Raw genomic sequence first — 59544 nt, forward strand, 5'->3', positions numbered from 1 at the left:
TGGTATCATATCATTTTCTGTATCATATCCATGTCATATCATATCCATATCATATCCATATCCTCCAAGGAAAAATGGTTGGGAAACACTGCCTAACTATATTGTATAGCAGCATTTGTATCATATCTGTCATATTGCATCACATTAAATCAAGTTCTGCTACTGCTGTTACTTGATGTTTTGGGATTGTGGTATCATGTACATTTCATTTTTATTTTCATGTGGTGCTAGCTTCTGAAACATCTGCAGTGTTTGATGAGTAAATGAATGACTTGCACATTTGTGTGTCTGTCAGTGTTAAAGTCCACTAACACATGTCTCATGATATCCCACACATACGGGGAGGTAGTGCCTCATGATTTCTGTTGGACTTTAACCAGTGGAGGGTTGAGACTGTAAACTAGAAACATGCTCAGCGATTTGTGCATGTGTGTCTGTGTGAATAAAGACCACTCTTCTCAGTTATGTGGTTAGACCATTAGTGCCGGCCTCCTTTTTAAATCGGTATTTGGGTCTAAAGGTAAAAAAAGATGTAGGGGTCGAGGGGAAGATAAGACTAATGTCAAAAATAGCTGTTGTTTAACTAATGGTTAAAAAATTACCTGGGAAGGTTAATATGTTAGGTCAAACTAAAGGGACATTTCAGAATTCACAACAGGAATATCTTAAAAATGTCTGAATTATCAAAAGCATTCTTAAATATAAATATAAATGTTATCGACTATACCTGACCATTATACGCTTTTGGCCTCCAAAGGACTTAACCATTATATTGCAATGAGCTGGCCAAAATAGAACTGTGACAATAAGAGCATTGCAGTTTGTCAAGATATAGGTTGAGCATGCTGTTCAAAATGTTTGCTTTTCCCAGAGTTTGACTTTGCTTTTTGGTTGGTGACACCAAAAGACATTTTATCAAGTCATTGAGCAGGTTCATCAAAATCAATAGTCATGAACTCTAGAGATAAACTGCTATTTGCAGTAGGTCTATACGAAGATGACTAATGAAGAGAATAATGACTGGGAAGAAGGCTCCATGAGTGAAGAAGGTTAGTTAGAAGCTCATCAACTTTGTGTTGGAGAGGGAGAGGTTGTGGGATGAGTCAGTCACTGAGAACTGGGATAATTGGTGACCCCCACACATTTCCAGGACACCTAAAATGGCAGAAATTCTTGGATGATATAATGCCTATAAAAACCATTTACCACCTTGCATGTTTTACCCTTTATTGATTTTATAATTCAGTTTTGGTCAATATAATATGGCTTTTTAAAATGTATTTATTAATTCATTTATTTTACCCCCCCAAAAAAGAACCTCTAGTGTCAATACAAAAACATAATTCTACATAATAATGTCAATAAAAAAATATGGAATGTAAAATGAGTAACTGTATAAATATTCACCCCATTTAAAGTGCCTGACCTAATTCAACAGAGGTCCAGTCAGGGCCAGTGATAATAGTAGTCCCACAGTTAGTGAAATGGGGATCACCTGAGTGCAGTGAATGTGTCTCAAGGGAAAGTAGTATAAAGACACCTGTGTCTGGAAGGTTCAGTCACTGGTTAATCAGTATTCCTGACAACCATTACACCATAAAGACACAAGAACACTCCAAGCAACTCAGAGAAAATGTTATTGAAAGGTATAAGTCAAGGGATGGATTAAAAACAAAAAGGCGCTGAACATCTCCTGGAGTTCAATTAAAGTAGAGTTCATGAGAAAATAGTGAGACAGACCACCAAGACACCTATGACAACTCTGCTTTATGTGAGAGTGGCAAAGAGAAAGCCACTGCTGACGAAAACTCAGATAACACTAGAGTATCTGCTAGAGTTTGTTGAAAGTTATGTGGTACAGTCCGTGGCCAAGGGGAAAAAGGTCTTTGGTCTGATGAGACCAAAACATGGCTTTTTGGTCATCATACATGACCGCAAATCACCACAAATATACCATCCCACTGTGAAGCACAGTGGTGGCAGAATCATGCTGTGGGGATGCTTTTTGACAGCTGGCCTTGGAAGGCTTGTAAAGGTGGGGGATATTGTGAATGTGGCAAAAAAATATCCTGGAGAGCAATTGTATTCAGTCTGCAAGAGAACTATGGCTTGGGAGAGGATTTATTTTCCAGGAAGACAATAATAATAATAATAATAATAACTTTATTTGTATAGCACCTTTAAAAACAGAGGTTTGCAAAGTGCTTTGACAATAAGCAGAAACACAATAAAACAGAGCATCATCATAACACAAGTAAAAACATAAAGACAAAACCACAACAACAGGGAACCCGTGAAAGATAAGGCCAGCAATGTAACATCATTATCGTCCTAGTAGACCCATTACAAAGTCCAGAAACATGACGAGCTGAAAATACACAATGAATTCTTGATATATAAAATTCCACTCTGGAATTAAAGACAAAGAATAAAAATATAACTGAAACTAAAAACCCAGAAACTAAAAACCCAGAATAACCTAGATGAATCCAGGCAACACAGGAACCCAGCTAAAAGAGACCTAAAAGGAGACCTAAGGACCAGAACTGTAAGAGCAATAAAATAAAATAATAGATGGGAAAAAAGGAATATGAATCAGAGCAGTAAGAAGTAGAATAAAAGCAATTAAAATGTGTAAAGATAGTGAGTCATGATACAAAAATTTGAAAGCTAGTGGTGGTAAAATACTGTTCATGATAAAATAATAACAACAATATTAATCAGTTATAAGGACAAGGCCGCATAAAGAGGTCAGGAGAATAAAGAAGAGGAGGGGGTAAGAGCTCTGAAAATAAAAGGGAGAGGAGAGGAGATACAGTAGCAATAAGAAACAAGCAAGGTAACAATAAGAAGCAGAGAGGAGCAGACATAGAAGCATTAAGGTAAAATTTCAGAAAGCAGGGGGAAATTTAAAGAGAAAACTGATAGAAGGAAGGAAGACATGGTAAAAGACTTTAAAAGACATTAGACGACATCACATAAAAGCAAGTCCTGAAACATACAACAAAAGATACATGGTTTAAAGACAACAAGGTGAAGTTCTGGAGTGGCCGAGTCAAAGTCCAGACATCAATCCAAGTGAGATTTTGTGGCAGGACTTAAAAAGTATTGTTATCTGTGCAACCTGACAGAGCTTGAGAAGTTTTGCAAGAAGATTTAAGTAAAATTGTAGTGTCCAGAAGTGCAAGCCTTATTGAGACCTATCCACACACACTTAGCGCTGTGTGTTCAGCCAATGGTGCATCAACTCAAGGGTGGAAAGTAACCAATTACATTTACTCAGATTACTGTGATTAAGTTGCTTTTTTGTGTACTTGTACTTTTTGGAGTAATTTTTAAAATCACTACTTTCACTCAAGTATATTTTAAGTGAAGTATTGCACTTGATTGCATTTTAAAAAGTATCAGGTACTGAGTAAAAATATAGTGAGAGGATGATTTCATATTTCCTCCCAAAACAGCAATGAACTTTAGGTTAGGTCAAACCTTATAATTAATAACCTGGTTGGAGGTCCATATTTTCTTGTTGTTATTGCAGCTATTTACTAGCTACTTAGTACTCAGTACCTCAGTACTCAGTAAATGACTTACTTTTACAGTAAAAGTTTTACTTGAATGGATATTTAGCCCAAGTAAATTCTATCTAGAGTAACTGTAGAGTAAATACAGCACTTGATGGTTTTAGAGTATATATTTTGGCTGTGTTGTCTAATTAGTCAGTCACTGGGGGTCTTCAGTTAATTAGAAATGGTGTCAGACATTAAAAGAGGTGTAGTAGAGTAATTTGTCTGGTTATTGAGAATGGACCACAAGGACTTTTTATGAATAAAATTTCCAATAAAAGCTCTGAATTCCTTGGAGATCTTCCTTTGCAAAATAAATAAATTCCCTTAAAAATGTGAAAATTCTGAGACATTTTTTGAATTATCCCATGCAAAGAGCCCAAATTTTTTTTTAAGATTCCCAAATGTTACATATATATCACAGTAATAAAAAATCTCAAAAAATTCCATGAAATTCCAGAAAATTTAAAGCAAATTCCTGTAAAATTTCATATCAAATTCCCAAAATGTACAACTCCATGAAAACAAATGTCCTGAAATTTACAAATAAATTTCCAGAATTTTAATAAAAATACATAAAATTCAAATTTTCCCAAACATGAAAATCCTAAATTCCCATAAAAGTGCCCCCCATCAAAAAGAATTAAAAAATTTCAAATCAGACTTTTCCCAGAAAGAGCAAAAATGTAAGTCCTCACGGGTACATGCAGGGTCTTAGGGGGATAAATCAATGCTCTGACTGTATTAATCTGGCTAAATGAAGTCAATTACAAGCAGATATTAATCACAATATTCAGATAAATCATGACCATTAATAGCACTACATTTATCATTACGTTTGAATAAAGATATCCTCTATTTGTATACAAATGTAGCCTACTAATATCAGTTAAAATAGGACTTACGACAAGGTTGTAACACGAATGGCAATATTATCACTAATGTCATAATGTATATGCAGCTTTGATGTAGATAGTTCATGGAAACGAGCCCCCCCTCTTTTGTAGCTTAAAACAGATGTTCCTTTATAGGCCTATATTGTGGCAGGAAATCCTTGTACCCATAGCAGCTAATATACAATTGTGTATCTTGACATTGTACTATTTTATTTTATTTTATTTTATTTTTTTGATAAATACAAAGAAAATCAGACCTGTGTGTTTTTCCATGAACACCGCAATTTCTCATTCTTTAAGTTCCCTTGTTATATCAATGAAACTGTCCCGACCCTACATACTGCAACACCCTGAGAAGGTCAACTATATGCTGCCACCTGGTGGCTTTTTTACGGCTACATAACTTATCAATGATAACGGATAACGTTCATTTCTTCGTTAAAATCCCATTTAAGCCGTTATCTGAAGTTAACGATGATTGTAACCCCGGGAAATACCTCGTAAATAGACACAATCTGACGTTTTACTGCCATTGTTTGTACTTTATGATGCATTCATGTCTCCTCGTAAACTGCTATACTAACGTTTTGAGATGGCACTTGTGATCATCCATGATCGAAATCACAACGCTAGAAGTGCATGCAGTCATACTTTACCAGGTCATGTTTGATAGCTGATTTGTTTTTTACTTTATAGCTTGTTAGTGCAATGTTCTATACACGAAATCATCGGGAAAAAATTATTCATGACAAACTAACCTTGTCAAAAAAATGACTAGACTTATTTATCAACCCATTGAACAACACGTCTTCAAACGCAGCATCACTAATAGTACGTACATATGATATGATCCAGTTCAACTCCTTAATAACTGATTTAAGCGTGTGAAGCTTGCTTTGTTACTATTTACGTACGACTGTGAAAGCAGCGTTGAGTCACGTGGCCAGTGCACAGCTGAGGGATGCTGAAGTGGCTTGCCTGCTGCTGTTAGCCTGTTAGCCACCTTAGCTGCGCCTGGTAATCCTGGCAGACACAATCCGTTTCTCCTCATCCTCTCAAGCAAAATCACCCGAGGGAGACAGACTACACGCCATGGAGAGGACACAGCGCATGTGGTCGTCGTTTGTATTCCCTCTTTTGTCCAGCTTTTGGTTAGATGGCAGTATTATAGTTTATAGCTAAGGCTGTACAGTTAGCTTTGGTAGCCCGTGTCTGGTTAGCGCAGGGCCAAGGCCAAGGCCAAGCGAGAAAAGGGAGGCCATCGTCGGGTGAGTACATTTATACTAATGTTTGTTTTTACCTTGTTCATTGGGTTTTTATATACTTAATTCGCTTATAAACTGCTGTCCAACCGCCTCGCCGCGGGTTTTTTCTTGTAAACAGAGAATTTATGCCTTTGTTGGTGGTTGTAATGTTGCAATAAGGACAGACTGTCAATAATAGACATATTTGCCAACACAGGCTGTGGAAATTAAACTGTTAACCGTCGAATCAAGGTGGCAGAAACAGTAGTAGACAATGAAACGTTAGACTGGCAGTCTCCACACAGTCTGGGGATTTATTTTCCTTTCATGAAACAGGACATACTCCTTTATCAGTAGAAATGGCATTTAACTGGTCTGGGGTAAGTTTCTTGTATTGTGTTACTCTAAACACACTTCTAAGCTATTGCTCTAAAATTTCTCAAGATGTTTTTTTTTCTTTTTTAATGAAATAAGTTATTTCACAGGTGTGAATTATGGGAGGTCTGAAGGCAAGCAATGTGCTTCATACTGTATTTAACACCCCTACACTATTTATGGAATGCTTATCAACGTAATTTAGAGTTTTTTATATGGTCTGTGGTAATGTTGCCATGTTTACTTAGTTCCTTTTGGTGTTTGTAGTGTCTTACCTTATGCATAGTGTCTTTGAGTACATGGAAAGCACTTCATAGTATATGAAATATGTTCTTGTCTCAACCAAATGTGTTATTACTTTTATTGAGGGGAAGATAAAGTGTATTTCTAAATGGCTTCATTATTTTCCCAAGTTTAATCCTAACATGTCTTGTGCCTGTGTTTTCGAGGACTTATTCGCAGCCAAACATATTTGGCATTCTTAGCAGCTGTGACATCTCAATTTTTAACTAATAGCTGTAGGGTCTGAGCTTCATAACATGTCTTTGTACTGATAGACCCACTTGGTTAATAAGGAATTTGCCTTGCCTCAGGACCTTTGAAGGTTTTTGGTCTTGTTTATTTCCAACAAACTAACATTTCCAGCCCCTTTAAAGTTTAGACCTTATTTTTGTTTAATTCTGAGGAGAGATCACTGAAGAGAGCAATAAACCTCATATTGTCTATTCGTCATTGTTTTCTGTTCATGTTCTTGTTGTAATCCACCAGGATCTGTTCTGTAGGTGGGCAGAAGACAAGAGGAGTGGGACATCAGATTTGTTCCAGACTCTTCTTTGAAGACGCCTCCACCATCATCTAAGTCACTGTCACCCTCTGCTGAGACATGTCTTCATCAGGGTGCTGCCACCTACCCGGCTCCCTTTGTGATTACTCAGGGAACGCTGAATCCGATGCCTCCAAGGACTCAGAGGAGTCTGATTCCACCACACAAGCCCAATATATTGCCAAAGTGACGGCGAAAGATGGCCGCCCACTCTCCACCGTTGTCAAAGCGGTGAGCCTGCAGAGGTAAGAGGGGGAGGAACTCTCATGTGGCGCTCATGAATACGCTGTCATCCTGTTATCTTTGGTTGATCATTACTTTGTCCCTATACCTTGCTCAACAGCGATGTGGGAATGTGTCGGATTTGCCATGAGGGAGCCGGAGGGGAGACTCTGCTCTCGCCCTGTGACTGCACTGGTACGCTGGGTAAAGTGCACAAGAGCTGCTTGGAGAAGTGGCTGTCTTCCTCCAACACCAGCTACTGTGAACTCTGCCACACAGAATTCACTATTGAGCGACGACCACAACCACTCACACAGGTGAGAGGGCTCTTTATTTTCAGAAAAAGGCTTTAAATAACTGGTATTTGTTGGACAAATGAGTGGGAAATGAGCAGGATGGATTTGTTGAAAGCAAAGGAAATTATATATTCTTACTGTTGCTGAAGCAAGTGGATTTTAAGAGTTTTTGAGCTTCATTTAAAGCTATTTAGAGAGTGATCATCTTTATTTTAGAAGGTTTGGCTAATAGTAAAAAGAGGGTTTGCTGACCTTGTTACAGGTCTCTATTAATGTGTTTTATTCACATTATTCAGGAAATTTTCACCTTGTTGATTCTGCTTTACTTGGCAGACTCATGATGTTTTAGTCCTTGGAAAAAAAAGATGCCAATCAAATTAACACTGAATAAGGGAAGTTATATAAAAATGATCTCTACTGACAGATTCTCTGTGTGAAACTAAAGTGTTATGATACCAGAATTTTAATATTATTAAAAATTAAATGATACTCTTGTGTTTTGTTACTGTAGCAAGAAAATTACCTCCTGGGCATCCAAAACTGGTTAATGTAGTTAATTTGATTTCCAACCTGCACATTATAAAGGGTCACTGAATGTACTAAAATTATTTGTGATATTTTAAAGGCTTCAGACATTATGTCGTGACACCAAGCTCATTTGTAAACAGCCTGCAGGTTAGAACTTTGATAAAAGCTTGTAGGGACCAAGTGATATTGCTGTCCCTCTCCTCTGCTTTTGTGCATTGTTTTAAGATAAGTGAACTTTACAAAACAGAAACAGGGGGCAGAGCAGAGGGACAGATGCAGCAGGTAGGAAAAAGTGTGAGTTCTAACCTCTTTAAAATGGTTAGAAAATGTCTTACTCCTCTGAATCACTGCTGAGTTAGTAACTAGTGCTTAGGCCTCTCTCTGCTTATCTCAATGTTGATGTCTTTGCTGTGCACGTCTGTTTTTTTCCATAACTTTGATACTTTCAGTTCTATTGAACATAAAAATAGCAGATATTGATTGCTTAAAGCACATGATATTAAACATGTATTCAATTTTTGAAATTTTGAAAATTGTAGTGTGACATAGGGTGGCAGGGTAGAGGTTGTCTCCAGAATCAAACAAAATTTTTCATCTTTCTGAATGTTTGTGCAGAGATGTTGACATGTAAAATCAGTCATGGTCAATATAATTTGGCCTTTTTTGACAAAAAGAAACACAGAAAAACCCTTCAATGTCAAAGTGAAAACAGATTTCTACAAACTAAAGGAAAGTTAAAAAAAAATCTGTCATGTAAAATAAGTAACTGCATAAATATTCACCCCCTTCAGTTAGTATTTAGTAGATAGACTTTGGCTGCAATTACAGCACTGAGTCTGTGTGGATAGGTCTCAATCAGGCTTGCAAATCTGGACACGGCAATTTTAATCCATTCTACTGTTCCAAACTGCTCTAGCTCTGTCAGGTTGTAAGGGGATTGAACATGAAAACACCTTTTCAAGCCACAAATTCTCTTTTGGATTGAGGTCTGGGCTTTTACTTGGCCACTCCAAAACTTAACCTTGTTCTCTTTGAACCATTTCTGTGTGGCTTTCGCTGTATGCTTCAGGTCATTGTCGTGCTGGAAAATAAATCCTCTTCCAAGCTGGCATTCTCTTGCAGACTGAATAAGAATGTCCTCTAGGATTTTCCTATATTTTGCGGCATTCATTTTACTCCTATCTTTGCAAGCCTTTCCAGCAGCTGAGAAGCATCCCCACAGCATGATGCTGCCACCACTGTGCTTCACAGTGGGAATGGTGTGTTTGTGGTGATGTGCAGTGTTTGGTGTCCACCAAACATACCATCTTGTCTGATGGCCAAAAATCACCATTTTGGTCTCATCAGACTAAGTAACTTTCTCCCACACACCTTTTGGCTAAATGTAGTCTAGATTTAATCTGAGTTTTCTTCAACAGTGGTTTTCTCTTTGCTTCTCTCCCATAAAGCTTGGACTGGTTTAGAACCTGGCAACAGTTGCTGTATGCAGAGTCTCTCCTATCTCAGTTGCTGAAGCTTGTAACTCCTTTTAGAGTTGTCATAGGTGACTTGTTGGCCTCTCTCACTGGTCTCTCCTCTCTACATGGTCACTAAGTTTATGAGGAAAGCCTGATCCAGCCAGATTTACACATGTGTCATATTCCTTCCATGTTTTGAAGATTGTTACGTGTGCCTGGCTCTGCATGTTTCCTCTCTCCCTACTCTCTCTGGTCTCCCTCCTCCCCCTACCTGTGTGGCTTCAGCACACCTGTGTGCTGTTAGCACTCAAGGTGGAGGAGGGGCAGTATTAGAGGGGCAGGGGAGAGGAGCAGAGCAGAGCTGAGCCAGACACTGTGGCACACTCACGGACAAGCACATGAGGAGGTTTGTTTGATTTGGTTAACCTTCTTATTTTCGTTGATTATTAATTAAGCGTTTCGGTTTCCCGTTCTTTTCTTTTCCCCTAGGCATGTTTAGATTGCTGGGTTTTGTTGTTTTAGTTTGGCTGTAGTCGTCAGTAGTCCTATTTTCTCGTTGTTTTCTTTTCTTGATTAATAGGTAGTTTCTTTTTGGTTAGGTAGTTCTAGTTGGGGTGGTGGCTGGTCCAATGGCCCATTGCGTGGTTAGCCATGTCCACCACCCCTCTTTTGTTTTTTTTGGCTGGCGGCTGCAGCCCTTTTTATTTCATTGATTTGTTTACTGTTTAATTAATTAATTGACTATTGCTAATCAAAAATAAAGCTTTGATTATTTGTTGAAACTCAAACCCTTTGTCAGTGTCCATTCATATGTTATGGTCTCTTTTGTACGAGCCTTATTCTCATTGTTTAAACTAATCATTTTTAAGAGGCCGTAACAAGATGAATTAAACTGAACTCAGAGTTTTTTTGCATTCATCCCTTGACTTATTCTCTTCAATAATCTTTTCTCTGAGTTGCTTAGTGTTCCTGTGTCTTCATGGTGTAATGGTAGCCAGGAATACTGATTAACCATTGAGTGGACCTTACAGACACAGGTGTCTTTATTCTACTATCCCTTGAGACACACTCACTGCACACAGTTGATCCGTATTTCACTAACTGTGAGACTACTAGCACCAAGTTGCCAGACCTCTTTTAAATCTGGTCTGTCACTTTATTTACACCTTTTTACCTTACATATTTATGTTTAATTGACAGTGATTGTGTGGTTTTAGAAGCTTTGTCCTCAAATGTAGTGAAATCCTGGATCCATTTTGTGTGCATTTGATAAAAACAGTTTTTGTTTTTTTGTTTTCAAATTTCAAAATGGAATTCTGCATTAGTTACAGCTAAAATTCAGGCCTCGGCCATCTTGAAGCTTTTTCTTAAATGTTCTCTGTCAAGAGCTGATGGATTCTTAGACTGATATAAACCAGCGACATCTTCCTTCTCCTCAGTGGCTGAAAGACCCTGGGCCTCGAAGTGAGAAGCGCACGCTGCTCTGCGACATGGCCTGCTTCCTGCTCATCACACCGCTTGCAGCCATCTCTGGCTGGCTGTGTCTGAGGGGAGCCCAGGACCACCTGCAGCTGAAGAGCAGACTGGAGGCTGTGGGCCTCATTGCCCTCACCATCGCCCTCTTCACCATCTACATCCTCTGGACACTGGTAACTAATGGATTTCTTTAGTGTTTTTACTGTAATGACATGGAGTTTTCTTATAAAAGTTATGCTAATGTTCATGTCTTCATAAGCATGTGTAGAGCTGGCGTAGAGTTAAGCTTTTCTGTCCTTACTCGTAAGTGTTGGTTTTGAAATTGTTGAGTCCAAAATACACCTGGACTTCAAATATGAATTGGCACAGATATAATAAAAAGAACCAAATACACACATCAGTTTTATGCTGTTTATTATGTATTAACAGTGTAGGAATTAGGGCTATAGTCAACCAAAGAAAAACTTGGTCGAATAAAATCACACCAGATCATCAATTAATCAATTGGTTGTGGGTTGGACCAAAACAAAAAAAACCTTCATGTTATTTCTATATCAAACTTATCACTGACAGTGTAGTCAGTGCATGTAGGTGATAATTAAAATTCATAATGAACCCAAAATGAAGTAAATTAAGTGAATAATATTTGAATAGTTTTTTTTTTTTTTTGTAAATTATATTCTATTTCATGTCACCAAGAATTGAAAGTGGGATCTTGATTGTTGACGTTTGAACGAAGCATTGTTTATTAATCCTGAGGCGCATTCACTTCCAGCTCTCATCAGATGGTTAAAATTGCTCTTGTCAAAGTAAAAAAAAACAAAAAACTTTTAACTGAACATTTAATCCTGCTCTGGACACATGAGAGCTTGTTTGGTGCATCAGGCATCCAGGATTACGCTGAGAAAAGGCACAGTTCGTGGCCCATAAAGGTAAACTCTCCACTATGAACCGCTTTTTCTCTCTCTCCTCACTTGGCTCTGTATAGTTAATGTAGCTTATTCCAGGTCAGGGGAAACAATTCTGGTGTCAGATCAGATATCGTATAAATCTGTTGCTATTTTACGGCTTTAAAAACAACACTTAAGCATACTGAGTCATCAATGGTGGGTGCTTTGTGTAATGACGTCGACGCTTGACGTAGCCGTGCCCAGGCCTGGATGCGTTGAGCAGTGTGAGTGCGGGCCAAAGGGGGGACAGGGGAGGGGGTCAAATGAGCTTCTGCACGGTTAGAATATGGCACGGTACGGATGGCCTAGTGTGAGTGCGCCCTAAGGTCCTCTTCCTCTATCCACTTCCCTGGCCCACCTGCTGGCTTGACCACCATTGGATCTAGAGCCTTTAGCTGCTCTGCTCCCCGTTTCTATAAGTCCCGCCCAATCAGACAACTCCTCATTTCAACCTGTCTCAGAATCTTTTCAATTTTGAATATTTGGTCTGGTTGATCTCTTTGTTCCAACCTACATACTGTTTTATTCAATGTTTTAATTCATTTCTAACTTATGTATGTTTGTTTACTTATTTATATGTCCTGTTTTAAAAATTTTCCTTGTAAGATGATCTTGAGGCTCCTATAGATACAATGCATTATTATTATTATCATTATTATTATCAATTTAGTCCATTTCTGAGGGTTCCCCTCCTTTATACCAGAGAACTGGTCTGAATTTAAATTTGCGTTTAGTCAACTTTGAATACAGTTGCCAAACAACATGTCTAAATGAGTTTCACTGTTTTTGGGGCAAATCTGACCTTGAGTTCTGCATAAACAAAGCAACAAGAGTAAGGGGGATGATAATCTGAGGGAGCAGTGTTTTATGGAAATTTATCCTGATGTCTCATGAATGTATACACAACTCAATAAGGTGGCTTTTACTCTTGAATAACAGTAAGCATCTTTTTTCCAACTCAGTAGTATTTTTTTTAGAATGAGATGTATTGTAAAGCGCATACTAAGGCTGGGCAATTGATTACAGCTAGATACTTACAGGATATGAGTACTGGCAATAAACTCATTGCTTAAATCCAACTTAATCTCATATAAATACTTTTGTACCATTTATGATGCCGGTAGGTGAAGCTCAAGCGTGCCATCAGCTGCACAGATCTGATTGGTTGATGTCGATGTATTTGTGGGAAAATCATTTTTGGATTTATTTTTGGAGTCAGTAGGGACATATTTCCAGCAGAATTATCGTTTAAACTTTAAGAAAAGCAGGTTGACTTAAAACTGAGTTATACTCATAATGCACTCTTTAATATATTATCTCATTTCATATGGTCATTGCAGTATTACATGTTGTATTTTTACCCCTAATTTCTAACCGATCCCTCCTCAGAAACTCCGTTCTTTAATCTTCAGACTAGATTAGACTTTTAGCTTGTCACCATTGAGCTGTTACACTGCTGCTTCTGTCCTGTGTTTGTACTACTCTGTCTCAAATGTCTTGCTGTCTGTTGTATTAATGCTCATCTTTTCCTCTGCTCCTGTCTGACCCCCCTCCCACTCTTCTTTCTCTAATCTCAGGTGTCGTTTCGGTATCACTGTCAGTTGTACTCAGAGTGGAGGAGGACCAATCAGAAAGTGCGTCTGCTCATGCCCGACATGAAAGGGGCGCACACCACACAACGATCTGTGCCGACCAAGTCGACCAAGAAAATGACTGACGAGACCATCGTATGAGTGTGGAGCAGTGCAGAGAGGAATATTTAAAATAATGCCCACTGAAGCACTCTCTAAAAAAACAAAAAACAATATTAATCATATTAATGAACTTTTGCACTTCATATGGACCATTTGGAGAGGAGAGGGCTGTTTTCTCCTTCTCTTGTCTTTTAACGAAGCACTTGATGTTAACTGTGATGGTATTTGCTGACCACAGAGCGTGGTTTTGGGAGGAACTCATTCTGGAGTCACAGTTGATGTTGAAACAGACAGTGAGTGCTGGGATGTGTGAACGACTGAAAACATGGAGAACGGACTAACCAGCCCAACTGTGTGCCCATGACACAAACTTATGAAATACTAAGACACAAGCTAATGTAGCAGGATATAACTGATTCAGCATGCTACTACAGTATAATATGAAACATACTCACTACCTATAATTCCCTTATGCCCCTTCACAATGTATTTAGCAGATTTTGAACAAAGGGCAGTCATGAGCCCGGCAGAGGATTATAATCTACATACATGATTGACAAAGTCTATCTGTGAATATACTTTACTGACAAGCAGAGGGCGACAGTCGCTCATACCAATGACCTTGTCTTTAATCTGAAACCTTTGAAGTTTCTTGGTGGGGCTTTATCATTGCAGCCTGAACAGTGGAAATTAAGTAATTTTCCTGTTTAGTCATCAGCCAAGGCGTCATATATTTATCACACTTTTAACGGGGTGAGTGAAGACTGAAGTATATAGAACAGCACCAGCTGCAGCCGTTAAACGGCACAACAGTAATGTTTATAGTATTGAAGGTATGGAAAAGTGTTAACAATTGGATGATGTCTCAACTATTGTCATAAAAGTGCATTACAGCCCTGCTCCACTTGTAAATGCACCATTCATTGACTGAGCTGCCTAGCAGTGACCAGTAGTTTCTCCTACATCACTTTAAATAGAAGAGATCCAGTGTTCTGAAAGGCGAGATGACAGACTTTTGTCCAATATAAAACCACACAGAGAGGTATCAGAGCAGACTGGTACTCTGTAAAGGTGCAAATGTGTTCTGAGATGTCAATCAATGTATGCAGCGTATGCTTAACAAAGTATTTGTGTCATTGTAGTCTTCCTGCTGCATCCCCTGGAAAAGTTGGGTTATTGTGCAATAAAACACGAGGGACTCCTGGACTAAATCAATGTGAAATGTGACTTGTCTGGTGGTTTGAGGTCATTCAGCTTCTAATGATTTTCATGTGGTATTTGGAAATAACTTTTTATTTAATAATCAATCACTACGGAGTCATGGCCAAGACCAGTTATCCTGTTTGAATACCAAAAACGTTTTTCATGTAGTATATTTGTGCTGAGAACCTTTTAATGTTCAAATTACATTATTTAACAGAGATGATTCTTTTTACAGTTACCTTCAAACAGAGTCAAAGGGAGCAACGCATGTTCAAACATGTTGTCTTTATTTAATTGTCTTCTACAAGTATAAAGAAATGTAGATTTCTACATTTTGGAGAAAAGTTAAAAAACAGATTCACCTTTAGACTGCAATTGTTGTGCAATGCTTTCTGGGTAATGATGCCACTGGGCTGCGTTGTTTTTCCCACATCTTGCACTCGCCTTAATTTACATTAGTGACTTCTTCCTCTATGCCCTCTTTGCTAAAACTGCACTTGGCTTTAAAATTAAAAGGTTTTCAGGATGAACCTCATATAGGAAGAGGAACAATGCAGCAGGATAACTGGGCTACATAGGAAAATATTTATTTTTAATTTTCTCCAAAATATAAAACCAAATGTTCTCTTTATACAACGCAAATATAGAAGATGGTAATGTGAATTAGATATAGGCAGAATGTCTGAACATGTAGGGTGTCCTTTGAGGTCACATTACACTTTGAGTATTTCCTTGTGAAACAGTTTCATGCTTCTGTCCAACCACATTTCACAGGCTAAACACTACTGAACATTCTTTATAGAAAGTTCTGTTTACGAGGGATGTACGATTTTGGATTTTTGCCAAGGTCCATTATGCCAATTTGAGCAAATTCATAGTAGCTCATTTGAAGTTTAGAAATGGTGAAAGAAACAAACTTTAGTCCCATAACACACTTAAACACTAAAACCACCAACAGGTGAAATTTCCCCCAAGGCTGTCCTTTAATTTTGTCAAACTTTGCATTGATAAAATTGAAAAGCCTGTTAATTAATGACTTTTTCTACCAGTTTGTTATGTTGCACCAGGTGTCATAAACATGTTTGCATAACTCCAAATATTATAAATGGCCATAAATACCTAGATACACGTAAAATTTACCCCATAAGCAGCCTTTAATTTTCCATCTGTTTTACCTGACTCTAGCAGAGTCTGTCTGTTTCTTCTCTGCATAATTTGGAGTCGAAGATTAACTTTCAACATGGATAACACAGGGACAAAAAAAATTATTACTGAAAAATTTCTGTATCTGCTCAGTGCTTTAAGTGCTGTTGGTAGGGAAATTTCTGGACTGAGTGATCAGTCCTGTGACAATTTTTGATGTGACTGATCATCATCCACTAGTAATCTAGGTGTTGTTCATTGTCTCTGGTTAAATAATTGTTTTAAACAGTGCTATTAATGCACTCCAATGAAGGTAAATTTTACCTGCTGTCTGTTTTAGGTATATAGATCCCTGGTGTTGAAACTGAAAGAATGAGGATGAACACAGAAAGACTTCAGCTGATGTATGTCTGCTGGTCCTGTACAAAACTCCACAAACTTATCTGTGTATATGACCGATATTTACAGTGGACACACTAATTGCACAAGAATTCCTTATTTGCCGATACTGAAATCATGCCAAGAACATTATGCATCCCTACCACTTTTTAGATTGATTACAGAGATTAATGAATTACTATATTTTTCTAATCCCTTTAGTCCCTTTGAAAAAAGGGTCTGCTCTTTGTCATATTTAATATGTAGTAACCAGCTCCATCTTAGAGTGGTTTCCTTTTTAAGCTTTTTTCATTTAATAATATGAACATTTTTGGCATAGAAATGTAAATATATATATATATATATATATAATTTTCACACTGAAAGATTGTGTTTGATATCCAAAAGCTTAATACAAAGTCATTTAACAAAGCGTTCTCCATTTCACATCTGAACCAAGCAATCCTGCTACCTTTTACCCATACCTGACCCCTACATTAGCAACCGTTAGCTAAAAAAAAAAAAGTTTAATTTTTATGAAAATACTCCAATTTGGTGCCATCTTAAGGAAGCTCTTAGCAGATATGCATCCATACATTTTATTGACTTAGATTTCTTTTGATAATAACTTAATTTCAGTTGTTGTCGTGAGATCTCAACTTATTTTTCTCATCTCAGGATATCAAAAATGTTCAAAAAACAAATGAAATAATTTTGCAGTTTATCTGATTGCAGATACCAATGTTTTTACTTCTTTTTGTGTTAGACTCATGTTATCAACATTTCCTCTCATGTTGGACCACAAAAACAGATCAGAGTTCATCCACCAGAGGACTTCCTCTACCCAATAAATACTCTTTGTGAATTTGTAGTTACATGTACTATCTGCCAGCATTAAATTAATACATCACATGTGAACATTATCTACTAATACTGGTTAATAACGCATTTTGAAATGATGGATCTATGTCTGTTAAGAGGTCCAACTCTGATGTTAAGGTGATGTACTGCTGCATCTCTGTTTTCTGGCAACCTAGAAAAGTAAGTAGTGATCCAGTGAGGTCATTCAAGCCTTTGGCTCTGCTGGTTTTGTTCTGTTACAACCCTTAGTATACAAAGCAAACAAGTCAGAATCTCAAGAAAGGAAAATATCAGTTATGTTGGGAGATTGGTGTTAATAAAATGTTTGGATACAGGCCCATGAAAAGTTTTCACCCCTTTATTGATTTTATAAATCAATCGTAGTCAACATAATTTGGCTTTTTTTGGCCAAAAAATTACAAAAAATGTTATTTAATGTAAAATTAAAACAAATTATTTACAAAGTCATGTCAATTAAGCAAACATATGTGATATAAAATGAGTGATTGCATAAATATTCAACCTCCTTAAAGTGGCTGACCTATTCCAACAGAGGTCCAGCCAATGGGTGCAAGTAGTCTCACAGCAATCAAGTGATTGCAGTATAAAGAAGCCTGTGTCTGGAAGGTCCAGTCACTGTTTGATCATTATTCCTGGCAACCATTACATCATGAAGACAAAAGAACATTCAGAGAAAATTTTATTGAAAAGTATGAGTTAGGGGATAGATACAAATGTGCCTTGATCAGGCCATCCTCACTAAGAGTGACCGTGAAAGAAGGAGACTAGTGAGAGAGGACACCAAGACAACTATGACTACTCTGAAGAAATTACAAGCTTCAGCAGCTGAGATGGGAGAGACTCTGTATACAACTGTTGCCTGGGTTCTTCACCAGTCAAAGCTTTATAGGAGAGTGGCAAAGAGAAAGCCACTGTTGAAGAAAACTCATTAAATCTGGTAGAGTTTGCCAAAAGGCATGCGGGAGACTCCATGGTCAAGTGGAAGAAAGCTCTTTGGTCTGATGAGACTAAGATGGTGCTTTTTGGCCGTCAGACAAGATGCTATGTTTGGTGGACACCAAACACTGCACATCACTATAAACAAACCATCTCTACTGACTAGCACGGTGGTGCCAGCATCATGCTGTGGGACCCTGGACGGCTTTTAAAGGTAGAGGGTAAAATAAACGAGGCAAAATAAAGGAAATCCTACAGCACGGGAGAAGATTCATATTCCAGCAAGACAATGTCTATATTGATTATAATTGATGTATAAAATCAATGTAAAGGTAAAACATCCAAGCGGTGATTACTGTTATTTAGGCACTGTAAATTTCTGCTTTGTACCATCTTGATGTAGGTTAACAATTAATTGCAGCTTCTGCATTGAACAAGCTAGTTTGTGTCATATGATGTAACTTTGTGTTGTAGCTAAAATGAGGACACAGAAATGTAATATTGTAAAATTTAATTTCATGGCATTAATATAATGTATGTGAGCAGACAAGCTATCAAAATCAAAACAAAAAAAGAATATATTTTACACAAAATGAAATAAGCATTAGCAGCGTCACAACCACTTTTGAGATGATGACTGGAGAAGGAGGGACAAAAACAGGACTGCTGGTAAGACTAAAACTAGCAGAATTCAAAGCCAGGCCTCCAACACGTGGCAATAACTGTCTATTACGGACATGTCTATGCTTACAAGGTCTCAGGCAAAGTTTATCTGCTCCTCTAGCATGGGGTAACTGTGGTACCATCAGTCATGTTTTTGCACTTGGATATAGCAGACTGTTCCTGGGTCAGATTAAAATTTGAAATCTGTTCAAACTTTATGGGATTGATCATTTGTGGCACAATATTACCGACTGCACTGATCCAAAAAGTGCAGATTCAGACAACATTGCACGCCAGGCAGATGGAAGCATACCAACACTGAGAATTTCAATTAATAATTGACCCAGGTGGAAGAGGGACGGTTGCCGGGGGTTACAGGTTCTGACAGCACTGCAGTTTGCTCCCCCTCTGGCCGTCCGTGGTGGGGGGCACGCTAATGTCCACCACGTTGTTTCCTGGGGACTCGTCATGGGCAGACCGCTCAGCGATCTGTTTCTGCGAAACGATGCGGTAGATTTCTGAAAAAATTAAAGAGAAAAGATCAAAACATATTTAAATGTTTTTAGAGGAAAAGGACACATAAAACGATGAAGTTCATATGGGGTTCCTGCTGTTGGCACAGCAGTACAGAAATAGAAGTCACTGAGACCCAGAGATGACAAGCTGTTAGAAAGTGTCAAGTTTTGGAGCAATAAATAGAATAACTTAACTCTTTGGTTATCTTGCCCTGTCCATATGCAGAAGTGTTTCCTAACCAAAAGTTAGCTTTATTCTTTATTAAAAATGTATAAAGTGAAACTAAAAACAGGGACACAGGAATTAGGGCTCCTGTGGGTGCTGCAGCACCTATGTATATATATGTGTGTGTATATATATATGTATATATATATATATTTATATATATATATATATATACAGTGCTTAACAAATTTATAAGACCACCTGTCCTAAAAACGAGAAAACAAATATTTTAGAAATCTTTCAAAAACTTGTTAAAAACTAAAATGCTATTGTTATTTATTTTTCAAATAACAAACTGAAACAACTAATTAGTCCTTTTTCACACATAATAACCAAAAACTTCATATTTTGTATGGCCTCCTCTGGCCTTGATAACAGCTTGCATTATTTTTATGTACTTTTCCACAGTCTCTTTTGTTATTGGGTTCCAAATAGTTTCTAGTTGTTCCCACAGACTTGCTTTAGATGAAACTTTTGTGCCATCAATCTTTGAATCTACTAAATCCTAAATTTGTTCAATAGGATTCAAATCTGGACTTTGACTTGGCCAGTCCATCAGTTCCAGTACTCCAGATTCCTTTTTCTTGGTCAAATAGTCTCTGCACAGCTTTGAAGTATGCTTGGGGTCATTGTCTTGTTGGTATATGAACCCACCACCAATCAGATTCAGTCCAGAAGGGATTCCATGATGCACTAAGATGTTGTGGTAGACATTCTTGTTCATGACACCATCCATTTTCACTCATTTGCCCACGCCGTGTCCACAAATGGAACCCTCATACTGTAACTGAATCTCCACTGTGTTTCACTGTGGGTGCAATGCATCTGGCATCAAAACGTTCTCCAGCTTTTCTGCGGACATAAACACGACCATGCTGACCGAAGAGTTCAAACTTGGACTCGTCCATCCAGAGAACCTTCTTCCAGTCATCAACAGTCCAAATCTGAGGCGTTTCTGGATGTTTGCAGGCCTCAATAACAGCTTCTTAGCAGATATTCTTCCCTTTAAGCTTTGTTCCGTCAGTCGTCTGCTTATTTTCATTCTGGAAACTTTCTCAGACTCTGATCTAGAAGCATTCATCTCTGCCTGAAGATCAGCAGTGGTCTTCCCTCTGTCTCTAGTACTTCAAATCTTGAGGTGTCTGACATCTGCTTCAGTTATCGTTGGCTTCCTGCCTCTTCCTTGGCACATTTTGTAAGTACCAGTCTCGGCAATTGACTCCAAAGCATACTTGACCACACTGTGAGAACACTTTATGTCTTTCCCTATTTGTCTCAGAGATCATCCAGCATCATGAAGTGCTTTAATGCAGACTCTTTCATTTTCAGTGAGCTCTCCACGTTTTACCCTTTTGAACAGGAGTGAGGAATTTCAAACTGAATTCACCTTTTTATACCCAAATTTCAACTTCAAACTTCTTCTCTGAGAAGTCAGAAATGAATCAAGCATAACATTCAACCACTAAAACTAATTTTTCTGTCCAGGAATGCAAGTAAATACTTAGAATTTGACATATTAATCAAGAAATAATAATGTGCTTTACAATTTTTTAGTTTTTTTTAAATCAGTAAATTTGAAAATTCATGGATAACAATAATAATTCTATTTTAGTATTAAAAATATCATTTCGGTTAAAGAGCTTCTATTGGTCTATTGGCGTATTAACCATTGCAGAAACATAAAAATGATTTTGGTAATTACCAATGCTGTTAATTTAGGGCAGCTGTGGCATAAACCTTACTTTGGGTGGTGGTCTAATAAATTTGTTAAGCACTGTATATACACATATATATGTAATTTTCACAACTTTATACTTTATATATACACTATATATTGTGTATATATAAAGTTGTAAAAAATAGGTTAAAAGAAAATGTGGAAAATGTGGAAAATGTTGCAAAAAGTGGTGAAAATTGATTTAAATGCAATAAATGTTGAAAATGTGTTAAAAATGTCAAAACGTGGTGAAAATGGGTTTCAATGAAAAAGAGGAAAAAAGGTCAAAAGTGGCAAAAATGCATTAGAAGCCCCAAGAAAGAGGTAAACATGGGTTAACGTGAAAAAAAAAAGGTAGAAAATGGGATAAAACTGGCAATAACTGGCAAAAATGGGTTTAAAGTGGCAAAGACTGGGGGCAATGGGTTAAAATAGAAAAAAAGTAAAAATAGGGCGTAAAGTCACAAAAAAATTGCAAAAACAGGTTAAAAATGACATTAGGATGTCAAAAGTGGCCCAAAACAACAAATGTGGTAAAATAGGTTGCGAAAGGCAAAAATGGGTTGCAAGTGGTGAAAACATGGTTAAAACTAGGAGTAAACATTTTCAACATCAGACCTAAAAACAGCTTCACACACCTTTCATCTCCATAATGAGGTAACTTTTTGCCAGGATGCTAGCACCAATGCTACTGGTCCTACACACATGTACTGGCATTGTAAATAAATCAAAACTGGGAAGGGCCCATTCACTGGAGTTTTCAGGGGCCCAGCCAAATCCGGAGACAGGCCTGTGTAGATGCAGAACGTTGCTATGTCTGATTGCTATTTTTGTCAATTCACTGTAATAGCAGCATGTAACTTGTTTCTAATACTTCCTGCAGAGTGATTCAACTCACATCAGGCCAGGGCTTTTGTATCCTTGCACACACATAAATAATCTTTCAAGTTGAAGTCTGATCACTAAATAGCTGGGAATTGGGAGTTTGTCTATTATTCCTCCTATAAATTTAGAGAAACTTCTGAGGTGTAGAGCTACTACACAAATCCATTTGCCTAGCGGTGCAATGTCCAGCTCCACTGCTCAATTAATGAGTTTTTTTGTAAAACCAGTACTGCATGAGGCTTATTTACCAAACAGTGAATCATTATTTCCTTCAAATGTATTTTTTTGACATAATGTGAGGAAAAAACAGGTAAAAAACAGTGGCCGCCAGCCTGGTCTGTGAGCACACAGTGATAAGGTGGAGTGGTTCACACTGTGAGAGGGAGAGAGAGCTCATTTGGATGAATGAGAGCGACAAAGAGTGCAATTTTACACATTGATGGAGGAACAAGAAACAAGAACTTCCACTGATTATCCGTCATAACTTAGTTTACCAGTGAGGTGTTTGATCAACACTGTAGTCTGCAGTCCCTGTTAACAGACTGATGACCTCAGAACAGGAGAGTGTGCATGTTTGTCTGCACATCCACCAGTCAGCCTCACTTCCTTATTATAAACTACGAACTCTTCCTGGGCCATGTTTGAAATTACATTGTGACTTTGCCATGTTTGTAGTATAAATGTTGGTAAGTTATTGTAAGCCACTGTTAATAGTCAAAACTTTAATAATTCTGACCTTTGAAGTTAATTATTAACACATGAATTAGCATAGAGTTTGACGTCATTATAAAGAAAGACTAAAAATGGATCTTGGGTTTGGAAAAAGTTTAGCAGCAGCATGATATTAACCACTTCATCTGACACTGCCCTCCCAACAGGCATGAGAGCAAAACAAAATATTTACATATCTGTCTAGAAACTAATGGTCTGAATTGCTTTTGTAGCTGATTTAGAGTTACCAGCCTTCATATCAGTGTGTTTCATAAGCAGCTGAAAACTCCTCACAGGAGCTTTAACATGTCCACTGTTCAGTCACGCTTTTACACAAGACAAATAGAACTCTACACATGAAAAGGAAGTTACAAATGTACATGCACTGTTTAACTGCTGCTGTTTTTTCTTTGAGGGGTGGGGGTTTATTGTGACTTAATTTGGCTTTTTATCTCATATATCTACTTAAAGAACTCAATTATAACATAGTATCACATAAATTTCAACATTTTATCTCATAATTAAGAATTTATGTCTCAGTTTTGCATTTTTATTGTATAATTGTGTCAAAGGATCTCATTATTTTGACGTAGTATCTCATAGTGATGATTATCTTATAATTATGACTTTTAATCTCAGTAATAACTAAGTATCTCATTGCCCAAACTTATTTTGACATATTTATGACTCTATATCTAAATTTTGACTTTGAATGTCATAATTGTGACTCTGTGTTTCATAATAATGGCTTACTATCCAATGATCATCTCACAATAATGACTTGGCATGATAGTATATAAAAGACATCAGCTTTTTCAGAACTTTCCTGGTTTAATTTAATTTTAATACTTATATGCATATACTTTATATATATATATATATATATATATATATATATATATATATATATATATATATATATATATATATACACATACATTTTTTGGTAGGGGGGATTCAAACGGTCTTTCCCAGTAAAAGTTTGTGCCCTCAGATAGTTGAGAGCCCTGAGTAGTGGTATGTTATAAGAACAAGTTGTAGGATTCCTTTACATAAAGACAAATCTAATTGAACACACTTTTATTCCTTTAATGTAAATACAGTAATTTTGAAGTTGCTCTCTTTTATAATCAGTTTTTGAAATCATACCTGTAAGAATATTCTTAAAGGCTTCTTCAACGTTTGTTGAGTCCAAGGCAGAAGTTTCTATGAATGACAGATTGTTCTTCTCTGAGGATGAAGAAACAAAACAAAGAACAGTAACAGAAGCAGATCCTTCATTTAAAACACAAAAAAACAGACATAAGCAACTGCATTTTCAGAAGTATTTTTCCCTCTCCCTCTTACAAAAAAATGAACACAGTATAAATATCTGCAAGAAAGTCTGGCTGCAGACTGTAGATCTCAGGCACCCCCTCTTCCTTACAGACCACTACAGTGAGAGCATTTATCAGAACAGAAATACACGCTAAAACTTTCTAAATAAAATTGGATTTAACTTCTAATCAGGGTTATGGTAAGGGTTGAGGTAATGTTAGGATACCAGAGGTCAAAAACCCGACCTGCAAAACTTGACTACAAAGCGTCTAATAGAGCTAACTAAACAGTCTGTTTACAGGAAAAAAAAAACTTGTCCTCCATGAAAACACTATTACACAGCTAATGTAGCTAATTCTGTAGCTAATAAAGCTACATAAACTACATAGGTAACATAGCTATGTAGCTTAATCTAAAGATTGAAGCTAAAGCAAACAACGCTGTTAGCTAAATTAGCTTTGAGCCCAAACTAGAGAGGGTTATAGCAGTCAAATGTCGGACCTTTGCTGTACTTTAAACTAGTGATTGTTCTGTAACAACACAAGCTGTTGTCTGCTAACCTATAAACAGATATTTTCACACATTCACTGGTATATTAATGATGTTTTAAAAGTTGAGAATCAACCCATTAACAAGGCTCAAATAAATGCCTACATAAAGTCACAAGATGGGTTCTTTTTGTCCATTGTGACTGAGTCTGAACAGAAACCCCTATACATCTTTGTTTGTTTTAAAATTCCAATCCATATATATATATATATATATTTTTTTTTTTTTCTTTCCTTTTTTTATTTTCTTTCCTTTTTTTTTTTTACTTTCTGCATTTTTTTTAAGTTTTATTTTGAAATGTTTCTTGGTCTGTAATGTTTTCAATGTGGTTATTTCATGAATATAACAGTTAGACTTGTTTATGAATACAGTAAAAAAAATAAATAAAAAAAAACAATAACTTTGTACTTATGTCCCTTTCATTCTGACAGAGGCAGCGTCTCACAGTAGTGGTAGTGGAAGAGGTCTGAGATATCAGGTCCACAGCCAGACCCTACTCAAAATCTAAGACAATGATGACTTCTCATTATTACTGCACAGGTGATATCAAATGTCTGAATACATGGTCAATTATGATTAAAAATACATATAAAAACCAACAAAATAGTTATTTAATATGATAAATAAAATAGAGTAATGCAAATATTTCTTCCCTTTTCTACCATTTACAGTTAAGTGTTGGTACCTGCAAAAGCGCGGGCCTCGTCCGTGGGCACAGCCCTGAGGTGGCGCAGGTCACTCTTGTTTCCCACCAGCATGATGACGATGTTGTTGTCGGCGTGGTCCCTCAGCTCCTTCAGCCAGCGCTCCACGTTCTCATAGGTCAGGTGTTTGGCTATGTCGTACACTAAGAGCGCTCCCACCGCTCCTCTGTAGTATCTGTAACATGACGCCAGTGCGGAGACACAAAGGTTACATCAGCAGATCCTTAAAAAAATCTGTTTTTATGGTCTAGTCCTGAGAACCACTCTGAGAAGTCTTATTGTGAGAGGTTTTAATGACTAATGCTTTTCTTCTGTGGGGTGTTCACATACACCCCTATATTAATAAGTCTGTGAAATACACTTTCCATCTGACTTTATATAATGTAAAGTTTCTGTAAGAAGATTTTTAACACATTGAAATTAATACTTGTGCTTCTATACCACCATCAAGGCCATCAGCTGCAACCTCATTTCACCAATCATCATGCACCTGTCATATTTTAAATCTTTCATCCTCTCTTCCACAGTAAGCCTGTCATTTCAGTGTGGATGCTGCAACCCTCCTCCACCCCAGCCACCTCCATTCAGTTTATCAGCATCTAGTCCAGATCCTCACAGGTCTTCTGCTCATCTTATAATGCATACCTCCATCTCCTCCTCCAAGCCACCTTATTGGTGTCCTGGTCCAGCTTCTCAGAAGTCTACTCCTCATCTGATCCTGCAGACCTTATCAACACCACCACCAGTGTCTAGACTCCATAGGGGCATCCTATTCCTGCACCTTTAAGTACATGAAGTTTCTTTTTTTTTATTAAAATTTGTAAAGTAATAATTGTTTACTCATATTTAGGTCTCTCCTGGTTGAAACAGTGATAGGATTTCACCGATAAATCTTTTACTATTTCAGCTACGGTACTGAAGTATTTCCTCATGCTTAGGTTAAATCTCTGGACTTACGCTGAGGTGATGGCTCTGTAGCGCTCCTGTCCCGCTGTATCCCAGATCTGAGCCTTTATCGTCTTGCCGTCCACCTGGATGCTGCGCGTGGCAAACTCCACCCCAATGGTGCTTTTACTCTCTAGGTTGAACTCATTTCGTGTGAATCGAGAGAGCAGGTTGCTCTTCCCTACGCCCGAGTCCCCGATTAACACAACTGTAGAGGGAGAGAGAGGAGAGAGGGGGAAAAGATGAGGCAAGTGTGTTAAAGTGTGTGATGGGAGAGGAGCTTAGCTGTATGTATTAAAAGATGAAAAAAGGGCTTATGTTGCATAAAGCAGTGCCACAAAACGCTGGTTCCAACTAAATTATACGGACATGATTTATGGGGTATAAAAAACATTTTCTATAAGGAGAAAAGTAAAATTCATAAATGGATGGCTAAAAAATTATTGCATGAAAATGAGTCTTTTCTGGTAATTTTCTCAGGATCTAGATTTATGTTGTAACCTCAATAAAACAATAGTTTTTTTTTTTACAAAACCCAATCAATTTCTTAAAATCTCCCCCCGAAAGAAGAGTGATATTAACAAATTTTCATTGGAAAACAAGCATTGTGATCTCTTTATGTAAACAGAAAATTAAATCTTGAAAAAATAAAATAAATAAAACCAAAGTTTAATTATAGCAAAAAAACTGAGTGAAATAAATGCAAGGATGTACAGTGCTTAACAAATTTATAAGACCACCTGTCATAAAAATGAGAAAACATAAATATTTTAGAAATCTTTCAAAAACTTGTTAAAAACTAAAATGCTATTGTTATTTATTTTTCAAATAACAAACTGAAACAACTAATTAGTCCCTTTTCACACATAATAACCAAAAACTTCATATTTTGTATGGCCTCCTCTGGCCTTGATAACAGCTTGCATTATTTTTATGTACTTTTCCACAGTCTCTTTTGTTATTGGGTTCCAAATAGTTTCTAGTTGTTCCCACAGACTCGCTTTAGATGAAACTTTTGTGCCATCAATCTTTGAATCTACTAAATCCTAAATTTGTTCAATAGGATTCAAATCTGGACTTTGACTTGGCCAGTCCATCAGTTCCAGTACTCCAGATTCCTTTTTCTTGGTCAAATAGTCTCTGCACAGCTTTGAAGTATGCTTGGGGTCATTGTCTTGTTGGTATATGAACCCACCACCAATCAGATTCAGTCCAGAAGGGATTCCATGATGCACTAAGATGTTGTGGTAGACGTTCTTGTTCATGACACCGTCCATTTTCACTCATTTGCCCACGCCGTATCCACAAATGGAACCCCATACCATTACTGAATCTCCACTGTGTTTCACTGTGGGTGCAATGCATCTGGCATCAAAACGTTCTCCAGCTTTTCTGCAGACATAAACACGACCATGCTGACAGAAGAGTTCAAACTTGGACTTGTCCATCCAGAGTACCTTCTTCCAGTCATCAACAGTCCAGTGTTTGTGCTCCCTGGTAAATCTGAGGTGTTTCTGGATGTTTGCAGGCCTCAATAATGGCTTCTTAGCAGATATTCTTCCCTTTAAGCCTTGTTCCGTCAGTCAACTACTTATGGTCATTCTGGAGACTTTCTCAGACTCTGATCTAGAAGCATTCACCTCTGCCTGAAGATCAGCAGTGGTCTTCCCTCTGTCTCTAGTACTTCAAATCTTGAGGTGTCTGACATCTGCTTCAGTTATCGTTGGCTTCCTGCCTCTTCCTTGGCACATTTTGTAAGTACCAGTCTCAGCAATTGACTCCAAAGCATACTTGACCACACTGTGAGAACACTTTATGTCTCTCCCTGTTTGTCTCAGAGACCATCCAGCATCATGAAGTGCATTAATACGAACTCTTCATTTTCAGTGAGTGCTCCACATTTTACCATTTTGAACAGGAATGAGGAATTTCAAACTGAATTCACCTTTTTATACCCAAATTTGAGCCGGCTCACTGGGCTTCTCTGAGAAGTCAGAAGTGAATCAAGCAAAACTATTAACCACTAAAACTAATTTTTCTGTCCAGGAATGCAAGTAAATAACTAGAGTTTAACATATTAATCAAGAAATAATAATGTGCTTTACTATTTTTCAGTTTTTTTGTAAATCAGTAAATTTGAAAATTCATGGATAACAATAATAATTATATTTTAACATTAAAAATATCATTTGGGTTAAAGAGCTTCTACATATTGGTGTATTAACCATTGCAGAAACATAAAAAAATGATTTTGGTAATTACCAATGCTGTTAATTAAGGGCAGCTGTGGCATAAACCTTACTTTGGGTGGCGGTCTAATAAATTTGTTAAGCACTGTATGTCCTTACAAGCCTTCCATAATTTTCCACCAGTTTCTCAGCATCATTTATCATAAAGACAGAAGAATGAATAAATAGTAAATCAGAAAGAACAGTTGACATGGTGACAAAGAGCAGCCACAGCACAGCAACGTTTATCAGACTGAACCAAATCTGTGATGAATTGTTTAATAATCCTTCTGTCTTTGTGTGGAACAATGTAATGCAAGAGCCTTTTTTCTGATAGTAACATTTCAACACAAGTTTTCGACATATTAACTTGTGTAGTGACACCTTAAGTATCACTAGAGAAAATAACTTAAAGTTCTCCAGCCTTGAGACAATGACAAGAAACTGTCAATTTATTCCATCAAGTATGCCTGAAAAATAATCCACTAAATAAAGAGGAGCTTAAGTCACAATGGGTCTCTGCAGCGAAGAGAAAAAGTGAAAGTTTAAGACAACAAGGGAGGATTTGTGGGCCACAATAACCATACCACAATACAACAACATGAAAACGATGCAATATTATACGATATCATAAACAATATGATACGATGCTATACAATACAATACACGATTTGATACAATATTACCATATACATGATATGATACCACAAAATGCAATGCTCTATAATGCAATACAATATTCTGTTTTCTTAGGATACATACGATACATTGTGCTATGATACCACACAACATAATATGCTATGATACAAAACATGATACAAAAACTGTACCACAATACAGAGATTCTGCAAAAATTTATAAATATAAATTGATAAAAAAATGTTTTAAATTTTCGGCCAACCTCGAGATTACAAAATGGGAATGGTGCAGGTAACAGGACTACACATGACACCATACCATATTTTATCATAGGATACAATACATTAGGGTACATTACAGTTTGATATGTTACATTACGATACGATACAATGTGATATGATGTGTTGTGATGCTAAACACTATGATATTATATGATATGATACAGTATGATATGATAAGTTGTGCTATGAAAAAACATGACACAAAATGCTACGATACAATACATGTTATGTGGCCCACAATAATCGGACCCCAATACAGTTATTCTGTAAAAATTGATTATTATATATTGATAAAATTTGTTGAAAATGTTTAGTCTTCCCCTGAGATTATGAGAAGAACAGGAATGGTTTAAGTCACAGGACCATACACAATACAATATGATATGATACATTACACGATACGTTACGATTCAATACGATACATCAAAATGCAATGCTATACAATATGATATTATACAATTTGATATGTATGATATGATAATTTGTGCTACTATACAGTGTTAATTTTGACAGCTATTTTAAATTTTTGTCTTAGTTTTTTGATCACATGTAGTTTTATTTTGGTCACATTTTAGTTATTCCTACCCTTTTTAGTTTTAGTCGACGAAAATTTTAAAACATTTTAGTCTAGTTTTAGTCCATAAAAAGTCCTCACATTTTAGTCTTTTAGTCCAAGCATTTATTCTCTTGCCTAAATCCAGTACCAAATCATGGTAGTGTGTTCTCTGCACTCTGTCAAACCTGGGTCCCTGCTTTCTACAGCTGAGAGGCAGAATTGCTACAGATGCATTGTTTTTGACAGATTTACCCACAACAGAGAAATATCAGATTTTGAATGTCCAACGAAAACTAAATTACGTTTTAGTCTCGTTTTAGTCATCTTGACGGAAACTAAGCTGACTTTTTGTAAGTTTTAGTCATCATAGATCTATTTTTTATAGTCTAAGTCCAGTTTTTGTTATGGAAAAGAAAGGCGATGACGAACTTTTTTACTCATAGTTTTAGTTGACGAAATTAACACTGCTACGATATGACATGAACAATATGCTTAAAATACAATACATGATTTGTGGCCCACAATACAAAATACAAAAACTTATCTATATGAATATTGAGAAACTTCATTTAAGAAACTCTACGCCTGAGATTCCAAAGAAGATCGAGAATTGCAGAGCAACTCACAACATGATTTATTATGCTATGCTATGATACTATACACAGTATGTAAACTCTATTTAAATTTAAAGCTCATGAATAGGTTAGGTCAGCGAATTCCCAACTTTTTCTGCCCTGGATCTCGTTTTGCCAGATGGAAATGTTTTCAAGCCCCCCAGCTTTCCCCATACACATCAGTATATAATTGATATATGCTGAAAAACCCATTTCATACTGGTAGGATGTGGTGAAAGTATGGAGTGTGGCTCTCTTTAGCAATTGTTGTGTAGACACAACAAGTGGTAAAGAGATGTCTGGAGATTTATTGTTAGCCCTACATTAACCTGGAGGATGCACATGATGTTTTTATTTAGCCTTGCTGAGCCCATCCTCGTCATCACTCCGCACCCCCCTAGGGGCCACAGGCCCTAACTTGGGGTATCACATTGGGTAGGTAATAGCAGGGCAACAAATAATACAGCAGATATGATATGATAAAATACAATACAGCTAAAATACAGAATGCGACGGCTATTTCACAATAACTGATATATAGAGAAATTGTACAATGATACATTACAATGACGTCACAAAACAGTACAATTCCCTCCCAAAAGTGCAGAATTAATGTATTTATCCACTGCAGTATGGTTCACTCTACCTCTTACATCTGTCTTATTTTTCTGATGTCCTACTGCAAACTTTCTCTCGAGCTAAATGAACTTCTGAGTGTTGTGATCATACATGTCATAAGCACCTCTATGAGAAGTCATGTAGTAGAAGTGAGTTGATGTTTTAAATTAAAATATTGGTCTTTGGCACCAGCAATTTGTTTTTTATGTCACACCAGTCAGGACAACAATACTTGTATGTAATGTAACATCAACACTGCAGCATATGAAAGCTGAACTTTACATGGAAACATCTGGAAGAGGCATTAAGTTTACAGTGGAGCAGCAGCTCTGGGTGTGAATAAGCCATTAGCATCTTCAGTAAAAAGTATTGATTAATAGCAGGACTCTGGTGTCTGATGAGACATCAGAGGAGAGTGATTGATTGATTAGGCTCCTCCGGGTCTAAGTCAGTGTCAGGAGGAGCTGGCTGCTGTTCTCAGCACAGCAGCAGAGGTGGAGCCCCTTTTGTTTTCTCCCTCCCTCCGCGAGAGGAAATAGACCCGAACTCTGTCCTCTGTCGACATCGCACTGGTCCGGGCTGCAGGAAGCTGATAACAAGCTTCATCAAAACCTGAATCGACAGTTTCAGGCCGCCTTGCCCTTCCTGTTTCGGCCGGGTACACAGACGATGGCTCGTCCATGGAGGGAGACAGGAGGGAGGGAGGGAGAGAGAGGGAGCCCTCGCCTCCGGCAGATGCCCCATTCATCCCACAGAGGATACTTTGTTACATCTAAATGGCCCTTTGGCTTCTGCAGGCCCAGGATGTTAATGTGGCACAGGAGCTGATATCGGGATCAAAGGGAGCCATTCTGGATCCAAATGAAGATCAACATGGACCTGAGTCTTGTACCGTTTCTATCTCAACCGATCAGGCCTACATACTGTCTTTATTAAGATAACACACAAAGTTACAAGTATGAAGCATTTCATAAAGCTAGGTGTGTGTTTACCCTGATGTGAGGAATGATTGATGAGGAGAGGAAGAGGCTAACAGGCCTTCAAACAACCTCATGAGGTGGGATAAGCACCAAACATCAGATGTCAATCAATAAATAAAGTAACAAACAATCCAGCTTTATGAGTTGATGAAAGTTGTACACAAAGGCTGAGCGCGGATAGGGTGTTGCATCCTTTACCTATAAATATAGCTGTAGGCGTTGTAATGTTACAATGACAGCATTATGTTATAATAACAGCAACCGATTATCATGCGGGCAGCTTCTAACAAAACATGACTCATTTCTCTCACAACATGCAGATATAAGTCAACAAACTATTCAACATTCATAGATTAAGAGCTGTTAATATAGCATAGCTTCGTCGGTGAGTAAAGGGGAATGCAGTCATCTCCCTCTCTCTCCTTTTTTTTTTTTTTTTTTTTTTTTTTTTTTTACCTTTGAACAAGAAATCGTATTCATCGTCTCGGTTCCCCATTCTAGACGAGGCCGCTCCAGCGCTTGTCTCCGGAAGAGGATGTGTAAAAAGTATAAGTATGAATTGTCGTTTTGTTTCAGAAAAGAAGAATGGTTGAGGTTTGAGCTGAGACTCTGCGCCAGTTTTGGCTGTCAAGGCGAGCTGCTGCTGCTGGCCGCAGAAGAGCACAGCTCCAAACTCTGCAGAGGGAGGGGAGGAGTCCCTGCGCTGCACATAGCTACCACACGGGGGCGCTCTTTACTGGCATGCCTGCAGAAAGCATCCTCTGTCAGACTCAAAGGAAGTCATTTCATTCTGAATGAGAAGAATAACAGGGTAGTTTTATAAAGCGTGGTTGTCTAGATGAATTCTGAGTGTAAAAAGCATTACAGATTCATTGTGTGTTCCAAAAACAAAAGACGAATAAATATAAGATTTTGTCTGGGGCGAAACATTCAATACAAGTAAGGAGGGAGCATGTTGTATAAAACCATGACTGGTATAACATGCCTCATTGGTTTGCCTAATTATTATTAGAGACTGTTAATTTCCATCACTCGTATATCTACAGCTGTATTTCTAATCTACCTTCTCTTAAGTTATCAATATTTATTAATGTATATTTGTGTTTTGTATTTTATTTTCCTAAAGGTTTAGGTCTATCTAATGATCAGTATAGTGGCCTGGAAGTGCGATACAAAATTACAGCATCTGAAACACTTACAAAAAAGCATGAAACACTCCCATATCAACAAAAACAACTTTACATTTCATTAAAAAAATTTACATCAGCGAAACACCTTTACAAATGATAAAAAAAAAATTAAAAACTGTACAAAAAGTCCAATACTAAATAACAAAGTGTAAAACTATTTGACAAAACTTGAACCAATAAATCAAGTCCGATGCAAAAATAAGTAAGTCTGAAACACTTTCATGGAATAAAAAAAAAAAAATGACACATTTTAATAAAAGAAAATACATATGTCTGGCCCCCAAGAGCACCCAAGAGTACCTTGAACACTTATACAAAACTTAAAACTAATTTAAAAGTCCTAAACAAAATAAATAAATCTTAGACACTTTTTGTAAACCTGATGGTGATTTACAAAGTCCAGTACAAAATCATGTGGCCTGAAACACAGAATTTAAAAAGTCAGATTTAAAAAATGCAAAGTCTGTAACTCTTTTACCAAACGTTAAACAAACTTAATAAAATGTCTGATACAAAATTTAGAAAAGTCTGAGACACTTTCACAAAACTTAAAGTTTACAAAAAATTTACAAAGTCCAATACAAATTAATAAGTCGGACTATTTTTTTTTAAAATAACTTGAGACAAATTTACAGTGTTCAGTACAAAATTAATTGGTCTGAAATGCTTTTACAAAGATTGAAATTAGTTAACAAAGTCTGATATAAGAAATATTAAGTCTGAAAAAAACTAACAAAAACCTGACACAAATTTAAAATCTGGTACAAAACATCATACATATGAAACACTTGCATGAGAAGTACAGAACTAAACTGATAACTAATGACTTTTTGTTTTGTAAATTTGTGATGTAAACTAAAATTTACAAAAATAAAAATGTTTTTATTGAAATTTATCTGACTTTGTACATTTTTATCATACTTTTTGTACATTTGTTTTGTAAAATGTAAATTTGTTTTGTCATTTGCAAAAGTCAATTTCAGATGTTAATTTGTTTATAAAAGACAAATATGTTTTGGTCAATGTACATTTTTCAGGCTTTTAAAAGTGTTTAAGACTTATTATTTTGCATTACACGTGCAGGCCACCGTACAATCAAAGATTGACATAGTGTTTTATAAAGATCACAGCAAAAGAAAGATACTCTCAAGAAAGAGAGTAGAGAGTATTTTCATTGGATTGGAAGTAGACCTGTGCCTTGAGATTGTATTCTTCTGATTAGTACTATTTTCAGTATTCATATAAATATGAATGAATATCTAATTTGAAGTTTTAAATTCTTTATTTCTTGTCTTTTCTTAGTATTTTATTATTATTATTAATATTTTCAAGTGAATGAGTGAAGAATGAATTGAGAAATCGAATGGCGAGTTCACATTTTTATGGTAGAAGCACCTGCGTTCAGGTAGCAGCCCAGTGAAAGTGCAGCTCTCTCTTTTTTGGGTGTGTTATCCCTTTAAGTCGTTCTGACAGCTGGGCCCGCCCCCGGTCTGCAGGCTCTACTCCTATTGGCCAATAGGCGGGCCAGCTGCGCCAGCAACGATGCACGTGCTGCTCCGCGCATTTCAATATCAAGATGGCAGCCTCCGTGTGTCGGTGCTATGAAGTAAGTCGATCATTCATGTCCTTCATTGAGACTTCGAAGACCACAGCACAGAATTATGAAAAGGAAATACGTGTAAATTAATGTGTGATTATTTTATTCATGTCTGGGCATGTTAAGTGTATAACAGGGGGCGTTTTTGATGCATCTAGTGCGCGAGATGTCCATTAAAGGCCTTGTTACACCCGACGGACGTTGGAGATCAGAATGTTCTTGTTTGCTCTTCACTTTATGAGATGAAAAAAATGTATTTTGAGATTTGTTGCTGGGATGGTTGCTTCTTATAAGGGGTTTAAAATTGGTAAATGTTGGTCAGAAATGCTATTCTTACGCATGTTGCCTTGTACCGACGCAGCCTTTCACTGACTATTCGTTATAAAACATGCAGGCCTATGTGTCATTTAAGGTATGACACTTTATGATGAAAAAAAGAGTAAAATAGATGTTACGCTAAATACTGTGAGTCATCTTATATGGGTACCTGGCTGGATAATCAGGTAATCTTCTTAGTGCCAATGGTCTTATCGCAGTTATCCCAAAACATCATTGACAGCGGTTACTAAAATGGAACCTATGGTATTAACACACTTTTAGGACCCTAATCCTGATCATATAGATTATGTAATCTTTAATCTGTGACAGCTCACATCCTGGTTGAAAAGAGGCAATAAGATTGATCAAATATTGCCTGATGGAACTTTTCTAAATACTGTACATTGGGGGATGTTATTTAAAGAGTAGAGTGTGGTGTTACAGTAGAATTAGAGTTACATTAACTCTGCGAATCATATTTATTTACAAAATATTTACATGAAACACTGTTTGCAATTAGACGTCATCATACATTAGCTCTAGCCAGCTTTTGTCGTGACTTGTGCCACTGAGATGAATACCATATACTGAGCTGGGCCATTGGTAGTTGGATTATTGGATTTATCATGTTTGCCATTGCTCGCTGAGAGATCTTTAATTGTTTTTGAACTTTCATCTTGGTCCAAGCTACAGAGTCACCTAAAACTGGAGCATATCATTAGTTTCTCTTTTAAAAAAAATACAACAAATCACATGGGGATCATGTGATCAGTATACACATCTTACTTAATAACACTGCAAATTTATTTCCTGGCATGATTTTTATTTGTTGTGGTCTGTTAATTATTTGTGTGAAACGTTGTATTTATGCTGCTGTCTCAATTAGGACTTCCTGGTAAAAGATAATTATATTTCATCGGTAAAATTCCTGAGGAAATAGAAAAATTTTTAAAAATCTCAGGACTCAGCACATCATGATGGAGGTCTAATGAGTGCCTTTCAAAGCATATGATCAACTACTGATGGTAGTATTAGGCAGGATCCCTGCAGTTCATGCTTAGTCCTGTAGTAAAATTACTGACTATATTTCAGCAGGGAGTGGTGAAACTTTCCCCTGTGTTTTTCTTCTTAAAACCATCTGTGCTTTCTGTGATAAAAAACATGCATGTAATCTGGAAAATGGCTCTGACAGTCAGAAGGGTTCCTGATGGTGGAATCACACGGTAGGATTCATGTGGTTTCACTTTTTCTATTTAACATCCTTTCTCCTTGCTCTGTGGGAAAGACTCATTAACTATTGACCCTCTATTTTCCATCCACTGCAGTGTTGGCAGAGTTCGTGTTTGTTACTGACAGTGACTTTCTCTCCACTGCAGCTGGTCGGCAGACGTGCTTTGGCTCTCTACTCTCGGCCTCTGGTGTCTTCAGTGTGGAGAGGAGATGTCTACAGGATACATTACAGCCCTGCAGCAGCTGTGCAGGTACACACTAACAGCTTACACTTACTGCCACATAACCACTAGTTTATTTATTTTAATTATTGTCTCAGTTAGCTGCAGCATTATTGTTCATATCAACCTTTACTTTGTGACTGTGTTTTGGCATCTTACAATCGACACTTAACATTGGTTAATATATAAATAGCAGATGTAACTGTTATAAACTGTGATGATTGATGATCATAAGGATTTATGTAAAAGTTGTTTTTCTCCTTTGTGATTTACTTCAGAAAGCTAAATTTCCTTAAACTCTAGATTAATCTCATACAAAGTGAAACATTGTAAGACTTTTTGTCATTGCTTTAATCCTGACGATTACAGCTTACAGCTCATGAAAACCCTAAATCCACTCAAGATATTAGAATAATGTGGGAAAAGTTCCATTTGCCAAGGTTTCCCGAGCCTTCATTTCCTCACTCTAGTTCAGTGACTTGACTATTATCCAGACAGCAATCACTGACACCCTTAAGCCACAGGGTGTTCTCAGAGGCTGTACCAAAGCATATTCATGGAAAGTTGACTAGAAGAGAAAAGTGTGGTAAGAAAAGGTACACAAGCAACAGGGATGAGCTCAGCGTCAGAGGGTTGTCAAACAAAGCAGATTCAAGAACTTAGGGAAGCTTCACAAGAGTATACTGAGGCTGGAGTCAGTGGATCAAGGGACACCACACACAGACAGGTCTAGGAAATAGGCTATAAGTGTTTGTGTTCTTAGTGTCGAGCCACTCCTGATCCAAAGACAACATTATAAGTATCTCCCCTGGGCTAAGGAGAAAAAAATGGACCGTTGCTCAGTGATCCAAAGTCCTGTTTTCAGAAGAAATGAAATTTTGCATTTCATTTGGAAATGAAGGCCCCGGAGTCTGGATGAAGATCAGAGAGGCACATAATGCAAGGTGCTTGAAGTCCAGTGTTTTCAGTTTCCACAGTCAGTGATGGTTTGGGGTGCCATGTCATCTGCTGCTGTTGGTCCATCCATTGTGCTTTATCAAGGACTTAGCACCTGCCCAAAGTGAAACCAAAACTACCAGAAGCTGTTTTTCTGACCATGGTATTACTGTGTTTGAGTGGCCAGCCAACTGGCCTGAACTAAACCTCACAGAGAATCCTTGGGGAAATGTAGGAAGATGAGAGACACCAGACTCAACAATACAGACAAGATGAAGGCTTCATAACACCCCAGCAGTGCCACAGACTGATTGGCCCATTGCCACATTCAACAGATGTAGTAATTTGTACAAAAAGAGCTCCAACCAATTAATAAGTGTATAAATGGGCACAATTTTCCAGACTATTGTTTTTGCAATATTCTAATATGTTGAGATGGTGAATTTTAGATTTTTGTAGGCCGTAATCATCAAGATAATATAAAAAGTTGAAAGTTTCACTTTTTGAATTAAGTCAAAGAAAAAATTTACTTTTTCATGATGTTTAAATTTTTTGGAGGTTCACCTGTGTGCTCATGTGTGTTTTGGTTGCAGAATGATCTTTTCCACCTAATAAAGCCTGAACATTGATTTATTCTGTATTTCAGTGTCAGGAATAGATACAAAAGGTTTTTCTGTTGAAATGAATAAAAAAAAATCTTCTTGTTAAGTCTAACTTCTTCCTTTTTCCTTCTTGTGTTGGTCATATTAGGTGCGGTATTCTTCCGGCCGTAAAGGTTTCCTTGGAGAATTTGTTGACAACCTGCGTCAGGAGTTCGGTAAGAATCAGGAGATGAAAGAAAACATAAAGAAGTTCAGAGAAGAAGCCAAGAGGCTCGAGGAGTCTGATGCTCTCCAACAAGCCCGCAGAAAATATGTGAGAAAGCTATTTTCCTCCTATATTCATGTGTTTATTTGTATTGCGTTAAAATGCAGTTGAAGTGTTTGTTTTAAACATGCATCCAGAAGTTTCTTTTCTTGTTGTCATCATTAGAAATCCATAGAGGCTGAGACTGTGAAGACCTCAGAGGTGTTTAAGAAAACATTTGGCTCTCTGTCAGACACCGTCAAGGAGGTAACATTTCAGCACGTATTCCTATTCACCAATTTATAAATATGAATATATGACATATGAATCTAATCTAAATCTAAGTAAAAATACTGATGTCTTCCTGGTTTTTGAGTAAAATGCAACACCATACCTTAGACTTACTCATTTTTATTAATAAATGTCCATTTTGTGTCTTTGCTTGTGTTTATATTCTGTCCACAGGGTCTAGAGGAAGTGAGTCGCACTGACATTGGAAAGAAGATAAAGGAAGGAGTGGAGGAGGCAGCGAGGACTGCTATGCAGTCAGCTGAGTCTGTTTCTAAAGGAGGAGAGAAACTGGGCAAAACTGGTGCATTCAGGGCCATCTCACAGGTCAGGAGGAAAATATTATACTTATAACTTATTATGCTGTTTTTGTGGGGGTTTTGTTGTTGTTTTTTGTTGTTCTCTACCAGGATTCATTGTGGTTCTCTCTGTGACTTGATGTCATAAATGTTTTTTTAAATAATACAGTGGAGACCAAGTGAGTATTAATTAGTCTTCAGTCTAGTTGTCCAAATTAAACTGGTATGTGCATTTTTCAGTGTGTTTCCATTTAAAGAAAAAAGTCAGTGAAATTCTTCTGGCACTCTCTCTCCCCATTTTTCCTATCTCTCTAGCTGTCCCATCAAAATTAAGACAAAATGCCCTAAAACTGATCCTGGGAAAAAACAACACACTTCAAAAATATAGCCCTCCATTGTTCATATTGTATAAATAGAATTTAACATATTGTGTTTTATTGTACATGAAAATTGCCCCAACTTTCTCATAAGATATCCTCATGTAGGCCTTTCATTTGCAGAAAAGGACAACCACTCAAAATTTTGAATCTGTGAATTATTTCCAGGCACGGTATAATGTAAAAAAAGAGCTCATGTTTATCTTTAGGAGTGTTTAGAAGTACAAAACCTAAATGTTTTTATTTGAAAGTTGAAAGAATCTAACCTGACACGCCAAATGAATTTGTTTCACACATCCATCTGGTAAACCTTCCATAGACATTTGGGAAAGGGCAGAGCCTTTGAAAAAAAAAAAAACTTGGAGGGTGATTGGATGAACGTTCTGTCTGTCACATCTTTACGGGCCAATCGGAGCAACGAAACACATGACATAGTTGCTAAAGAGGGTCGCCGCTACTGAGGAGTAAACTCCATAGAGAACTGCATAACCATGGCGACTGTGGACACGTCAGTACATGACTTTTGTCATTTTAGAAAAGAAAACAACTCAATACTGTTCTTTGTGCTTCTTTTAATGAAGAAATGTTGTCAAGTTCTGATAAAACTGGCGCTTTAGCAGCATCCACGCTAATCTCTCACGCCATAATTGCACCGGCCTCTTGTTGCTTCTTGCCCTTCGTCATGACTCCGCCGCGCCTGAAAGTACTGCCCCTTACTTCTGATTGGTCCTGTCACTTTCTAACCGAGCCAGTGAGAAACACGAAAACAGGCGTATCCATCTGCTTTGCAAAGTTAGAAAGAAACATTGTATACAACAAATGTATAAATAAAACTCTCAATTCAGGTTCAACAGCGAGACTTGACTGAAAATACTCAGTTTTTACAGTTTTTACCTCACTAGTAATAAATGTGTGTCTTTTTTCTGTAGAGTGTGGAGACCATGAAGAAGGAGATAGATGTTGGTGATGCTGGCCCCTACAGAGCTCCTTCTCAGCTGAGAAAGAGAAGCGATTTCTCCTCAAAGGGAGCCGACAGCGATTCCAGAGTGTTTGAGGCCAACGAGTGAGTAATTATAGAAGCCCCTACTCAGTTAAAACTCCTTTTAAGCCATATTTACACTAGAAAAGTACAGGGTTTGTATTGGTGCTTGGAATCCTCAAAAGTGCTTGAAAATTTTATGTTGTGTTTTCAAGATTTGAAAAGCTCTTAAATTGTGTTTTTTTTTTGTCCGTTGATAAAAACAAAAGCTGCCTGTGAGAACAGTTCACCTATTAGATGGAGAAGTATAATAAGCTGTAGGGTCTCTCATGTTAAGAATAACAAAATAATTGATAAAATGATATCAGGAGAAACACAGTTTCTTTTAGAAGAATATCAAACAGTAACAAAGTAAACAAAGTAAACTTAACGTGGCAGATATTAATTTTGATGTGCCATCACATTCATATTTTCTTTAAAATTTATTGTGAAGGAATGCTGTTTATTGAAGGCAAATGTTTAACAATTACTACGTAGTGTTTACCTTTAATTTATGATCTCGTCTATAGCACCTATATACGGAAGAGGGTTAGTGCCAAAGGTGAAGGAAAAGTAATGCTCTACACATCAAAATTAAAGTCAAAATTATGAAAAAAATTTGAAATGTAAAGAATAAAGTGGAAAATTTGAGAATAAAGTTGATATAGTGTTTCAAGATTCAGGTTGAAATGTTGAGAAAGAAGTCGAAATGCCTAAAATGAAGTTTACATTAACAAAAAAGTAAAACCGTATTTGACCATAACAGACAACAGAAAACCATACAACTGTGTTTGTGAGATAAAAGACAACTAATTTATTTTCTTGTTAAAGGCAATTCTGAAGTATCAACTCTTGCCTTCACCTCTGGCCCTAATCCTCTTCCAAACCTATAGGATGCTATTACCAAACATAATTTTGGCTGTTTTGGCATAATTTGTGTTTTTGATTGAAAAGAAAGTGAAATAATATTTCACCTATGTCACCTATGTCAGGTGCTGGAAAAGCTCAAAAATGCACCTTGAAAAGTGCTTGAATTTGAACTGAGAAAAGGTTTATCAAGTGTTACCTGAAGAACTCTAGTAAATGTGATTGACCTCCCAACATCTGTATTTAGTCCATTTCACAGTATTCACACTGGATAAGCAAAGTCTGTTGTTTAAGTCAGATTTACAGACATTTCTGTAAATTTGTCACATCCACCATGTTTCACAGCATCACACTGTAGAGCCAGCTAGAAATTTATAAAGATTAGACATCTAGGAAAAAAAAGAAAATGTTCAAAGCCACTCACACATCTAAATGCTCTTAAGCCCTTGGTTCTTCAAATTTCAGTGTGCGCCTTCTGTAAATAGGTCTCCATGCTGTGCAGCAGAGTGGGAAATTAGCACCCCCCACCAGCCAAATGTGGGTATTTTTGAGCAGTGTCAGGTGAATCTGCTTAACTTAAAAGCCACCTGGGTAGGTAAATAAAAGTAGCCTAACCTAACAGAGTGATTTTGTTGGAGTAAACAGCATGAATGAAACCCATCTTTTCCACTTGTTCCTGCTGTGTGCAAAGCTGAGCGGACCTACATGCTCACTGACTACAAAACCTTCCTCCTCCCCGCTGTGTCAGAGCTAATGTCAAGTGTTTACAGACAGCTGTGTGCTGGGACAATTTGACTCAATATCACATGAGAATAGTTCTTCATGCACCTAGTATATCAGCTAAAGGTGTGTTTGAACCGATGGGTTGCTTGTCACAAGTCAAAAAAGTTGAACAAAACCTGAGTTTTGGCTTCAGACTGCAGAAAATGTGCAGAAACTATTAAATTCTATCAAGTCTAAAACTTATAATGCAGGAAAATGCCTGTGAATTTACAGTGACAGTTCAGCTTATTTGTGCAGCAACTTTCATCTATTAAATAGCTTCTAACTTGAATACTTTAAGCCTTGATTTTTATATTATACCTAATTATATAATGCTGCTTGTCAAAACAGAGTAGGTGGTTAAAACATTTTGTGGCTGGTAAGTATTTGCATCCACCAGACACATTGGCAGGTGGATAGAAAAGTTAAATCCCAAAGCTGCTGTGCACTGAAATGAGCAGGCTAAATTTATACCCAAAATATCATCAAAAACTTTAACCATTTCCAAAGCAGTCTTCATTATTGTTGACCAGAAAAGGAAGAAAAAGCTTCATAAAGAAAATACCATCCCACATTAGTGGAAGAGGATTTCTGTGTTTGCCAAGATATGGTCATTTATTTCTGTGGATTTTTTTTACTTAACAAATTACAGACACAGTCAATTCACAATGGCAATTCCAAAGACAATTTACAATATAATATATATCAAAAACACAAGTACTCTGATATTGATGTATTTTTAGAAGTTCCCAGTTTATACTAATCCTATGCAAATTAGGCTTTATTTAGACTGTAAATTTTTTCCTATTTAAACTATGACCTCTCTATTTGTAAAAACCTCTTAAAAGTGGAAGTTATTCTAGATTTTTAAAATGTATTTTTATTTTTTATGCAGAGAGGCTATGGGTGTCGTTCTCCACAAGGATTCTAAGTGGTTCCAGCAGTGGAAGGACTTCAAGGACAACAATGTTGTTTTTAACAGTAAGTAATTTCTCTGCAATCATCGGTTTATTTACTGTGAAATTAGCATTATGTAATTGATCACCTCCAGAATTCACACACATTACTCTCTTAATAGCCAGCAGAGGGCACCAGATTCTGTTCAGTGGCATCTTGATCTTGCCCTCATCTCTCTAACTTCTGTCCTCAGTTATGATGATAAAGTCTAGTATTTTTGTCAGTCTACTTCACTTATCCTGTATTGTTTTATTCAGGGTTTTTTGAGATGAAGATGAAGTATGATGAAAGTGATAACGCCCTCATCAGAGCGTCCAGAGCTGTGACTGACAGAGTCACTGACTTCCTAGGTAATGTGAAATCACACCTGGTGTTAATTTTGCATTATTGTCTTTCACTTCATTCTAAAGCAGTGGTTCTCAAGTGATGTAGACCCACTGTCCCCTCCTAAATGACAAGTCATGACACAGATTTCTGGAAAAAAATTTAATTCATACATTTCCAATGATAGAATGCTTTTTTTTGTTTTGTTTTGTTTTCTAAAGGTCTCAAGATATTTCCACACAATCATATAAAAACAGCTTTTTTTCCCAGACACACCTGTTGAGAACCACCTTTAAAGGCTAAAGAGTTTCAAATAATAACAAAAAGAAATCTGTAGCATGAAGCTCAGGAACCCAAGAAAGTGTTCCTGTCTACTGATGCCTTTTTTATATATAAAATAAACTGAAATCTTGTGTGATTTTTCTACATATGCCTCATCTTGTGGCCAAAGCCTGCTCATAAACATAAAAATATGCTTTGTGCCCTTCAAGCACAAACTTAGTTCTTGTTTTTTGTTTTCCAGGTGGTCTTTTCTCAAAGACAGAAATGTCCGAGGTGCTCACGGAGATTGTTAAAGCAGACCCAACCTTCGACAAAGACTCTTTTCTCAAACAGTGTGAGAAAGATATCATCCCTAACATACTAGAGGTAAAACTTCTCTGCTCAAATATAAATGCTTCATTGATCTATCAGGGTGTTTCACTAAGGAGGCAATGAATCGACTTCTTGATGAAATTCTTGTTTCATTCTGTGCAACTCTTTATTCCGGTCTAGATCACAGTTAGTAACTGACTAAATCTGGCTCCTGCCATCAGACTTTAATTTCAGAACAGCTATTAAAGTAACGGATGGCATGTTGCATCTGCTATCATGTTGTGTCCTTTCTGCTTATGAAGCAAGAGCTTCGACAAAAAAGAGAAACACTATCAGATATGCACCTTTAATAGCTAATTTCTATGTTTTTGCAATTAATTTGAATCATTATTTGTAAAAAATGAAGGATTACACCGTAAGCGTATGACACAGAACTGAAAATCAAACAGTCCAAGAGCAAACAAAGTGAGATAGCAACATGTAAAATCCAAATTTCAAACATTTTACAACACGCATTGCATTTAACAAATCCTCTCAAAGCTATCTCTGATATGACATCTCCTTAACCTTTTTACCCTCTTCCTGTCAGGAGCTAAAAGTATGATACACACTGCACACATAACTCTGCACTTTCAGAATTTTCACCCCTCAGTTTGGAAATCACTCAGTATGTTTATTTAAGTGCAGCTATGGTTGGAGCTCTGTTGGGCAAACTGGACTACTGTCCCTGTCCCAGTAAACATGCACAGTGGGTGAATCGATTTATTGACAAGAGCATGTCTGACTCCACATGTCTGTCTGGTTTCTCCTGTTGACATTGCTAACAAGTTAGCAAGCCTTAAACTGACTGTATGTAGAACTGGGGAAAAACTGCACAACTTAAAAGTTCGGTGCACTTTGTGCAAACTCTACACTCACTTTTGGCCAAAATGAAATCATGTTATCCTTCCTGACCTGGGTCTGGGCGCCAAAGATTTCAGGGTAAGGTTGTCACATTTAGATTTGCAGATAACTAAAAACTTCATACCTTGCTTACTGGAAGGTTTAAACAAAGATCTCTTTTTAAGAACCAGGGTGTGTAGGCCCATGCTGTTGGGATTTTATCAATGACAGCTGTTAAAGTGTTTTTTATTTTGACAATTATAAATTGCTTTTTTGTCTAGGTTCTTAAGGGGCTCTGTTTGTCTTAAGTACCATTCACACAGGACTAGATTACCCATAAACCTCTAATAACTCTGTTGATGTGTGAATTACCCCTGATGTCAGTGTTTGGTGCAGTTCGCATGAGATAAGTGAAGTCTGTAATGCACTTGAATTTACTGACATTTCTGAAAGAAAACATAAGGCTGACAGTGAGTTTTATTTCTAAAGTTCATATAAAAATGCAAAGATCATGTTCTGCAGGTTATGTCTTCATGTGTCCTATACAAACTGATTAGAGTTTACAATAGATAACCTGCTGAAGTGTTTTTTTTTCTCTATTTAATATATATATATTCATCATTTTTACATCTGTAACAAGCTGTCCGTGACTAGTGAATAATCTCCCCTCTTCTTCCATTACGCTTCGAGGTCACGTAACCCCCATTCCCCTGTGCATATCTGCTGCTGATAAACAGAAGAAGAGGGAGAGGACGAAAATCAAGCATCCCTCCTGTTAATGTATGAGAGAGCAAGGTGTCTCCTGTTGAATATGAAGCTCCCCTTTTCTTTTTAGTGTTTTTTATACAGGGGATGCTGTGATTATTATTCTGCACTCTATTAATTTGGGATCGTTACGCACCCACAACAACCCTCCTCGCACAGATCAGCTGCTGTAGTCTCATCACAGAATGCTGAGGGACACATTTCAAAATCCTAAATTGTGTTTTTCATGAAATGTAGGGTTAAATAATACTGACATAGACAAGATCAGGAATGTAAAGAGAAGCTGTAGAAGGAAAAGCCGAAGCACTGTGCATATTAAGAGAACAGCGATGCGCACATGTACACTTGGACAGTAGAGTTTAAATAAGTTGAGTGGAATAAAGTCATTTGTGAACATACACTGAAATTAACTTAAAGAAAGGTACTTTAATAACCTATTTGTGTCAAAACTTCACAGTCTCCTACACTGCCTCTGTTAATTTTTCTGAATAGAAAAAGAAGAAGAAAAATCCTCACGGACCATAAAAACATAATTACCAGCCTAAGTTACAGATCTTTGGACCCCTGTGTGTGCTGAAATATGGTCGGTAATGTTCTGGAATTTTTACTCAACAAATTACAGACATGGTAGATTCCCACAGAATTAAAAAAAAACACACACACACATCCTGCGCGATTATTAAAAATTACTAAAGGTCCCTAAGTAATCCTAATCCCTAGTGAAGAGAACTTAGATTCAAGAAGGGAGCTCAAAGGAAAACGGTTTGGTACCACTGTTCTAACTTACAGTGATATTCTTATTGACCTCTCTTATGCTAAGGATTTATGCTCACTGACTTCTGAACCAAAACCTGTACTCAGACAAACACACTTAGATGTATAGTAAAAATTCAGTTGTGGTCCTTCTTACACAACAATTTTACTTTTTCAAGCTGATTGCAAATACACTGACTGATTTAAATGATGAGATTTAGGCTCAAAACAAGTTCTGACTTAGGCTGTATGGTAAAATAGTTCCTGTTCACTCATTTAAGACTGTTTTTGATGTGGTTTAATTAAAGCAAAGCTGCATTTGTATTCTACTGTTATATATTCATTTAAGGGTTAAAAATAAATACAAGACTAATTTCTTTATGTAAACCACTTGTTGAAAAGTCTTCTGTTTAAATTATACTTTAACAATCACAGTTTCTCTGTCATCTTTGCAGGCTATTATCCGTGGAGAGCTGGATGTGTTGAAAGACTGGTGTTATGAAGCCGTAAGTTCAAGCTGCTCTTAAGAAAATTTCACACTTAGCCAGTTTTATATACTTTATATGCAGCACAAAGATGAAGATTTCTTATCTTTATTATTTCCCTGTATCCTTAAACAACTTGTTATATAAACACCCATGATAAATGCTGCAAGAGACAAGCTGGAGCTTTTTCCATGCCTGTGTACAAACATCATTATCAATCTTTTCATAAATAGAAGCTATTATAGAGGTTCTATTAGTCCGTCATCTTAAAGGGATAGTTAGGGGTCATTTATAGATGGCTTGTATGTTGTATTTATCAACAATAAATGTACTACATACAGACAACAGAAGTGTTTGTGAAGCATCATTGTGATATCAGTTGTGTTTTCTTGTGTCTGTCCTCAGACGTACAGTCAACTGGCTCACCCAATCCAGCAGGCCAGAGCACTCGGGCTGCTCTTCCAGTCCAAAATCCTCGACATTGACAACATAGATGTGAGTTTTTCACACTTTCACAGCAGAGATCACACATGAAGTGTTGCATAGCTCTGTGTTTTGACATTCCAGTTTTAACATAGCCTTTTTTCTGCAAGACTTGCCCCTTTATTCTTCTCCTTTTTAATTAACACTCACTTAATCTGAATGTATGCAAGCAGACTAAATTTTATTGTTTGATTCCATAATCAGGTTGCTGCAGAAAGTGACATCAACTGCTTTAATTTCCTTCCTCTGATCTAATTTGTTTCTCTGTTTTGTTGTACTCGTAGCTCGCAATGGGTAAGATGATGGACCAGGGTCCTGTCCTCATCATCACTTTCCAGGCTCAGGTTGTCATGGTGATTCGCAGCCCCAAAGGAGACATAGTGGAGGGAGATCCGGTCAGTAAATTCATAATCACTGCACCAGCAAAGTGAATCTGATTTAATCTGAGTTATTTTAAGGAAGTCAACAGCTCAAATGGTTAAATTAGATCAGCTCCCATCCATCCGTCTTTATTACTTATATACTTACAACATATAGATCCTCCTCATAAGCTTAAACCTTTCTTCTCTTCTCTTCCTCTGTCAGGGTAAGGTGATGAGGATGATGTATGTTTGGGCATTGTGTCGTGACCAGGAGGAGCTGAACCCCAATGCAGCCTGGAGACTCCTGGATATCTCCGCCTCCAGCACTGAGCAGGCCCTCTAGGTGGTGGAGGTGGAGGCAGGCAGAAAGGATAATATGGGACTTATAAACTGTGAAGAAGAGGAGAAGATACAAGGATGTGCTGGGAATGCCTGCACATACTGACTCACAGCGGTCATGTATATAGGTTTGAATATATACATGAACATAGAGATAAACTAACAGAATATGATATATCCATTCAAAACTGTGCATCCAACAGTGTGAGTGTGTAGCCTCCTGCAATGGTTAGCAAAGTGTTTGGGTTTCCAGTACTTGCACATTAACTTTGAAATGAATGGAACCATTTCAAAGGAACAACAGATGCCATGTTCCTCCTTTTCTTCTAACTTTGAAGTCTATCACTGCATTGACAACATGGACTTAGCAGTGGTGATATGTATGATGGTAATTGTAAATGTTGCAGCAACCAAGAAAGCTAGTGGGACAGCCAAACAGATGTTGCAGATCAAGGCAAATAATCCAAGGCTTTGGCTCATTTAGATTATTAATATATTGCGAAGAGCACTATATGGTGGCACAGTGGTTAGCTCTGTTGCCTCACAGCAAGAAGCTTCCTGGTTGTACAGGGGCCCTTCTGTGTAGAGTTTGCATGTTCTCCCTCTCCATCAGGGCTTCTTTCCAGGTACTCCTTCCACCGTCCAAAAAAATGCTGGTTAGATTAATTGGTGACTCTAAAATTCTCTGGGGGGTGAGTTGGAGCATGCCTGGTTGTTTGTTTCTATAGGTCAGCCCTGGGATTGACTGGCAACCAGTACAGGGTCCACCTCTTGCCCAGTGACAGCTGGGATCAGGTCCAGCCCCCCAGTTACTTGGGGACAAGCAGTATGGACAGTGAAACCATTTCAATGGCTTCTTTGATTTAAAGTCCATCCATCCATCTTCTTCTGCTCATTCGAGGTTGAGTCACGGTGGCAGCAAGTGAAGTACGTCAACTAAGACGTCCCACTCCTCAGTAACTTTTTCGAGTTCCTCCTGAGGGATTCTGAGTCACTTCCAGGCCAGATGGGATATACAGTTCCTCCAGCAAGTTCTGGGTATGCCCGAGGTCTTCTCCCAGTTGGACGTGCCTGGAAGACCTCCACAAGAAGAAATTTTGATCAGATGCCAGAATCACCTCAACTTGCTCCTTTCAGTGTTTCAGTCATTAACTTTGTGTAACCGAAATAATGGGATTGCGGGCTCAAGTAGTCAAAATGAGACTTCTCTGGAGGGTGTCTGGGCTCAGCCTTAGAGATAACCATGAGAAGAGTAGAGCCACTGCTCCCTCACATTGAAAGGAGCCACTTGAGTTGATTTAAAGTGGAGCTGTCTTAAAGTTGGAGGAGGCAACTTTTTTAAAAAAAGGAAAACAACATTTGGTGAGAATCTTGAAATTTTAAACAAGAGTAATGTTGAGTCAATCCCTCCAAACACACAAACATTTATGCCTCACTTTCTGCCATTCTTGTATAACTAGCTTGTTAATGTTAGCTTCTGGAAGTCTCAACATTTTCATTTCTACATGTGTAGGCGGGTGAGTGGTTGGTAAGTTGGCCATAAAGCAGCCCTACAATCATTTAAACATATCAGAGCAACAAAAGAAACCTTAGAAAATATTACCTTGTTTGTATTTTCATCAGGTAATACAAGCAGTATATGTTCTCTCAAGCTTCATTGAGCTTCCAGGAACTGTACAAACCTGTACTGTAAGAAGAAATGTATCTAAACTTTTGTAAATATATTAAGTGTTATGTTAAGTGTCTTAATAAGCTTGGGTGGGACCACATGTCATCATGGCAGCTTTTTTTTTTGTTAAAAGATCATCTACAACATCATGTTGTACATTCTTCATCTGTTGTACTAAAATGTTTGTTCACATTTCTGTATGTTGCTTTACAAGGACTAAATGCAGAGGATGGAAACTTCAATGAATGACTTCTATAAATGTGAATGTTGTGTTGGGTTTTATTGATATTTATTCTGTGAGACCACAAGCTGAAAGGCCAAAAGATTGAACACATTTTTGTTTATGTTCATTATTTTTGAGCAACAAAAACGTCAGTACCTGTGAGGAATAATAGGGCCCTGTAGAATATCAGAAGTGCCCAAACTTTGAGAAATTTTTTTGAAGAATTAAATTTGTATAATTACAGAAGTAGTCTAAGCATGTAATGAGACTAAGTCTATTGCTGATCAGAAATTATCACTAGCCAGAGTTCATATATCATGTTTGTTAAGTTTTTGGCCACACCTGTTCATTACTGAATTAAGTGTTTCAATCAGACACATTGCCAAAGGTGTATAAAATCAAGAATCTAGCCATGCAGTCTCTATTTGCAAACATTTATGATACAAAATGGGTCGGTGAGCTCAGTGACTTCAAGCGTGGTACTGTGATGGATGCCACCTTTGCAATAAGACAGTTTGTGAAATTTCATTCCTACTGGATATTCCACAGTCAGCAGTAAATGATATTAGAAAGTGGAAACATTTAGGAACAACAGCAACTCAGCCACAAAGCAGAGGGCCACATCAAATCACAGAGTGGGGTCAGTGACCACTAAGGCGCATGGTGTGTAAATGTCACTAACAAGCACAAAAGCTGTGTATCAGGAGCTTCATGAAATGAGTTTTCATGGGCAGCTGCATGCAAGCTTCACATCACCAAGTCCAATGTCAGATGGACTGGTGTAGGCAAGCCAACACTGGATTGGGTGGTAGTGGAGTGGTGAATCATTCTTATCTTGGCAGTTTGGTGGGCGAATCTGAGTTTGGCAAATGCTGGGAGAACGTTACTGCCTGACTACATTGGGCCAGCTGTGAAGTTTGGTAGAGGAGGGATATTGGTATAGGGCTGTTTTTCAGGTTTGGGCTATGCCTGTTATCTCCAGTGAAGGGCAGTCTTAATGCTTCAGCATACCAAGACATTTTGGACAATGCTACTTCCAACCTATTAGCAGCAATTTTTTAAAAGGCCTATTCTATTTCAACACGACTGTGCCCCAATGCACAATGGAAGGACTATAAAGACATGGTTTGATAAGTTTGGTGTGGAAGAACTTGACTGGCCCCCAAGAGCCCTGACCTCAACCCCCATCAAGCACCTTTAGGATGAAGTGGAACAGAAATTGCAAGCCAGGCCTTCACAACCAAGATCAGTTCTCACCTCATAAATGCTCTACAGAATGAGCAGCCACAAATTCCCACTTAAACACCTCAGAATACTGTGGGAATCCTTTCAAGAAGAGTGCATAGCTGTTATAGCAAAAAGGGGTAAACCAGATATTAAAGTGCAATGTTAGTGGAATGGTCAGGCATCCAAATACTTTTGTCTATTTACTGCATTTTAAAGCTTATGAACAATTTGATCCAGATAAACGATCCAGATTTGGTGCAATAACCGTTCTTCTGCCAAAAATCATACGTTTGTATCTATGCATGCCATTTTACCACAAATAATGCTGATCATTGTGTGTCACAGCCTCATGATTTTAATTATGGTATCACACAAGGAAGCATTCTTGGACCCATTTTATTCTCACTTTACATGTTACCACTCAGAAATATCATCACACAACATAATATCAACTATCATTTATATACCGATGACACCCAGTTACATCTCTCTGTTTCCCCTGATGACCCCTCTTCTTTGTGCTCTCTCATTGCCTGTATCTCTGACATTAATGTATGGATGAGCAAGAACTTTTTAAAACTAAATGACAACAAAAGTGAAATTCTTTTAATTGGACCCAAAGAAAAACAAGAGCAACTACAAACACAACTCAGAGGTTTTAACAGTTACATTCAAACAAGCGCCACAAACTTGGGAGTGGTTTTAGATTCAGATTTAAGTCTTAACCCACATTTTAATAAGGTCATAAGTACAACTTTCTTCCATCTAAGAGACATCGCCAAAGTGAGACCTTTTTAACACAAAAAGATGCTGAAATTTTAATTCATGCTTTTATTAGCAGCCGTTTAAATCATTCTAACTCTCTTTTTACTGTATTACCCCAAAAGTCAATAAAAAATCTACAGCTTATTCAGAATTGTGCTGCAAGAATTTTAACCACAAAGAAGAGAGTTGAGCATATTACCCCTCTTTTAAAAACCCTGCTTTGGCTTCCTGTTTCTTTAAGAATCGATTTTAAAGTTCTTTTAATTGTTTTTAAAGCTGTACATGGCCTTGCTCCTCCATACATCACAGACCTCCTTTCTTTTTATGTCCCTAATAGATCCCTTAGGTCCTCGACTGCTTCACTTTTAAATGTCCCACGTGTGACCCGCACAAGCACCGGGGAGAGAGCGTTCTGTTTTTACGCCCCAAAACTCTGGAATTCAATCCCCCTGGACTTTAGACTATCCAGCTCCACTGATGTTTTCAAAAGAAAACTGAAGACACACCTTTTTAATTTGGCTTTTAACATGCGATAATTTTTATTTTTTAATGTTCTTATATATTTTTACCTTAGTATTATCATTTTTTAATCAATGGTTTTGTATTCTATTGCCTTGTTATTTATTTTTTGTCTCTCCACTGTATTGATTTTACTTCCTCATTTTGTCTTATTCTATTCCTTGCTATATTTTGTTCTCTTTGTCTTTTCTTGATCTTTGCTGTCTGCCTGTTCCTTGTAAAGCACTTTGGGCTACATGTCTTATGTATGAAAGGTGCTATACAAATAAATAAAGTTGAGTTGAGTTAATATGTCTGTAGGGATCTATAACTATAATTTGCTTTATGTAGACATTTTGGGGCTTTCTGAGGGGCCTGAGCCTTGCTGTTGGGACCAAGGGACTTTTTTGGATTATCATTAGAGTAGTGATAGTTTTAAACGTAATTATTGTTGCATACCTGATGAGTATATCTTGAGGCCAAGGCAATTGCCTTCCCTTGCCTAATGGTAAAACTGCCTAGGCTCATGGGTGCAAATAACTGCCAGCAGTAATTCTAGTTCTTGTTAATTTCTTGTAACATTATGGCCCAACTCTGAAACTTGGGGGCTTTTTTATCCTAACCTTGACCTAAAAGTTACTCGAAAATTATTCAGTAACCTGGGAATTATCACTTAACTTATATAGAAAATTATCATCTTATTTCTTAAAAGTACTTAGTAAAATACCCCTTAATTACAGAGAACTGCCACGATATAACAAGGAATCACTTGATAATTAATACATTAATACTAGATAAATACTTACTCAATATTGGCATATTTCCAAGTTTTTTCTTGTGAAATGGCAACTTATTACAAGGCCATTACCACCTTATTCTCGAGAAATTACCAGATAAAATACCAGATAATTAGATTTATTACTTTATAATTACTTATAAAGTAACTAAGGCCCACTAAAATAATAAATAAAGTGCAATCCAAAATTTTAAGGTGCCAGAGAGTTCAAGGTTGTAAATTTTACTCTACTGCTAGCTGCAATCTTAAGCAAAATTTCCCCCTAGGAAAGTCTAGATCCAATCATGATGCAGCTGAGGTGAATCACAGTTTAATAGCTCATTCCTATCTGTAAAAGTTCAAGGTAATTTGATTTAATGTAGGATTTATTCAAACAGTCATTTAGAGAGGAATACATTGGGTTACAGCCAGCTAAAACCAAATTTCAGCATTTCTAACGAGTACTAACAATCTATTACAACATTAGATTGGGGAATGACAAATTTAGCTTGAAAAAGAGTGAATTATTGATACATTTTCTAACCATAATGACTAAGTCCCCATGATGTATTATACACTTTCCCAATATCATCCTTCAACTTTCCTCTATAATTTTATTTGAGTTGACAAAAGAGCCATATATTCATGAGTTTATCTTTTTTTATCCAGTAATGTCTTTGTGAGGAATAGAAAGAGCTGTGTTATGATTTGTTTCACCCAGACTTCCTGGAGTCAGCAGCTTTGTATGTGCTGTGTGTGTTTGAGCTCACAAGAGAAAATTAAACTCTGCTCGTTGTTCCTTTATGTGTGTGTGTCCTTTGTTTTCTCATTTCAAAAGCTGACATGTGTTGATAGATGTCCATGGATCTGGCCATTGACATTGGTTGATAAACCTATGGACTTGATGGTATAGGGATGATAGATCAGGCTTTAAATAACACATGCCTGTAGATTCACACACAGGGCCAATAAATAGGAGACCTCATCCCACAGCTGTCTGTAGTGATGAATGACTGGAGACATCCTTATACTAACTAACCTCCTTCACTCCGCACGAGTCCACTCACTCCTCTTAAAGCCTGCTGGGAGTCTGTGTGGACAAACAGAAACTCTACAGAAAAGTCCAATATTGCTAGTTGATGGTACTCCTAAGGACATCCATAAGCATAGGTTAAAAGAAAAACATTAATATAATGGGCTTAAGTAAAAGCACCCTCCTGGAAAATGTCCATGTTTCCCCCCTGAGCAATGAGTGCTCTTATTATACCAGAATAAAAGAGGTTGAATGCATCAACACAACAGACTGTAAGCAGAAAAAGCCTCAGAGGCAGTGCAGTTCCTCCCTCTATGTACTTCTTTAAGTATGTTCTTAGTGGTACGCTATATAAGCAGTGCTCTAACCTACATCATAAAAAGGAGTATGGTGACTGCATTAATGTCAGACCATGACGTGAGCATTAGTGTCATTATTCATTGCTGAAATGCCATAAAATGCATTGCTTATTTTGTTTTTACTCTAATCTTTGTTCTGGTTTTTGTTCCTCTCTAAGTTTCAGAGGGAAAATAGTTAAAGATTACAGTTTGACTGAAAAACTTCACAAAAACATTGCAAAATATTGGAGGAAGGGACATATAAATGGATATTCTGTCAAGGAAGTAAACAAAGTAAACCCCTGGAATCACTCCTTTTTTGCACTTGCCAAGGGAAAGTTGCTATGTAAATTATAATTTATTCATGCATTCATTCAACTTAATCCCAGAGGGAAAATTCAGGGTTTACAGTCTGGTACTGAGCATGCTAGACACACAAAGGCCAGGAATACATGTGCATGAACAAACATGATACGCTCATGCACTAATGGAGAGATAAGAGAGGGAGGAGCCTTCCATGAAAGGCACCCGAGCAGCTGGGGTTCAACTCTCACTAAAGGGCATCTCAGCGGTGTGTGGACAGTGAAGTGGCTGCTCTCCAGCCACCAGCAAGGCCGCTCATAAGGGGGGATAACGGGGAGAACTTTGTGGGGCCCAAGGAGGTCAGCAAAATCATGGTATATTGTAAAGTTAATCTGTGATAACTATATTTTATTAGTTTATTTTTAACCACTCTTATCAAAGCAACAAATATTAATTTTATTTATGTAGTAGTACGTTTTTATAGCATTTTTCAAAATTTTAACACCTTTTCTTCAAAACAGAATGAGTTTTTTTGGTAATGATAACAACATGGATGTGCACTTTGGCTAGACCTTTTGGAAAGTAATGTCAGACTTCATAGCTAAGCCATGCTGTTCCCAAACATCACCTCAATAACTTTTAGTAAAAATAATTTAAAAAATGCAAAAAGAGGCAAAAAAAAAAAAAGTGAAAATTTACTCAAATTAGTTAAAAGTGGCAAACAATGTGTAAAAAAGTGGGGAGAAGTGATCACAGAGTAGAAAAAATGTGTTCAAAGAGGCAAAAATAGGTTAAGACAGGCACAGAAGGGTCAAGAATGGGGCGTAAAATGGTGAAAGTGGCAAAAAAATGGGCAGCTAAGGTAGTGAGGAGGCATTAAAATAGCAGAAATAGGTAGAAAGTGTTTAAAAGGGTTTAAAGAGGCAAAAATGCATTGAAAGTGGAAAAAATGTCGAAAATAATCGGGCAGTAACAGTGAAGAAAAAGGGTTTGAAAGCGGAACAAATAATTTTTTTTGAACAAGAGAACCCAAATTAGTTTCTTACACTTTTTAGCTCCAAAATGAGGTAAACATTAGCCAGGATGCTAACACCAATGCTACTGATCCAGCCATAGACTGTAGAAAGAATTGGACAAACCCTGTGTGACGTCAGCTGTCTGCTTACAATAGGCGGACTCAAACAGCTCTTGAAGCCAATGCGTGGAGGCTTCTATATTGAAATGGCGGTCTCAACCAAACTTTGGATCAAACTAAAGGCCCTCCCACTAAGCGCGACTTCCTGTCAGCTAGCTAGCTAGCATTCTGGTTGACAGATACGTAGCCTCTGCCTCTCGAGCTATCTGTCAATCAAATGAGACGCGCCAATCACCACGAAGTGAGGTTTACCCTAAATATAATCTAAATGATTGTGGTACAAAAACATTCACCCCCAATGCAGTGAGAGCACATAAGACACTAGCTAATCAGACACGTTTGGTATTTTGAACCAGGCTGTAAAACAGTTTATTTCTAGTGTAAAAATCGGCTGTTTAACAGGTGTCCAGACGGGACTTCCGGTGTTCCTGCAGCCAGCCTCAAGCGGACACTCGCAGTACTGCATTTTTGTGCACTTCCGCATTGGCTTCATTTTTCAGGACTGGAGGTTGCCGCTTGGATTCAACACACATTGAAACTGTGTCATCAAAAAGTCTCAACTGGGGAGGGCCCATTCACTGTGCTGGTCAGGGGTCCTGCCAATTCTTTGGGCGAGCCTGGCCACCAGAACTGTTTCAAGACTTTGGTCTACACCAATGACTGAAACCCATGACCCTTCAGTTCCCAACCCCACATTAATCACAGGGAAAGAAGCAGTTGTCAAAGTTTTAGGACAAATGCTTGGAGAGTGAGGCAAAGTGTTTCAGTCTGTACAACCATTTTGAATGGATGGTAACAGAGGAAAGTTAGTACTTTACAGCTCTAAATGGACTTTTGGCCTGCAGTTATTAGAAAATGTCTACATGCATTGAGTATGATCTGTACACTTTACTAAAAATGATTTTTGTCACAGTTTAACAGATTTATCTGGCACAGAGGCAATCAATATCACAAATTACTCAGTACTGCAGAACTTCTAGAGTCGAGTGTCATCTAGTCAGATTAAAGGAGACATGAGCCTATAGTGGTCTTGCATTGAGCTAAGAGGCTAGCTCAGCTCCTTTAACATATAAAAAAAGAATCCTAATTTTGTCACAAACATGCTTTTAATTGAAACAGTGATATATACTCTTTAATGTGAGCTGCTGAAGTTAGCTCCCATTTGAGTGCCAGTTTCCTTTCCTCCATCCCTTTGTCATTGTTTCATCCACATTTAAAAAGCCAAACTGTGACAAAATGAAGAGCCGTTTGGGAGCAAAACAACTAGCTCTACTGAGCCGAGCCAAATGATCCAGATCTTTAAAAAGAAATGGAATTCTCACCACAATGAGCCAGCCTGGACCGACATTAGCCACTGAAACACAGGTCAGATCAGAGTTGAGTGTGCTAAACTGTACTGAACCAAACCAGACCACCTTGTGGAAATGGACTCTGGTCCATGATTGAGAAGTAGTCTTTTATAATTCCTGCCTCCTGCTGTTTGTTTGAGGTTTTTTAAAAACGTAAAAAAGCCTGAGTATTTCACTACTTTCCAGGCACAAAAGTAGCTTAAGGATTAAGAATGTTTTTATTTTTACACTTGCTAGTGTACTCTTACTAGTGTTTTTCAATGCAGAAATCCCTTCTTGCCCCCCAAAGGAGAGTTCTTTGCTGCTTGACATTATCTGCAAAGAAGCTACGCTAATTTGAGCAAAGATCAAGTTAGCTTTTGGTCAGTTGTATCAGGTATTTTACTGTTGTCTGTCTTGTGAGTCTTTTAAGTTTAACAGAAAAAACTAAGCAAAGGTGAACTAAGCTATGCAGATTTTAGCCACGAAAACTAAGCTTCTATAAATAACATCTGGAAAGCATTAGGCTGGGTGTTTCACTCTGTTTTCACTCTTTGTGTGAAAGCCACGAAAAGTTGCCCACTTAATGTAATTAACAATATAAACGCACCCAGACAAACTTTCAGACAGTAAGGCTAGGTGTTTGTCTCTGTTTAGTCTGTATGCAAAGCCAAGTAAAGATATACAGTTAAAGGGCAATTTCTGTGTTTTTGAAGTTGGAAATGTATAAAGTACCTTGTAATAGTAGTGGCACTAGCCTCCAGTAATTTCAGAGCGCATTACCCCCTTTGAACAGAATGCTCTTGGGAAAGCTAGGCTATACAGCATAGCAGATGGCTGCCCTGTATAGCAAGTTTAAGGTAAAAATGGGCCATTGTTGGCTCAACTGTACGCCAAATCAAAAATTGCTGAAGCGTTTAATTTGTCACCCAGAAAGCTTCTGTGTTTGGCACTATTTTGCAATGCAAAATGTGTAGTCTGACCTCTGCTAAAGGGACTGTCATCAGACAGTCCATAAACTTTTGGAAGAACTCCAGAATAGCTCTGAAATATCTGAATTTAGCCTGCCAGACACTTACTTCCATGTACACCCCAATGAACTTCAATGAAGTTGTCTACATCAAGAAAAGTTTGGGGTTTTGACTGTGGCTAGGATAAGACTGTACCTGGTAAAGTAGGTGACTTATGCCTCTTGGTTCTGCCTGTAGGGAAGGTCTTAAACAAAGACTTAAGTACACAACAAGACCTCATATGGCTTCATATGGTAAAGTAACCTCATAGCCGACATCCTGTTGTGTTGACCTGTGTCTGCTCCCTGAGCCGCAGCTTGACCTCCCCCTGAACCATCTGTAACCACACAGAAAACACCGGAAATGTTAGCTTTCATAACCTCATATGTTGGAAACATTTATCAATTATAAGCCCAGTGGGCATCCTGCAGGAGCTCTGCTGGCTATGATTTGATTATGAGCCCTGTCAGGACAGCGTAGCAGTGCTCTGACTATTAATTAAACCTATGGGGAGACCCTAGGAAGCTCCAGGCAGGGGAGATGTGAATGTGTATGGACTACAGTCTGCCTCAGTGTTTGTACACTTTTAATTGTGTCAATTAATTTACTTCTCACAGTGAGTGTTTGAGATTTAGCTGCAGGCGCAAATCAGGTCGCTCCACTTGATTTGATCTACATCTTGATCATGTAATGCTTCTGCAGGTCAGCAAAACTTACAACAAAGTATCGATAAAAAACAGCCATTACATTGCACACATTTTACAGTATAATGAAATATCTCCTTGTAGAATCTATGAGATTTAATAAAACAAACGTCTTAGTAATTTACTATGGGACAACAACAAAAATAATAATTTTGACCTATTCTTTCGTCACATATCTTTTTTTATTTATTTGTTTTAAACATGCTGATTTTTGGTCAAGCAAAGCCATCAATTTGCTGAGATCCCTTGACTTGTGTGGCTTTCCAAACTCTATGTGCTGATCGGAAATCATGTTTTATGTTGTTAAAAGAACCTTTGAGAGTGTTATAATTTGCACTCTACTGTGAATATGCTAGTACAGCAGCTTGTCCTAAAAATGGGCCTAATTTTAGTCCAGTTTTATTAAAAAAAAAAAAAAAAAAAAAAAAT

At 37.5% G+C, this 59544-nt stretch overlaps 3 protein-coding genes across 4 annotated transcripts; 2 read left to right on the forward strand and 1 right to left on the reverse strand.

Moving 5' to 3' along the window:
- The first annotated feature begins 5428 nt into the window (after positions 1-5428).
- LOC121520064 (E3 ubiquitin-protein ligase MARCHF2-like) lies at positions 5429-14739 on the forward strand. 2 transcript variants are annotated; one of them, XM_041803299.1, is made up of 5 exons: positions 5429-5727; positions 6847-7146; positions 7245-7440; positions 10844-11053; positions 13408-14739. In XM_041803299.1, the coding sequence occupies exons 2-5, from the start codon at positions 6962-6964 to the stop codon at positions 13561-13563; spliced, it is 747 nt and encodes a 248-aa protein (XP_041659233.1). In that variant the 5' UTR covers positions 5429-5727; positions 6847-6961; the 3' UTR covers positions 13564-14739. The 2 variants fall into 2 exon arrangements, with proteins under 2 accessions (XP_041659233.1, XP_041659235.1); XM_041803301.1 differs by having other exon boundaries at positions 6861-7146.
- Positions 14740-18562: 3823 nt separating this feature from the next.
- Positions 18563-32894, reverse strand: LOC121520603 (ras-related protein Rab-11B-like). The gene is made up of 5 exons (XM_041804144.1): positions 32671-32894; positions 26311-26506; positions 25335-25528; positions 23933-24013; positions 18563-19247 (listed from the first exon to the last, which is right to left on the reverse strand). Exons 1-5 carry the CDS (start codon positions 32708-32710, stop codon positions 19102-19104), a joined length of 657 nt encoding a protein of 218 aa, XP_041660078.1. The 5' UTR covers positions 32711-32894; the 3' UTR covers positions 18563-19101.
- Positions 32895-34976: 2082 nt separating this feature from the next.
- LOC121519601 (mitochondrial import inner membrane translocase subunit TIM44-like) lies at positions 34977-49996 on the forward strand. The gene is made up of 13 exons (XM_041802369.1): positions 34977-35010; positions 36696-36800; positions 38457-38621; positions 38739-38819; positions 39018-39167; positions 40446-40579; positions 43059-43144; positions 43378-43470; positions 43968-44092; positions 46894-46944; positions 47329-47418; positions 47691-47801; positions 47992-49996. The coding sequence occupies exons 1-13, from the start codon at positions 34981-34983 to the stop codon at positions 48109-48111; spliced, it is 1341 nt and encodes a 446-aa protein (XP_041658303.1). The 5' UTR covers positions 34977-34980; the 3' UTR covers positions 48112-49996.
- The last annotated feature ends 9548 nt before the right edge of the window (positions 49997-59544 follow it).

This window comes from Cheilinus undulatus, linkage group 13 (genome assembly GCF_018320785.1).
Source record: "Cheilinus undulatus linkage group 13, ASM1832078v1, whole genome shotgun sequence".
Classification (NCBI taxonomy): domain Eukaryota; kingdom Metazoa; phylum Chordata; class Actinopteri; order Labriformes; family Labridae; genus Cheilinus; species Cheilinus undulatus.

Coding starts and splice junctions, on each gene's coding strand:
- LOC121520064 (XM_041803299.1), top strand. CDS start 6,962: ATGTCTTCATCAGGGTGCTGCCACCTACCCGGCTCCCTTTGTGATTAC. Junction 7,147..7,244: donor AAAGCGGTGAGCCTGCAGAG/GTAAGAGGGGGA, acceptor CTTGCTCAACAG/CGATGTGGGAATGTGTCGGA. Junction 11,054..13,407: donor TCTACATCCTCTGGACACTG/GTAACTAATGGA, acceptor CTCTAATCTCAG/GTGTCGTTTCGGTATCACTG.
- LOC121520603 (XM_041804144.1), bottom strand. CDS start 32,710: ATGGGGAACCGAGACGATGAATACGATTTCTTGTTCAAAG. Junction 26,507..32,670: donor ATACGATTTCTTGTTCAAAG/GTAAAAAAAAAA, acceptor CTCCCTCTACAG/TTGTGTTAATCGGGGACTCG. Junction 19,248..23,932: donor CTTTAAGAATATTCTTACAG/GTATGATTTCAA, acceptor TAATTTTTTCAG/AAATCTACCGCATCGTTTCG.
- LOC121519601 (XM_041802369.1), top strand. CDS start 34,981: ATGGCAGCCTCCGTGTGTCGGTGCTATGAA. Junction 39,168..40,445: donor CATTCAGGGCCATCTCACAG/GTCAGGAGGAAA, acceptor TTTTTTCTGTAG/AGTGTGGAGACCATGAAGAA. Junction 47,419..47,690: donor TCGACATTGACAACATAGAT/GTGAGTTTTTCA, acceptor TTGTACTCGTAG/CTCGCAATGGGTAAGATGAT.